The sequence below is a fragment of the Acipenser ruthenus genome, chromosome 2, assembly GCF_902713425.1.
Source record: "Acipenser ruthenus chromosome 2, fAciRut3.2 maternal haplotype, whole genome shotgun sequence".
NCBI classification, from domain to species: domain Eukaryota; kingdom Metazoa; phylum Chordata; class Actinopteri; order Acipenseriformes; family Acipenseridae; genus Acipenser; species Acipenser ruthenus.
The window spans coordinates 97,704,580-97,776,668 of NC_081190.1; the positions used below are offsets into that span (position 1 = coordinate 97,704,580).

At 40.9% G+C, this 72,089-nt stretch overlaps 1 protein-coding gene across 4 annotated transcripts; it reads right to left on the reverse strand.

The window, feature by feature from the left end:
• Positions 1 to 678: 678 nt before the first annotated feature.
• On the reverse strand, positions 679 to 46,899 carry LOC117409412 (protein FAM53A-like). 4 transcript variants are annotated; one of them, XM_034015414.3, is made up of 5 exons: positions 46,813 to 46,898; positions 40,613 to 40,863; positions 21,532 to 21,586; positions 17,057 to 17,982; positions 679 to 1,748 (listed from the first exon to the last, which is right to left on the reverse strand). In XM_034015414.3, exons 2-5 carry the CDS (start codon positions 40,688 to 40,690, stop codon positions 1,443 to 1,445), a joined length of 1,365 nt encoding a protein of 454 aa, XP_033871305.1. In that variant the 5' UTR covers positions 40,691 to 40,863; positions 46,813 to 46,898; the 3' UTR covers positions 679 to 1,442. The 4 variants fall into 4 exon arrangements, with proteins under 4 accessions (XP_033871305.1, XP_033871307.1, XP_033871306.1 ...); XM_034015416.3 differs by having other exon boundaries at positions 46,780 to 46,820; XM_034015415.3 differs by lacking the exon at positions 46,813 to 46,898 and adding an exon at positions 45,821 to 45,936.
• Between the last annotated feature and the right edge of the window lie 25,190 nt (positions 46,900 to 72,089).

A 72,089-nucleotide genomic window follows, 5' to 3' on the forward strand; every position in this document is an offset into this window, starting at 1 on the left:
TATTGCCAAGGGGGTTCAAACCCTGGGGAACTGAATATTACAAGCAAAGTCCCTGTCCACAGATTAAGCACAGATTCCTGAAGCACTGTATTATATAACATCACGGCAAGAATGACCAGACAGGTAGGCACTGTTTAACCACCCAATTTCTCTTTTTCATGAGAGCCTTTCATTATTTATTTATTTTATATATATATATATATATATATATATATATATATATATATATATATATATATATATATATATATATATGAGATAGAGGCTAATCAATAGAAAATGACTACCCATTTGGTCAATCCTGCTCAGTACAAAAAAAGTGCAACATCCTCTTACAAAAATCAGCAGCAGTCAAGTTCAAATATGTTACATGATGACATCTTGGGATGAGTAGCATTAGAACAAAGAGGCAGTGGAGGTGCTCAGATCACAAGAGCTGTTGCAAAAAGAAATAGCCGCAGCAGCACAAGTGGAAGGTCAGGAAAACCAGCAGGCAAATACCTGCAAACCACTCTGCCAAAGATCTAACCAGCTGCCAAAAGCCTAAACCAAATATGCTTCTTTATGAAGCTTACAAAGCCATTGAGAAATTAAACCCACATGAACTTGAGGTAACTTGAGTATAATCTTTTGAGAATCTACAGGAAGCATGTTATAAATGCTTTTTTTTTTCCTACATTATTATTATTTTTTTTTAAATATATATAAAAAAGATGCTACGTCACCTTTTAGGTTTAGAGCAAAATATTTCCTATTTATGATGTTTTAAAACCACTTAATAGCTGTACAGGCAGTCTGGATTACCTGCCTACCAATCAAATCTACTACGACATGACCGATTAACACAATCTTTATTACCAATTTGCCCAAGTCATTGATTCCAATATTTAACTTTTTACTTCATTTTAAGATGATTGTTTATATAACTCTTGACTTTTTCCACAAAAGCAGCTCATATACCCACATAGAAACCACTGTAGACAAACCTGTTAATTTATTAGAAGACCCTTTTAAAAACCTAATTTATATTACAAACCTGTACTATTTTCCTCTCTTCAGAACTAAGCTGTACAATGCAAAGTACTTAACAAGATTTCATAGTTATTCTGTATTTTACATTTCTTTGTTTTTAAATGATTCTTTCCTATCTTAATTGTGCATTCACTGAATGACAATTACAGGTGACAATGTCATACTTCTCTCCCCTACAAGTGTCATCTTCTAAAGCAGGCCCAAAAATAACCAATACATACATTTTTTTTTTTTTTTTTTAATGTATTTTTTAAAATGTTTTTGTGGGTGGGTGGGTGGATAGTCAGGTACAGAAGCAAGAATGTGCGGGTAGGTCAGTAGAACAGGGGTTTGGGTTTTTTATGCAATGCAAAAAAAAAAAAAAAAGGTAGTCCTTTTTGTCAAGGAGCTTTCAAAAAACAACTGGTAACTCAATTGTTCTCGATCTGTTCTAGATCCAAGTCCCCACAGTCACAATCGCTGGTGTCCTCATCACTCTCACTCACAGCTGCTGTATTCCCGAAGGCCTGCAGGCGACGACCTCCCACCCTGTGGTGTTGTCGGACAGAGTTCTCCTTCATGGGGCTGGAGCCGGGAGTGATGATGTTCATTAAAAGGTCATTAGAGTCGCAGGGAGATGACACAATAGTCTTCATGTGAGGATCGTCATCGACTTCGTCACCTTCATCCTCCTCCTCGTAATCGAGAGAGCAAAGGCTTTTTGAATTTTTTAAAGTCTGTGGAGAGAGAAAAAAATTAAAAAAGAAATCTGTGCAATTGACCTTTGGTAGTATCCAAGAAGTTACACTTAGTACCAAAGTCTTATACATGCGCAGCACAACCGAGGTTGCAAAATACTCACATTGCCCAATTACTTACTTGGGCCACAAGCTCAGGTGTTCCCAATTAAGGCTTTTGTTTCTATCACTAAAAACTTACACCAGCATGTCAAATTGTTAAAATAAAAATAAAACTAGCTGAATAAATCAATGTGAAATCACAGCCAAGTCAATTTGTTGAGCAATCTCAACTCCATGTTTTATGTTACCATAACTATAACTACACTATCACCTGCACAGCTCTAGAACAGTTGTCATGCTCCAAACTGTTTGAGGAATAGTTTCAGTATATTAGCACATCAAAACCACAAAGCTGATTCAGTATTGAAACCAAATTGAAAACAGACCTATGCAAAATTCAATGTTTGTCAAACTACTTGACAAGTTTTTTTTCCTTCACTTAGTCAAATCATTACCATACCAGAATTAATCTCACCCACCCCGGATGGGTTTGGCTCTCAAACAGCTATGAGCGGACGAAGGTACAGGAAGTCATTCAAAACTTGTTTGTTGTCGTTTTTCTTTTAAATAAAAACAATTGTGGATAGATAATCCAGATCCAATTAAAATTAAGGAGATTTTTTTTTTTAATGTTAAATAGAAACTTCATAAAATCTATAGACGATTTAAAGCGAAGTCCATTTACGTAAAAAAAAAATGGTTTTGCGGTGGTCGCCGCTCATTTAAACCACATCCATTCATTTGGATGATCTTTGTTGACACATCTGGCCTTAAGCGTACACATGCATGAAGAAAATATTTGGTCAAAACTTCAAGAGTGGTAGAACTGCTGCAAAGCATTTGTAGCATGATGAAATGTATTAATTTATATAGGTATTTGTTATTTGTATTTATATATGTTATTTCCTTTGGCTCCCTACTTCTTTGCTCTTCAGACATCTACCTCCATTTTCCGGTGAAGCATGAAGTAATCGGGACACAAAAGCACTTCATTAAATGCCATTCCAGGCCTCTTTTTGCATTGTAATCCTCAGTGCTGATCCAAAAGGGAAGCAAAGCACCAGATGCTCTCAGTAGTTGCCACCTTCGTAGCGCCTCATTCACTACTCCAAGAAAGCATCTAGCCCTCTATTCAAAACCAAGCACCCCCGGCCTGTTCTCTTCTGTAGGGGGACAAAGAAGCGACTTGTCTGCAGCTTACTCCCCACGCTTGATTATCATCTCCTGGCCCTGCCTATTGCTATCGCCTTTCCTTCTTCCCAAGCCTGCTGGAATTTGAGCTTTAAATGGATGTCCTCCACAGTAACAATAGATAAAAAGGGAACCTTTGATTGTTCATGCGTCGCTGAAAAGAAAAAGGCCTAGACCCATCCTGGCTGCAGCCTAGCAGGATCTCATCAAGCTCGGCTCCCGAGCCCAATTGCAATGAGACAGCTTAAGCCTGCAGGCACTTACTCAAGCTACCCCCTCCTTGAATCAAAATTCCTCAGGTTTGTCAATAAATTTTACATTGTTCTTTTGAGTTCTAGGGAGAGACCTGGTACGGACTGAGCTCTGTCCCAAAAGCCCTCTTTATACAGACACTTTAGACGCTATTCAACACCATTGATCGATTTCAGGTTTTACAAATTTATTTAAATGTAATAAAGTAGCGATTACAACAAAACTAAAATTTGGCAATACCTACCTGTTCCTGTTTTGTTAAATCTCAAGTTTGATCTCAAGTTAAAACTTTTTTTTTTTTTAAACCGTAATCTTGTCTTTGATACTAAATAACACCAAATTAGCTGTGCCAGGAGTGTTTTCTCCGATCAAGGTTTACAATATTTATTTCAGGGCTGACTAAACTGGTTTTGTAAGCTACAGCTTATGGCGTATAAACTCATTACACTGCATTCAAGGTGCTATACTTTAGTTATGATTTCCTGTGGCGGGAATGGTACAAGTCCCCACACCAAGTTTGAACTGAGATTAGCATATTTGGAGACTTCAACACATTTAAAAGAATAGCATGTTGTTTCAAGTTGGAAAAGAAATGAGAAATTATAGGGAAATGCCTGGAAAGGCATCTGCACAGTACACTGTATACAAAAGGGTTAAATGAAGAAGTCAGACTGGTGGATATCGTTCTCATTTAATATTTCTACATAAAGTGTGAAGGTCATTTTATTATGTTTTGATGTTGAATGTTGCTGAAGTCCAGTTGAATAGCATTTTTGAAATCTAAATGATTAAAAACCCTCTTCCTCAAATATTTTAAGGTTTTCATGTTCACATTCTTGGCAAAAACACTTCATTCTAACTTATCACGACAGCCTTGGCAGACCCTGTTATTATTACAAGATTGGCACTAGGGACGTCACAGTATACCATAACATTAAACTTACCACGGTATTAATACTAAATATTGCGATAACCGTGGGATCACGGTATCGTGGAAGGCAGACTTTACACAGAATTCACACAGATTGCATTGCTAGATGGCTTGACTATTAATAAGGGAAAGAAACAATTGTTTTAACATAATTTACACACATTTATTAGAACAAATAAAACTGTTTAAATAAATACATTTTTTTTTTTCTTTTCTTAATTGGAGATTCACTTTGTTCTTTGGCTGGCATCAGTAATGACAAAGTAGTCTGCAGCTTCTTCACTTCACCAGATACATTATGTGTTATACTCTGTTGAATTACATAACTCATGCAGTGTCCCAACTTAACTTGTATTACACTGCCGTAAAGCCACTGCTTCATTGTGCAGGTTCGGATAAAATGTGTCATGGAACAGTTTAACTAGCCCTTAATTCAGTTGCTAGACTGAAGTAAAAATTTCACTAAAATATCCGAAGCTGGTACCCTAGTGTCAGCACTTGTGTATTAAATCTGCGTGCCTGGGCAGCACGTCAAACACCTAACGCCCTGTGTCTGTCGCAGTGACGACCCACACACGTGACAGTAACCCGTTACAAAAAGGGACTACTGTATATGCAATGGCACCTAGCTACATTCATTCCAATTAAATCAACTATTTTATCATGTATAGTAGTCAATTATCCAATCTTTGATCAACCGTACTGTATAATCAACCGAACGCACCTGTAATCACCAGATGAATTGTGTGGTGTATTACGCACACAGCTTCTGCTGTTAAAAATCACGAGATTTAGCTGCCAAAAAAATCAAATGAAAGTTAGATTAATTCATAACACCAAAACATTCGATATAGCATTGTGTGCTTTAAATTGTTGCAGTTATGCAAATTAAAAGTGATTGATTTTTCTTCTATTTTGTCAGTAAGGGCTGGAAATCCTGTCTATGTTATTGAACAGCTAAGAACTTGTATTGTTATTATTATTATTTATTTCTTAGCAGATTGTATTGTATTCATTAATTGCACGTTATTACAATGCCTTAACAGCAAGTATCAAAGTATAGAAACATTTCACAGAATTTTTGAAGTTTAATGATTCCTAAAGTTCTGTTGTGTCAAAGTTGTCCTGAATTGTATTATTTGATGATTTTCAAAATGTTGGTAGATGGTATGTTTAGGGCTTCTGATTTTCGGTTTTAACCGATAAATGACTCCCGATACAAAAAAATGTAATTGGTGGATAGCCAATAAACAAACAAACACCATAACACACCGGAAAAACTGTGGAAATGGTTAATCAATTCACCTTGACTTTACCCTTAACCATTAAAAAATAAAACCTACTACAAAAATAATAATACATACATTTCCCAATGCTGCTGGGCAATGTCCCGCCTTGATGACTTGAATCTATCATTGATTCGTTCTTAATACTATAAACCCGCCCCAACTACCGAGTGACAGCACATTGCTACGTTTCTATTGGAGACTCTGCTTGCGAGATTTAAAACAAGATTACAATCAGGATGGAGGCTTGTTAGTGGAATTAAGCTGTATTACAGTTAAGATACGAAGGACTTAAAATAGAATTGTGGCGAAATGTACAAAAATGCCTACACACAACCCCAGAAGAATGTGCCCATGACCATAGAGATTTTGTTGTGGAAAACAGCAAAGGAAAGACGGTGCAATTTAAGTGTGCAAGTACTGTCGAGTTACTACTATACATTTTGACAGAAAAAAAAAACAAAACGCTCAAGCATTTTGAAAAGTAACCGAAAACACTAATTTCATACAGTACATCAAAAACGAAAGCCCTGAAAAAACAGATTTACATAAAACTTGAAAATAGCTCAAAATAAGCACCGAAAAATACAATTAATAAAACCCGAAAAACAGAAGCCCTAGGTATGTTTAAATTCATTACCTTAATTGTAGGTGTTAAAGTTTTACTTAATTGCATTAATGTAATGCTTTTTAAAGCTTTGTAATTTTGTATGCTTAACCACTTCAACACCATGACGTACACATGGACGTCAAATGAAAACCCACTTACAGTACCATGCCGTACCTGCGTACGTCAAGTTTCCAATTCTATTCTATGATCGGTTTCTCAGTCTAGCGTTTCAGGTTTCATTCTCCAGTGCTAGTACTGTGGAATGTGCAATACTGTGGGAGGGTCACATTTATATATATATATTGTGTGACAGGAATGGCTGAGTGGTGACGTCAGACCAGAAGAAGGCACAACAAAAACAAAAGGTATGGTGTAGTGGCGCAGGCGCCGTTTTATTTAAAGCAAACAAAAATAAAATAAATATTTAAACAAAAATAAACACTTGCTCACAGAGCAAAATAAAAGGTTTAAACAAAATAAATCACGAACACAAAATAAACAATAAATACGATCCCAGGTCAGGCTGGGCAGTTGCTGTCACTGTTCCTGGAATCTTTACGTTTCGTTTTGTTTTGTTTCTCTCCTCTCGTTCTCGCTCTCTCCTTCCAACACCCCACCGAGTTAGTGAGCTGCAGGCTTTTTATAACAGGTGACCATCTCCCGATTAGCAACAAATTAAATCACCTAATTAATTCGGGAGATGGCCACCTTCTGCACGAGTTTTAATTATTACTCCTGGCAGAGGACGAGCACCGATCTCGCCTCTACCAGGACACGTTTTAAAAATAAACAAAACAATAACACGGCGGTACGCCGTCATCTTTACATAAATCATTATTCCTGCGGCGCTCACCGTCATACATTTAAATATAATAAAACAAATCATAAAACAAAACAAATACAAAATACACTGCCCAGGGGCGGAGGGGGAGACCCCGATCTAAAAATAAATAAACAAAACAATGTACAGGGTGGCTCGCCCTGTTACAATTGTTTTAAATTATTATTTTTTGATTTATTAGTTTTACTTGAAGTGAAGTTGGTTCGGAGGATTTCGATACCAGCGACAGTGATGCTGACTTATCACTCAGTGATTATGATGAAGAGGATGTGAAGCCAAGAACAATACAAACTGTACGAACAGAAGAGCATGCAGCTACTTTACAGGTAAGCCAGCTGCAAACGGGAAGATGTTTGGATTGAAATGGCAGTGCAGTGACGAAATACTATCAAAACACAGCACTGGGTCCAGGCAATGCGGCAGCCAGATCCATCACAATGCCTGTGCAAAGTAGCTGTGTACACGCATTTGTGACTATCCCTCCAACACAAGCGAAGCAGACACCGTAAAAAAGGTACCGGATTCTGCAGTCTCAATACCCAGGGGGAGTAAACTTGCCATTAAAGCAAGTGTGTGAGGTTGGGGGGGTGGGGGGGGACATGTTGACTCAGACGGGCAAAATTACAAGCATTATCGCAGAGGGGGCATTTTTAACATTAGGTAGCTAGGTTACGTTTACAATTAGGCATGTTTAAAATTCAAAAGGTAAAGCACAGCACACAGTCACAATAAAGAATCAAGTAGTGCTGTTAACATATTTATTGACTGGTGAAATACAATTCAAAGCAGCTGCAGTATGTCCACTGTTTTGTCATTTCAAATCTTCACAAAACAAATATTAAACTTTAAAAGCTGCAGTTTCTAGTTCAAAACCACACCATGAAGAAACACATTTGTAGGTGAACGCTAAAATAAATACAGCTACATTTAAATATATAAAACGTGTGAAATTTTCGGTCCACTAAAATAAAGGGCTTTACATAATCTTTGCAAGTAAGAAATTGCAACATCCAGTGTGAAAACAAAACAAACTAATAAATAAACATCCAAAGTAGCACTATACAGTACCATTAAAATGTTCAATACAAAAAAAATGGTGCATGAGTTACAAGCTCTTGCAGTGTCTTTATATAAAAAAGGACAAAAAGGACTGTAGCGTAACAGGAAAGCTTCTGTATCATCTGATCTGAAGCCGCCGAACTCCACACCTTCGTTATCTGAACTGAAGATAACCCTGACCCTGAATCATTCAAGACACAGAGCAACTACTTCTAAGCAGTTTTTTCTATTCACATGGAGACGCACGGTTTCCCCTCAGGCATTATTTGTGCATGGTCATTAAAAACCAGAAATTAATGGTGAACATTTTACTTTCAGCTAAAAGTTGGGGTGGGAGAATCGTTCAAACCGGGCCACTGACTCAGCAGAATCCGGTACTAAAAGTAGTGTGAAGCCTATAGCATTTCTGTTAAATAAATCTTCTTGTTCCAGGAATGATGCACAGAGGTTAAAACACCCGAAATACAAGGTTAAGGCAAAACTGACTCATGGCCAATTTCACTGGTCTTGGTACTACATTAAGTGTTACGGTACCAGAAAGTACTGCTGCACTTTGGTACGGACTGGATATCACTGGTTACCCATTGATTACCTAATGTAGATTACAGCTGCTGCAGAATACTGATGACAGGCTGCAAACAGTGTGGTTTTTAAAGTGTTAAGTAATTTAGGGTTGTTTGTAATCACTACTAGACTAAGAACAAACTTTTGACTAGATTAAAGCACATGCAAAAACATATGCAACCCCTCTCAATCTAGTTAGTTTACGCAGACATACTGAAATAAAAACAACAACAAAAAAACACAAGTTTTGAAATGTGTGCCTGCAACAAAGTGTAAGCAGGGCACAAGTCTGACAATGCACAGTACCTTCAGAGACAAGAATGCTTAATGAGCAAATTGAGCAGAACAACTTTTTTTCCTTAATGACTGTTTTGTGTGCATCAACAAAACTTAATTAATCAAGAAGGTCTATGGAAAGTAACAGTGCTACAATGCACACTCATTAAGGAGTACTAAACCAGCTGAAAATGCTCGGCCCAAGCTGCATTCTTTCTGTGAGCAACGGTTGCCAGGTTTCAACCTCATTAAAACCCATAGATTTTGTAACAAGTCGGGTCTGTTAGACCACACCACCGTTAAACAGAGGGGAATGAGAAGTGGAAGCAGCTGTTGCCGGCACCTTGCTTCAGCAGAAAGGAGGCGAGTCAAACTGCAGCTGTTCCTGGGTAAAAAGGACCCCCCCCGCCCCCCAATACCATTTTTTTATATATATATACACACACACATATATATACACACACATATATACACAGACACATATATACACACACACAGTGCCGTGAAAAAGTATTTGCCCCGTCTGATTTTCTGCATTTTTCACATTGTATTTGGTCAGATTTCTTTGTGGGTTGTAGTAGTATATAGAGGGAGTGTGAGAGAAAAAATGACAAAGTTTGGTGCTTCTTTCACTTGTTTGGTGTGCAAGGTAATCAAACATGCAATCTTCAGGTGTGAAAAAGTTATTGCCCCTCCTAGTTAACTCAACCCAATTAAAGGGATAATTAGGGTCAGCTGTTTGAGTACTTTGGTTAACAACCAGGCCTGATTTGGGCCAGCCGTGCCCAATATAAATCTGACTAACTTTGGCCCTTACCATCAGGGTGAAGTTGTCAGCACACAGGTTCTAGAGGCACATCATGCCACGAACAAAAGAAATTCTTGAAGACCTCCGGAAAAAAGTTGTTGATGCCCATCAGTCTGGAAAGGGTTACAAAGCCATTTCTAAGGCTCTGGGGCTCCACCGAACCACAGTCAAAGCCATATTGTCCAAATGGAGAAAGTTTGGGACAGTAGTGAATCTTCCCATTCAGACAGGGGGCAAATACTTTCACGGCACTAATATATATATATTATACACACACACACCGTGCCTTGCAAAAGTATTCAGACCCCTGACCAATTCTCTCATATTACCGAATTACAAATGGTACATTGAAATTTCGTTCTGTTTGATATTTTATTTTAAAACACTGAAATTCAAAATCAATTATAAGGTGACATTGGTTTTATGTTGGGAAATATTTTTAAGAAATAAACTGAAATATCTTGCTACGAATCCTTTGGAAATTGATGAAAGTGGCATGGGAAAAACAGGTTGTACCAAGAGCATGGCGCCAAGCAGGTGGAGTCTTTATACCTAAGGAAAAAGAGATTCTACAAGCAGTCAGTTTCGACCTATTTCCCTATTAATTCAGCACTACATGGCATGAATTCAGCACTACATGGCAATTCCTAGAAGTTTGAATAATGTCAGGATGCACCATTTCTCCACTGGCTTATACCATGGCAATGGAAGTAATCATTAGGGCATCAAAATGGGTAGTAGGAGGAGAGCGCAAATTAACCAATAACATTGAATGGGCACAAATGCAATTCAAGCCCACTAAATCAAGGAGCATCTCTATAATTAAAGGTAAAGTAGTACATAAACGTTCTTCATTAATGGTGAGGCAATACCAACAGGTGTCTGAGAAGCCAGTGAAAAGTCTTGGGAGATGGTACGACGGGGATCTAAAGGACACAGTTCTTGTGGGAGAAGTTAGACAACAAGCAGTGGAAGGGTTGAAGAGCATAGACAGCAGCGCTTTACCAGGCAAACCAAAACTCTGGTGCTTTCAGTTTGGTCTACTGCCGAGGTTGCTGTGGCCACTGACTGTGTACGAGGTGTCTTTGACAACAGTAGAGAAGCTGGAAGCTTTAATCAGTTCATACGTCAGGAAATGGTTGGGAGTTCCATGCTGCCTCAGCAGAGAGGGACTTTATGGTAAAGGAATACTGCAGCTACCAGTCTCCGCTCTAACCGAGGAGTTTAAGTACGCCAAGGTCAGACTGTAAATGACATTAGTCGAGTCACGCGACAAATGCGTAAGGGAGGCAGCACCTGTGTTGAAAACTGGAAGAAAGTGGGCGGCAAAGAAAGCTGTGGAGGATGCAAAGGCTGCCCTTCGAATTGGTGATATCATAGGGCAAGTTCAGCATGGAAGAGGGGGTCTTGGTCTCAGTTCAGCTGCTCCTACATGGCACAAGGCAGCCCCAGCTCAACAGAGGAAGCTGGTAGTCAATGAGGTACAAAAGCAGGAGAGGATGAGGTGCGTAAAGGCCGTTTCCCAGGCCAAGCAGGGAGAATGGATGAGATGGGAGAGTGTGGAACAACGCAAGATTGGCTGGCAAGACCCATGGTCAATGGAGCAGAGCAGGATCAGTTTCCTCATCAGGTCAACATATGAGGTTCTCCCATCACCACAGAACCTAAACCTCTGGGTAGGAGAGGATCCCTCATGTCCTTTGTGTTCATCACCTGCAACATTAAGGCACATTTTGACAGGATGTAAGGTGGCTCTTAGCCAAAGACGGTTTACTTGGCACCATGACCAGGTGCTGCGATGTTTGGCCTTAGCATTGGAAGACAAGCGTAACATGACCAATAAGTTGCCACCAGGTCCATCAAAACATTACACACAAAAGACAACATTCCTCCGCCCAGGAGAGCAACCACCAAGAAAAGGTGTTAAAACCAATCCTTGCCTAGGACAACTGGAAGCTGCTAGAGACTGGAAAATGCTGGCAGATGTTGGTCAACGGCTTATTTTTCCACCTGAGATTGCCACCACTAACCTTCGACCAGATATTGTCTTGTGGTCTGGATCAGCACGCCTTGTCCACCTGGTAGAGTTAACAGTGCCATGGGAGGATGCTGTAGATGAGGCGTATGAGAGGAAGAAACTGCGGTATGCTCAACTAGCCTCTGAAGCGGAACAGCGAGGATGGAGAGTCCGGGATTACCCAGTGGAGGTGGGTTGTCGAGGATTTGTGGCACACACTACAACCCAGTTTCTCAGAGACGTCGGATTCAGTGGCCAAGAGTTGTGTTGCACAGTGAAGAACTGATCTGAAGCAGCAGAGAGGAACAGCAACTGGCTGTGGTTGAGACGGAAAGATTCTGGCTGGGGATCTCAAGCACAATAGAAAGAAAGAAAGAAACACTGATGTACGGGTAAGTAAGCTGGGCTGAGTTGAGTGGGGGACGGAGGGGGGTGATGCTGGGACCCCAGAATCACCGTCGAGCCCTCTTGAGGTGTCGTGGGCTAGTCGACGAAACACCGAGGATGGAAGGTGCCCACTTGAAGACCCCAGAGATGTAACCTACTTCGCTCAATCCAGACGGTTGTCATGCTGATGCGCTGGGGAGACCGCACTGTGGTTGATCCCCGGAGCCAGCATCGCAGCCGTTGTGTGTGCTGATGCGCCAGGGAGGCAAATAAGCTGATCCCTGGAGCCAGCATTACACTTCAGCCATCAACACCAGACAGGAGGAGATCTACATCATCATATGGAAGGAAACGCAAATGGACAGAGACACAGATGGATCACATTAGTTTACTGTAAAGCTACGTCTTAGTTGGTGCTTATCTTGGCGAGAACAGAGTTCAAATCAGCATGAAGTTTTAACATCTACTCTCGTGTAATGGACATAATTCTCTATTAAATGTCATTTGCCATGTGTCTGCCCAGTTCTGAATGCTGTCTAGACCATTTTATGTATATGTGAGTATATCGTTTTGGTTTAAGGTATGCATTTTTAAATATCTGTGTATGTACTAGACTTACGCAATTCACAGCTCTCAGAAACTTGCATGGCTCTCTAGAAATCTACCCCAAGTGTTTTTCTAGCAATAGAACTAATGTAGTGAGGAAAAAAAAAAAAAAAAAAAAAAAACACACCTTATTCCCAGGAGTTGGGCGAGATGAATTCCACACCCCTGACTCTACATACCAGTTGAACTCGTCGACACTATATAAAGTACATGATAGTGCTGTATATCTATGTATCGTAGATACTGTTGTAGGAGGTTGTGTGACCCAGTGGTTAAAGAAAAGGGCTTGTAACTAGGAGGTCCCCGGTTCAAATCCCACCTCAGCCACTGACTCATTGTGTGACCCTGAGCAAGTCACTTAACCTCCTTGTGCGCTGTCTTTCGGGTGAGACATAGTTGTAAGTGACTCTGCAGCTGATGCATAGTTCGCACGCCCTAGTCTCTGTAAGTCACCTTGGATAAAGGCATCTGCTAAATAAATAAACTGTTCTCTAAAAACAAATAGCTAAATAAGCATGATTCTTGGGTGTATTTCATGCAAACTCTTTCTACATGCATATTCCACTTGTAGGAGGCCCTACCCCACGGTATGTGTGTTCGTTCATGACCACTCATGCATCACCTTTTCAAGAACAGACCAATGACAGAGCATGAATCAATCCAGTTGCAAATGTAAACACACTACAGCACTAAAACCTGCATTTGTTTGTATCTTATTTATTTTTTTATTTTACAGGGCAGATGCGCTTTAAAATAAATATGTTTATGAAAGCCTTGTTTTATACATTTCCAGTGCCATTCATACTGTGCATAGAAGCTTAAGGGCTGCACAGATTATTTTAACAAATAAGCTACATTTTACAAACTACATTACTACCACATTGTGATTTGTACACAATGCCGTGAATAGATAGATAGGTTTTATATATATTTTTTCTAGGTTATATAATATAATTTCTCCCCAACATTAAAGTACCGCATAAAGCAATTTTATGTCCTATAGTTTTAGAAATATATATTTATATTAAAAAATAATAATAAATAAAAGATACAAGGGAAAACCAGTAAAGCTGGAATCCAAATGCATGCAGCAGGAATTGGACACCCAGCATGGGATGTTAATGATTAAGGCCCCAGTGGGAAATACAGATTTCAAGAGAGGGGTCAAACAGCTGTGCTTGGAAATCAGCAAAACTTAAATCACCATTGGAGAGGAAGAGAAGGGGAGACGCAGGCCAGCCAGGGAGCGTTCTCCTACCAACAGAATGTGGTGAAATGAGCCTACTACAGTTTGGTGCCTTGTATTTGAATAAAAAAGGTGCCTTGTATTTGAATAAAAGGGTAATAAACAAACAAAAGTGAGAATCAAGGTACTGTACTGATTACCTATTGTAAATACAATTTGTCAAGTAATTTAACAAACAGATGGAACACAAGTACATTAATTATTTCAAGTTTAGATACAAAATTGTCATCTGTTTTGCTAGAAAATAAAATTAATCTAAGCAAACTTGTAGCAACATACTCTGCAAAACCACATTGTATTTATACAGCTAGAAATCTTGCCATATACAGGTTATATTAGGTGAACTGACTACATAAAGTTATAGTAAGCCAACATTACCAACAATCACACAAGTATGCCGCCAGACAAAACTGACCAAAAATACAGTACTTTTGTATGAAATAAAAATAATTAAGCCAACAATATTTTTTGCATCAACTTGAATGAGATCTAATTTAATTGCAGGGCTGACCCTCTCCCACCATCACTTGTAACAAATGGGACTGCAGGCCCTGAAGACATAAAACTAAAGCTGGGGTGATGCCTCATTTTTCACTATAGATAGATCTTTCTCCAAAAAAGCAGATGCATCGATTTTATCGACGTTATTTAAGGGTTTTAAAAAAAAAAAAAAAAAGCACAATAACAAAAAATAAAAGTTGTTTAAAATCCATAACAAGGTCAGAGTAACAACCAAATCGAGAAAAAAAACGCTTTACAGAAAAATGATGCACAGAATGCATCGATAAATCGCCTCAGCCTTACATAAAAACACCCTAAAATTACCAATCGATTAAAACTTCACAGCTGGAGCACAGTAATATTCCCACAATCTTTGACTGATCCCAAGGGGTCTTTATCCTAGGGCCTGGTATCATTCATCAAAAGCAAAATGCTTTCCATGGGCATTACTTTAGTAATCTAACTAGTACATCTGCATGATCAAAATTGTATCAAAGTAAAAAAAAAAAAGCCAAAATACTAAGTTTACTTTAAGGAGTTATACAGTAGAAATTAAATAATTTTAATGAATGACAGTCTTAAATACAGGACAAATCATTCAATTGCCTAACCTCTTTAAACTGTAGCAATATCAACAAAATGACTTGCTTTTAGGGCTGTATTCGAAGGTTTGTTAGCTAGCCAGGAATTTGAAGATTGTTTTAAACTACAGAAGGTTTGTCAGACAGCATTCACGCACTGATTTTTTATTTTTTTTTCTGTTAACAGAAATCGTTTGACAATGTGTGAATACAATAAATCACACATTAAATGTCACTCACATGCAAAATTCGATCTTTTTATTTGTATAATGCATATTACTTAAACAAAAGTTGTTGTATTAAAATTCAACCAAATCTTTATACGTAGCAACTCCATATGTACCGCTGCCGTGTATAGAGCAGGGTATATTATCCAAAGCACTGGGGGGTACCTATAGCGGTTGTAGTGCTTCAGTAAAATATGTACTGAATACCTGGTGTACAAGACAGTGTAAGAGAAGTGCTATGGTAGAATATGCTTGAAACATACAAAATACAGTAACACTAATAGTTTTAATTTCGAAAAAACTGAGCGCCGTCCGTCCCTCCCCTCCGTCCAGCCCGTGTTAACCAGAGGCAAAATTCTTCATTCACCATCTTGACAGCAAAGCGATAGCGTAAGCTGTATTGAAAGAAACGTCTTGAAACCCCTCTGCTGTTTGTGATTTTTTTTTGTTAAATGCCCAGACGACCACAAAAAAAGCTGAATGTAAACTGTGCAAGCGACTGTTGATATATCATGGAGGCACATCCAATCTCTGGGGTCACTTTACAATCCTAAGTTCATATTATTAACATTTTTAGTTGTAAAATGTGACTGACTGATAACCTGCTTGCAACGGTGACTTAAATTAAGTTTGTTTTGCCCAAGTCTACTGCATCAATTACATGTAAATAAACAATGTGTATTTATTTAAATTATAAAAACATGATTACTGTTCTACACAATGTATTTTTAAACTACATATGAATGTTTTATTCCATTTATATGGCTTACCTGTAAAATAGGATTTTCAATCAAATATAAACAAGTAGCTATGGTGACATCACCAGTAAATTATGCAAATTAGTACCAGTGAAGGTTCAAACCTTCCTTCGGTAATGTGTTCCAAACCTTTGCAGGTCAAAATTTACCCTTCGTTGCAGCCCTACTTGCTTTTGCAATGTTTTTCACAACATCACATTTTGCTTGTGCAATTGTCTTAACACGATGGGGAAATCTGGTTAACACTTTTTTATTTACTTGCCCCCAGTTTGAAATGTCCAATTATGTTTCTCCTCACCGCAGCGAGTCCCCACACAGCACAGACGTTCTGAGAGTATAAGAGCATCCCCCAATCGCACAAGCATAAAGCCAGAATCGCTTTCACAATGAGCAATCCAGAGCAGAAGTGGGCGGGCTACCGATCCTGGAAGACAGAGATCAGCCCTGCTTCTTATCCATTCTGAATATGCTCGTAGGCTGGCCAGTAGGATTCGCTGTTGCGCGATGAGGAGATGCAATCCCTGCCGGTCTCCCATCCCCCACCCTGGGAGTGTCAGAGCCAATAAGACACCTCCCTCAGGGTCCCTAGCAAAGTTTGGCTTCTTTGCACAGCCTAGACGCGAACTAGCGCCACCCAAGCTGTGCAACTCATCTTGTGCTCCCAGCGGCAGCGCTTTAACTGGATGAGCCACTCTGTGACCCAACACATTTTTGAACTTGTCATCCCTTGGGTGTTTTTTTTCTTTAAAAAAACTACAGAAATCAAGTCGCTTAAATTTGCTTAATTCCTCATAAATCTGAGAAAGCAGTTTATAACACTGAATCTTACTGTGTTAAAATATGGACTTGCAGAGATCAACCAAATACATGCATAAAACAGTTATCTAGCTACATCAATGGAGAAGGGATAAATTATTGGATATTCTACCGAACTATGTTACCTCATCAGTTAGTTCAAGTAACTGAAGAATGACCACAGTCCACACAAGATGGAAAACCAGTACTGGCTTAGCATAAGAACCTTCTGTAGCATTTTCTCTCTGCAGCTCTGTTAAAATAAAGAAATGAAATACATTTGTTCCCTCTTTTAATTATTTTCCTTACCCTTGTCATTTTGAGGAAATCCAGGGAGGGCCGGCTCCACCGCACATCCTCCTCGCGCCTGCGCTTCAGCCCGCTTTTCCGCTCGTTGAGCACGCAGGGCTGGGAGCGGCAGCGCAGAAGGCCCTGACGGCGGCTCAGCTCCGGGGTGGAGGTGGGAGTGCTGTTAGCCGAAGGCAAGAGGCTCCCAGTGTCGGTGATGTGCTCCTGCGATAGGGAGAGCCGCCGCCGGGGGTGGTGGTCATAAGGGCCCCCCGTGTGCCAGCGGATGCCAGATGACATTGTGCTCCCCTCAATACTGTCCACAAAGCCACTGCTGGCAGAGGAAGGCCGGGGCACGGGCGAAGTGTTGAAGCTGCCCCTGCTGATGACGCTGAAAGCGCTGCTGTTCAGGGAGAGCATGTGTTTGCTGCTGCAGCTGCTGGAGGAAGAGGAGGAGGAGGAGTAGGAAGGCTGTGGCAGGCTGACACTGGTACTGCGCTGCAAGGTTGCGCTACCGTGGCTGTTGCAGCGCTGCAGGGTGGCACTGCCCCCACTGTTGCAGCGCCGCTTAGAGACAGGAGTCCAGACCTTGGAACTGCTGCTGGGTTTCCATGGGGACCGGCAGCGGGCCAGCTCATCCGGCTCTGACAGGGAGCGGCAGTGCCGTTTGGTGGGAGGAGCCAGCGGTTGCACGCAGTTCTCGAGGTTCAGTTCGCTGATCCAGCCCGGCAGGACCGACACACTGTTCCTCACTCCACCACATGTGCCACTGCTGATGGTCCTGACAGCTGCAGGGATGGCTTCCCTCTGCCACTGCAATCCCATGCTGTCGGGGGCACTGTGGCTGAAAGGGCACACAGGAAAATGGAAAGGAGCATTCTTTGTTGTCGTAGAACTCTCTGTCCTGATGGGGCAGCCCCTGCTTATAACTCTCCACGGGCTCTCGTCTGTCAAGAAAATGCACTTCATTTATTGGAGAGAATAAGAAATTGCAGGAGCTCTAGCCTTTCTAAGCAACAACATTTATACTGGATACACCAGAGTTAAAGTAAATAAAAAATGAAATAAAATTTAAAAAAAGAGGATGCGAGTAAGGGCGGTTCTACGCTGGAGGTGAGCGAATAATTTGTAAGTAACTGGAATGTATGGGTGCGATGCAAGCGGGCAGCCTGGGTGAAGCAAGCGACACCACAGGAACAGAACTGTGTTCTATTTTTCCCCATGCATCGCAGGCGACTAGAATGATCTAAAGTGAAATGGGCCAATCAGAAGCAATGTCAGTAATACCAGTAAACTTGATAAGTCAGAACACAAATAAGCAATAAACATGGTAGATGAGAAATTGGTTCAGGAAGTGCAGTGGTATCCTGTGCTCTACTCTTGTTCATTAAATTCATACAAAGACAACAGTAAAAAGGACAATGCCTGGCAGAAGATTTCGGGCATTATTACTAGCATGTCTGGTGACTGACGCAGGAGAAGTATTGTAGCAGCACTGCGTCTGTCAGTCCATGTTTGTACTAGCTGTCAAATACGGGAAATATTAGGATAGGGTCATGTGAAAGTTTCTGGATTTTAACGGTTCACCTTTGATATAGATACAAAATTCGCTCCAGTCGCTCGCCTCCAGAGTAGAACCACCTTAAGTTTGCAGTACTTATTTTAAATGTTAATTTCAATAGCTACTGGGAGATGTGTAAAATAGCATCACTACCAAAACAAAACCACCAATAAAGTATTCAGTGAATTGCTTATAAATATTTGTATTTGTTCACAAGGTGCAAATGCAGCTCTGACAGACAAGTCAAAATTCATGGGAGCCATGCACATTAAATTTAAAAAAAAAAAAAAAAAAAAAAAAAAGTTAGTCAGCCAATTATTTTTACCCCGGTTTTCACCCCAATTTAGCATGCCCAATTATTATCTGTATCCCCGGCTCACCGCTCGCAACCCCCCCGCCGACTCGGGAAACGGAGGCTGGAACACGCGTCCTCCGAAACGTGCTCCTTCCAAGCCGTCATTTTTCGCACTGCAGATCCACAGCAACACTACCAGACCTATAGTGCCGGAGGACAACACAGATCTGGCGGCTCCGCTGCAGAGCCACAGGCCACAGGGGTCGCTGATGCGCGGTGAGCCGTGGATTCCCCTGCCGACCTAAGCCCTCCCTACCCGGGCAGCGCTCAGCCAATTGTGCGCCGCCCCCTAGGAACTCTCGGTCACGGTCAGCTGTGACATAGCCTGGATTCGAACCTGCGATCTCCAGGCTATAGGGCACATCCTGCGAGGAGCGCCTTTACTGGATGCGTCGGGAGCCCCCATGCACATTAACTTGATGAAACTCAGGTAAGTTAGCAGATGGTGCATTTGTTCTGTATTCGTAGATGCCACCCTGAATGAATGGAAATGGTGTTCAAGTGAACTGGGAATGAAAATGATACTGTTAAACTTTGGTTGCATCTCAAAACTAACTGTTTGAATTATCTATACAAGGTGGCCAAGTGAATATTTGTAAAGTCATAATATAATTCAATTTAAATATTTTTAATCAACATACATACACCATGCATTTTACCACCATAACAGAGGAAAGACAACAGTTAAGCGTGACTTATTGTTAACAAAATAATAAATTATTTTAAATACCGTATTCCTTCAAATTTAAGGACGCAGCACAAATTTCCCACACTCAATTTGAGGAAAACATGAATCAAATAAATATGTATTTACAAAGATACAACCTCAGTTACACATATGGAGGCAGTTTGCGGCCGTCTGCTATCACACAGAGCATTACAGTTATTTCCAGTTGTGATTATTCACACCTGCTTCTCCCAATTTGTGAACTGTGGTATTGCTTGGCATGTTGAAAAATGCAGGGGTCTGTTTAGCATTTCCAATCTGTCCAAGCTGGTGCCGTTTGTTAGAAACGCTGAAATTGTAAAAGCTTCTCTTTGAATTCCTCAGGAAGCTAATGACACTTCTTTGAAAATGGCTGCATGTATGTCATGGATGATTCGAGATCGGGCAGTAACGTTTTGGTTCGTCTTTTCTCGGCAGTAAGACACGTCGCTGCTTGTGTATTCAGGCAGTGATGTCTTCGTTTGTCTTTTCTTGGCAGTCAGTCACGTTGCTGTTTGTGTACTCGGATAGTCACATCTTTTGTTGGTGATTTTAATACATGTATCACTACTGTACTCTAATTTAAGATACAGGCTATTTTTGAGAAGCAAAAATGGTCAAAAAGAGCATCTTAAATTCAAAGGAATACCGTATATGATTAGTTGATAATGGTTTACTGGTGTGTGTGTATATATATGGCTCTGAGCTAAAATATATATAAATATATATATTTAATTTCCATTAAGAAAGACAACACACTTAAAATCAACAAGTGCTTTTGAACAGTTTAAAGCACTTAATCCACTTGTAATTCATTAAGCTTTGCAGCACTGTCAATTTATCCAAGACAACTCATATATATGGTATTGGAAGCGAGGGACTGACAAATGGTTTAAGCTACCCCATGTGTTGTGGAATTAGAAGAGGGGCTTTTTGCTACCAGTTCAAGGTCAAAAACAACAGATACAATTAATCTGCAGAATTCTTACCCAGAATAAACACATTTTCTTACATCACCCAAAATCATGAACTCCCTAAACCAGGTTTTAAGCAATACAAATTGCATTGCTTCTGCCAATTATATATTGCCCAAGTCACTGACAAAGCAAAATCATCCAAAGTTACCAGAAACATAAAATTGCACATATGTAAGTGAGCATTATTGTTTTAATAATGTCATACTGTATATGATAAGCTTGTTTTCCAATGTGAATAAATACATTTATTCAGGTTAATAATATGGCTACCTAAGCCACCCCCCCAGAAAAGTATATATTAGTGTATGGATTGTAAGTAGATTCTGTGCACACCCACTTTACATATGCACAATGAGCCTGAAAACAGCATAAGCTCCTTTCACACTGTCACTCCAACCCGGGTCTGGACCCAGGTTCTGGCTACCCAGGTCCCAACACCACGTAGTGTGAAACCACATACCTGGGTCGCACCCTGGTTGACCCGGGTCCCAGCAACCCACATTTCTGTTTATTCTGTTTAGCTGTATTTTTGGTTTTTGAGACACAGCATGAGACAGATTGCAGCAGGGATGTATAAACATTTGCTCTAAATCAACATTTGGGCCGACAGTTCAATCCAGAGAAGCTGCTTCCGGGGCACCGATACGCACATTGTGCACTTGTATCTGTCACCCAGGTCAACCCTGCTTTATCAAAAGTAGTGTGAAATCGTGTACCTGACCCGCATGACACCAAGCCCTGACCCAGGTAGAGCATGCCAGTGTGAAAGGGGCTTTAGATTCTAGTTTGAACAAAATAAAACAGCAAAGAGGAGTCCTTGTGTTTTCTGACCAGAAAATAATTCTCTAACACACATTTCTGGACCACAACACAGCAGGTTCAGAAAAAGTCACTTACCATGGATTTCGTAAGGAAACAGGTTGCCACTTTGGTTCAACTTTTCAGGAGAGTGCTGAAATTAACCAAAAGACAAAAGGTTTGAACGCAAGAGGTTAATCTTATTTCTGGTTCCATAGACCCTAATTAGCACCAAATTGCACTGTACCTAACTAACTTAAGTTAACATTAGATAGGCCAAGATTAGTTCAAATCAGGGTCTGTGAAGCCAGCCATCTGTGAATCTTCAGTCCTTCCCAAGATAAAGGGTTAGCATACAGTATTAACTAATTGTTCCAAAAGACTGTCGGTTGGCAGAGAGCTTGTGAATTGGTTGAACTTGAAACAAATGTTATGCATTTGACATTGTTGTTTATCTTTAGGGGAGGATGTATTTCCCCACTCTTGTAATAACAAATCGTACTGTAGTATGATTCTGCAACATTTTGTTTTTTGTTGTTATTTAACTATGTAAAGGGGCCGCCTTAGCGCACATTTAACAGGAAAGAGAATGGTGAGGCTAGAGGTATATTTAGTACACTGCAGATGTACTTCTAAACAGAACAATTTGACACAACTCCCAATGTTTATGAAATTTACAGACCTGCGTGTCTGTAAATTGACATTTCTCTTACATTGGAGCAAAATATACCCCCTGTTTTTATCGAAACTACAGCCAACTGCAGTATTTATTGCAGCAACATGCCAGTAGCATCTGCATTTTAGCTTTGTAATTGAACACACTAACATCACATTCTTGCAAACTCTATACTCTTCACTGACCTGTTTTTCTGTTATATTATGACAACATGACTAAGTTCTTTAACCATTTTGGATACCATTTTTAACATACAGGCAAAGAGATAGTTTTGTTTAGAGTCTTCCTCTCCACAGACATCTGGGTGCAGTTCTGAGTAAACATCCTTGAGCAATCGAGCAAATGGACAAAAAGTCCATCAGAACAAAAGAAACCACCAGAATCAAAGTACACATCCAAATTATTCAAGGTTGAAATAATGCACTAGCGCTAGAAGAAAAAAAATATTTACCCACAGAATTGCCACTTTTGTCCTCCATTTAAAAGAATATAAAATACAGCAGAGCCGGTCATATCTGATTTAATTGGTAGTCATTATGCTACGTTTGTTGTTTTATTAACAAAATCGGGGCAATTATCAATGAACAGTGTCAGACATAGTGTGTCAAACACTCCTTTCAACTGCCTCCAGGTCTGCAGCAATACACCTCTCGTCTTTTCTAGCACCTGTTTTTTTTATATGCAACTGAATCTATTCTGTCCTGCGAAGGACTGAATTTACTGTTTTAGACGCATAGTAAAAATGTGCATTGATCAGGTTCCATCAGTACTGTTCAATTGGCAGCAGCATGTGTAAATTACAAATGTCAGGGTTCCATCGTTGTATTTACTGGATCGGATATGGCAGGTTCTACTGTAAATGCTATTTCATAGATGTCTCAGTTAAAACCAAATCACTTTGTATACATAATGTAATCCTTTACATGAATGTACTTTGAGTCAGTTAACAACAACGTGGAACTTGTTATACAAATGCAAAGTTCAAAATCAAGAGAATGCTTCCCAAGATACAGCCTCACAAGCCAGAAGTTACTGAATATGATGCTCCTAAAAGAATTGTGCAAATTAATGTCCTTTACTATTTCCTCATGCTTGAAGGATATGTTTTCTGAATACAGTGCTCCCTTGCTATAACGCGGGTCTCTGGGGGGGGGGGGGGGGGGGGGGTTGGGGACACACAATATAAGCATTATAACCAAAGAGCGTTATAAACGGGGGAGGAGGTGGGGGGCACGACGGGACACAACACACATCTGACAAATACAAAATAAAATAACTCCCTCTCTAATGCACATATGGTGAAGCAAAAATGTAAACTTTCCTTGATTTAACCATGCATAAAGCACCATGTAATCAACGTTATATTTTAAAACAATAAATAAATAAATAAATAAATAAATAAATAAATAAAATAAAAATAAAAAAGGTAACATTCCCACTCGTGGTTCATTTTAATTAGCAGTTTTTAAACTATAAATAGCCTGGCTAAACGGCGTTCGGGAGTTCAGTTCGAAGTGACAGACAAGCAAACTAAGTGTGAGAAGGAGAGCGGGTCGGGTGAGGGAAAGAGGCAATTGTCCCACCCCAGGTTCGGCTGCCGGAGCGAGGTTGAAGTGTCTCGTGTCCTGGAAAAAGCTGCAGCTCCTCGCACCGCAAAAAAAGTAAATACATTAGGAAAGAACCACGTAATAGGCCTAATATTTATTCTTATAAAACAAATGCTGAATAAGATGTCTTAAAAAGTGCCAGCGCAGCTTTTCTTCAGTTCAGATACTGTATCAAAAGGGAGAGACAGAAACGGAAGTTAGACTGAGAAGTTGTTTACAATTTGAACACCGGTACTGTATTTACAGTAGAAATATTGGACGAATCACTAGTATAGGGAATTGGGGGACATGCTGTAGGAGCGTTATCGAGGTGCGTTATAATCAAGAGCCTTATAGTGAGGAAGCACTGTATATACTAGGGACAACAGCATTCTAATTCATCAAATGAGACATTTACAATTTGTGTTACTAATTCAATACTGGAATGCAGACAACAACAAAAAAAAAGTACACGTCAATCCTAGGGTTCATTTCGTCCACACACAAGTGCGTGACTGCAGTTTTGGGCACGTGTCCTACAAACACAACACGTTTCAGCATATTATCTATCCAGGATTTCCTCCTTTTTTATTGAGCCAATTTAAGCATGTTCCCAAAAGATGTCGGAAACACAATGGAATTGTAACTGAACTGTATCCTGTTAAGACCGCCCACGCAGCATTTAACAGGCTGCACACAATGTCAGTTTATCAGCCGAGATAATTATTGGTTGTTAGTTGCGTTGGAAATTAATTATATCCTATGTGGTTACTTAGCAAAGTCTGGCCACGCAGCATTTGACAGGTTGCACAAAACGTAACAATAAGCAGGTTTGAAATATTAAGCAAGAGGTAATTTCTCAAATAATTTATGGTGCATGGCGAGTGGTTTTTGAAAAATCGTGATAAAAGGGGTATGATATTAAGCAATGTGATATAAAAAGTGTTCATCTGTATTTTTAATGTAGAAATTCTCTCCTTCGTAAATAATTTTGGTTTACTGACATGCATGCTGGAAGTCCTCGCCACTCACACAAGATTTTTAGACAGGCAGAAAAGTAAGCAGAAAGTGAATTTTATGAAGCGCTTGCACACAGAGGAAGAAAAAAATACTCGCTTAAATAAAAACGGCGTAATCCACTCACTGATAACACACTGACCTTACCCAAGCCTGAACTATAATATACAAACCACACCCTACCCCGACACTTATTGTTGGGTACCGTCGGGCTCGGATCAGGTAGCAAGCCTCTAAACCAAACGACATCCTGATGCTTCTGATAAAATGGCAATGAGCAGAGACAATCATCCAAGGACAGCAAGGCAATACTATTTAACAATCCTCTATTTACACATGTTGATTAGACAAGGTGTCCAAGAACATTTATTCCACTGTTCTACAGAACATGGCAATACCAAAAACTGAATTTTTTTTTTTTTTTTTAAATTAACTAGTCTCTGGAACTAATTTCCTTGAGCAAATGTTTTGGTGCATGTTGAAGCCCAGAACTGGGAAATGTAGTGTATTTTAAATTCTGCTCACGTCCTGTACCTCAGTTGTCATGGGAGTGAAGTTATATTATAAGGATACATACTATAAGTGTTTAACGTGAAAATAACTTTGAGACACTACTACTGTACTTTATTCTTTCCACCCTGTAGATTTTAGAGCAGAGAAGGACTTAACTTAAAACCATCTAGCCTGTTTTATTTGATTATTTTTACTTCAGATATAAAAAAGGGATTTTTTTTCATTAAAAAAGAGGCATGGGATCTTCATAACTGATGTGGTTGCAAATAGTAATCCTCAAACATCCTTTATTCTAGTACTTCTGTGACGGTTTAGCCGTCTGGAGATAATGAATAAACCCATTTATTTAATTGCCTGCTTTGATTTTTAACGTCTGTTTTTAAAATTTAATTTGTGTATAAAATATGAAATACTGACAGGCAAATATTTTTAAATGTCTGTTAAATGTTTATTCACTTGGGAAGAGGTCAGAGGTCAAGTGGATAAATAAAAGGAAGATGGCCGCTGGATGTAAGAGATTGTGGACCTTGAGTGTAGAAGCTGTAGCACGTTTGCGTTTTTGTTGTTCTTAAATATTGCAATCTACAATAACCTTGAACTGTGTTAGTTTTTAGCACGTTTGCACACTGTCTGTGTCTGGATACTGCACTACGCACTTTGTTTTGGACTTGTTTACAATATCACCGCACTTGAATATCCGGAGGTATGAATTGTTTTTAAAAGAAAGCCTTGCTGTCTATATGCTGCTGTTTTTATGGAACATTTCTTAAGTAAAGATTCTGAACTGAATTACTGCTTGTGACTGAATTACTACTGCTCTGCACACAACACTGCCATAGGAAGTGACTTGAACCCTGATTCTCTAAAGTTTTGTAAAAGTCTGCGCGACAACTTCATTTAATAACTACTTTGCAATCAAACCATGCTTTGCTTGCCTGTGAAACACACGAGTCAGTAGTATACCAGTTTATCATATTCTTCCATTTCAAATAATAAAGAAAAAAGTCAGTGGATTACTCATAATGGTAATAAACAACAAAGTGACTTACTTTCCTGCTTAAACACAGGCTACTGAAATCACTTCAGCGGTACAAACTTGCATGCAAAAAAAACACAATCAATATTTCGATCCCCTACAATTAGGGCTGCATTTTTTTTCATGGTTATCACAGATTTCACAATTTCCATTACATGTACCCATTACCGTGTACTACGTAGTTGAAAATTCAAATTTCTGAAAGAATAGTGTAAATGAACATGCATAATTTTTAAATACAGACAATGATTGCCTTGTTAAACTACCATTTACTGTACACAGCATTTAGGAACCTGGCAGACAGTTTCGTTTTCTTCCGGTAAATGACTGAACACATTGCATAGAGCTGTATATCGTCAAAATGTTTACTAAAAAAAAACGCAACAGCTGCATCAAAAGTCGGAAATATCGCTAATAAATAAATATTCTATACAGTACAAGGGACATTTCATGTGTGGTTATTTTTACATGTATTTATGTTTTTATTTTGTTTGATAAATCACCAATGGTGAAAATACTGTAAATATATTTAAAAGGTGGGTATAAAAAACAAATATTCGACAATTAAGCATTTACTTTTCAGGTACGCATTTCAATATTTGGGAACATTTGTTGTATAACAACAATTATCAATTTTGAATGTGACAACGCAATTTTCAGCTATAATATGCTTAATTGTGAAATATCTTTAAATACCTATTAGACCATGAATTGAGCCATTTACCCTTTTAAAAAGATCAGGGAAAACAGCAGTGTAAAAGGGAGACCAGTTTTAAGACTGCACATTCCTGTGCACCAATGCCTTTGTGTGGTTTCCTTATTTGATTTAGTGTTATGGAAATGGGTTGGCCTATAAATCAGCGGCAAGCATTTACAGCTCTTGCAGACAAAAACATTCCAAGCAACCCCCCCCCCCCCCCCCCACACCATATGACCCCTTCTGGATGTACATAAAAACATGCAGCCATTATGGTGTTTCAGTGAAGAAATACAAGGTAGCTTTGATTTTAATACCTTTTAAAAATGGAACCACACGTCTAATGTATCTAGTTATTCAAACATGTGAATCACTCACAAAGATCTGGATTGCAGACAAACTGGGAAACCAATTAAATACATTTCAGTCAGTCCATACTTTACAAACACAGAATGAAATATTTGTGCAAGGTATTAAAGGTAAGTTTGATTACGGTTTCTTGATGCATCTCAAAGGATAGCAGGCTAACAGTTTTTCTTAAAATGTTAAAAGAAAGTTGCAAACTCAAAACATGTACAGTGCCTAATACTGATTTTTATTATTTATTTTTTTAAACAGAAATAAAACCGTTTTCTCTTTGTCTAGTAAACAAAGCACTTCACTATTGCTCCCAGTTTTCTGGTATGGTGCCAAATATAAATTCCCTGTAGACGCTAAAAATAATTCAACGTTTGAGCTAAAGTTTCATAGGAAGATATCACTTGAGGGGGGCCCTCTTACGCACGCTGTAGGCTTGCAGGCACGTAGCTACTCAGCTGGCTGTGGAAAAAAACATTCAAATCTGTTATCTAAGCACACAGGACAAATAGCACAGAGTGATTAAGCACCCCTCCCAGTTTCACTTGCAAAGTGCTTAGAGTAGCACTGCAGCCATACCCCCAGCGCAGAAAGCCAAATCGTGCAACTGTTTTCTATAACCTTGAGTGATTACAGGGTGGTTTACTACTTAAATGTTTGTCTTTTAAGAGTCAGAGTACAGGTAACTTGTTTTTAGTACTAGCTGGGATGAGGCTTGCTGTGCTATGAACCCTTTCAGGACCAAGCATTTTTCAATGGGATGTTCCCCCTGGAACATTGCTATAAAAATTCACTAAAAATCTATTTTTTACAGTAGCATGAAATGGTGTCTTTTTTCAGAACACTCTGGGGAACATTATAAAGTACTTCAGAAAACACACACTTTGCTTGTTTTTTTCCCCCAAACACACGGTCCAAGAAGCCCACTTAAGTATGATCGTGTTAACACGATCCCAGTCCTTAAATGGTTAAGGCTAGGTTGTTGATCTTACTGTTTATTGTTTAGAGCAGTATTTTTCAACCTTTTCATCTCAAGTACCAGTGTTTCCAGCAGGGACCAGCAGGTGTACCGGTGTGTGCAATCTTAAACAGCTGTTGTAAAACCGAGACCTACCCCATTACAAACAGGTTTGTTGCGCCTGTACTCACTTGTTTGTTGCCTCATTCTGCTGAATGGTTAATCTAAGCTGGTGATGACTGCAATTAACTCAGCACGTTTCATTTCTAAATAATTTAGCAAGTGTTGTGTATGGAATTGGTGAACGCATCTTTAATTGTGTACAGATAAAATTGTTACCGTCCTTCTCACACTTCAGTTTATTAAAACGTGCGATTTGCTTTTTTTTATATATATATATATATATATATATATATATATATATATATATATATATATATATATATATATATATATATATATAGTACAGCATTTTTGGGCCTAACCCCGAATAAACAGTTGGAGTTCTGCATCATAATTCCTAATTTCTCTGCAATTCAGTGGTACAGATTGAAACATTACAATGGTGCGATTGAGGGAGTATTATGATTGAGGAATCATATCGCCACTGCCAACATACCACAGGTTGAAAACCACTGGTTTACAGCCTTTTACATCTACTTGTAAGGTTAACATTACTAGGTTAGTTGTTTCACCACAGACTGTGCTGTTTTGCTCATCTTAAAACGCTGGCTCTTTCCTACCTATACTCTCTGCCTTTATGTATTGTCTACACTGCTCACTGTCTCTGCTACTTTCTAACTGCTAGTTTGTCCACTCTATCCACTATGACTATCTGCTATCCCAGTCCTTCTCTCCTCTTGCACTCGCAAAATCTCTCATGAGCACTTCTCTAACCCTTCCAACCTGATCGCTCTACTTCTGCCCCCATCCTCTGCTCCTTCCTCCTGCTCTCTATGGTGCACACTGGAACTGCCAGTCAGCCTGCAACAAGGCTGACTTCATTTCAGTCTATGCCTCATCTCACTCACGACTTTCTGGCTCTTACAAAAACATGGATCACCCCAGAGAACACTGCTACCCCAGCTGCTCTCTCCTCTCTCTATTGATGAGGCAGGGAACTAGATACCTACCTCCACCCTGTAACTTCAATATCCTCTCTGTCAACACTTTCGAGTTTCACGATGTTGAACTGCACGCTCCCTGTCATCTGCTTCTTATAGCTCTCCATCACCTCCCCTGGTCCCGCTCACTTTTTCGACTAACTCAACTTCTTCCTCTCTTCTTTCACCACCACTATTCCTATCATTCTTTTAAATGACTAACATTCATCTCTCCAACTTGCCTTGTTTTTCTCCTCTCTCTCCAACATTGTCTTTCAAGTTTCCTGGCATGGCTCTATCTCTATAGGTGTACCTCAAGAATCTGTCGTGGAACCTCTCATTTCCCTCCCTTCTCTCAACACATCTCCCTGACATGCACTTGCTACTTCTTTCTTAGCAACATCTACAGAATCCATCCTTTTCTCATTCCTTATTTCACTCAACTCCTAGTCCAAGCTCTTGTACTCTCCAGATTGTAGTACTGTAACTCACTCCTTGCTGGTCTCCCTGCTTCGGCTACCCGCCCCCTTCAGCTCATTCAAAGTACTGCTGTTTGTCTTGTTTTCTCCCAACCTCGCTACTCTCATGCTACCCCTCTGTATTCTGGCAGGTACACTGACATTTTACAATTTGTTGTTAAAGAATCATGGGTTCAATAGGAAAACAGATCAGAGCTTCCTGGTACTTAATCACTTTGTGCATTGTAAAACCCAATGGTGTGGTTACAATCTGACCATGTGACCTACAGCTAAGGTAACATGATGCAGCATTTTATCTATAGCACTGAATCTGAAAAAAATGTTAATATGAATTTAAAAAAAAACAAACAAAAAAAAACCCAGGAATCTTTGCAGGGGTGGGGTGCAATAAAAATGACTGAAGTAAACATAATAAAGTATTGGTTAGCACTCATTTAAATGATTCCAGATGCTTTGTACTCTACATGGTGCATGCCAGACATTATATATATATATATATATATATATATATATATACACATATACATACACATACACACTACCGGTCAACAGTTTTAGAACATCTCTATTTTTCCAGTTTTTATTGAAATTTACGCAGTTTAATGTCTCAATGTACTCTAAAATTAGAGCATAGAACAAATAAACAATTGGAGATAAAAAAGAAATCATGGAATCATTTTGTTTAACAAAATTTAATCTAAATTTTTGACAAAGTAGCCACCTTTTGCAGATATAACAGCCGAACACACTCGTGGCATTCTTTCTACAATGGAAATCAAATATTGTTCGGAAAGTTCTTCCCAACACTGTTGCAGAAGTTCCCACAAATGTGTTGCACTTGTAAGTTGCTTTGCTTTCACCCTTCTGTCCAGTTCATCCCAAACCAGCTCGATGGGGTTTAAGTCTGGAGACTGTGCTGGCCATTCCATGATTTGAAGCCTACCGTCTTGTTCTTTTCTTCTAAGGTAGTTCTGACATAGCCTGGAGGTATGTTTTGGGTCATTATCTTGCTGTAGGATGAACCCCTGACCAACTAGGCGTATACCAGAGGGTATTGCATGGCGCTGCAAAATGCTGTGGTAGCAGTTATGGTTCAGGGTGTCACCGACTCTGGATCCAGCAAAAGAGCCCCAGACCATCACGCTTCCCTCCTCCATGTTTGACAGTTGGTGTCACACACCGAGGAACCATCCTTTCGCCTACTCGACGGCGTACAAAAACCCTGTATGATGAACCGAAGATTTCAAATTTTGATTCATCGGTCCATAAGACCACCTTCCAGTCTTCAGTAGTCCACTGGCAGTGCTTCATGGCCCAGGCAAGCCTCTTTTTCTTATTTTGCCATCTTAGCAATGGCTTTCTTACTGCCACTCGACCTGTCAAACCTGCAGCTCAAAGTCTTCTCTTCACAGTTGAAACTGAGACTTGCTTACTTCGACCAGTGTTAAGCTGTGCTTGAAGCTGTTGTCCTGTGAGCCGCCTATCACGCAAGCTGTTGACTCTCAGAAACTTGTCTTCTGATTCTGTTGTGGCTTTGGGTCTGCCAGACCTCTTCCTGTCAGTTTCCTCCAGTTTCCAAGTGCCTTTTGATGGTGTAGTAAACTGTACTCACTGACACCTTGGCGCTCTTTGCAATTTCTCTAAAGGAAAGACCTACACTTTTGAGGGTTATAATGGTCTGTCTGTCTTCCTTTTGTTAATTGCCTTTTTCTCGCCATTATGAGAGCAATATACTACTTCCTGCAGTACAATACTGTCCAAATAATGCTTAAGAGGGTGTAGTAACACAGTCTGTTCCAACACTGCTTTTATACAGACAGAGGGTTTGTAAGTAATTAACAAAAGTTGGGACATCTGTAGGAATTGTTAGCATCAACTTTCAAGGCTTAATTTACTTCCATTGCTGCAGAACAGCTGTAAGTTGTTAACCCATTACTTGTTCCCAGAAAAAGGCCTTTTTGCATAACTCTGAAATGTACATTATTTTTCAGTTTTTGGTAACCTAAACTTTTTTTTTTAACCTCTGGCAGTTTACCGCTTACCTTTGTACCATTTCAGGTTATTCACTGGACTTGAACTGCTTAAATTTCAATAAAATCTGGAAAAATGGGGGTGTTCTAAAACTTTTGACCGGTAGTGTGTGTGTGTGTGTGTGTATATATATAATACACACACACAGCCATGAAAAAGTATTTGCCCCCTGTCTGATTTTCTGCATTTTTGCACATTTTTCACATTTTATTTGGTCAGATCTTTTAGTGGGTTGTAGCAGTATATAGAGGGAGTGTGAGAGAAAAAATGACACCAAAGTTTGGTGCTTCTTTCATTTGTTTGGTGTGCAAGGTAACACCGTGTAACGATTTTTTTTTTTTTTTTTGGTTCCTGGGTAGTAAGTGTTATTTCCTAATTGCTTATGCCTCAAAAGTATAGAAAATCGCTATTATTCCCCACAAACTTTGCTTTTGTGACCAGGACAGTGATATTCTGAAATTTACCTATTTTCCAGAACATTCCAGATAGATTCAGTTTTGAGTAAACTTGGAGTAACTTCTAGAACTTTCTAGAACTTTCCAGTAATATAAATAGTAGTATAAACACAGGGGCCTTAAGCCCACCAGTTCAGTTTAGTTCCAGCTGCCTAAGTGAATACATATCTGCATTTTTCTGAGATGGCATCAAGAGGCTGCAAGCATCCGGCAGACGCATTTTGCTATGTCTGCGGCCAATTTATCAAGACAAGAGAGAAAAAGTACTCCGTGGAAGCATCTGCTAAGATGTGTGAGGCCTACAAGGCATATTTCGGCATGCCTGTCGGGGATCAAGACAAACCCTGGGCACCTCATTTCACCTGCGAGCACTGCATAAAAACTCTGGAAGGTAAGATGGACAATTGTTGCTCGGAATTTTAGGTTATAAAATTTGTTAATTTTTAAAATTGTTAAAGTTTTTAATTTTAAAATGTTTTACAATTTTCAATGTTATTGAAATATATCATATATGAAAAATTTTGCGAGAATCTCTTACACATTAGTCATGGGTGAAATAAATGTATTTTTGTAGGATGGTACAGAGGGGAAAAGAGAGCCATGAAGTTCGCCATCCCAAGAATTTGGCGGGAACCCACTGACCACTCAAGCAACTGCTACTTCTGCATGGTGGACCCTTCCAAACGTCGGACTGGCAAGAATGCACCTGCTATCACGTATCCGGACCTTCCTTCATCCATCGCCCCGGTGCCACACTGCCATGAGCTCCCCGTACCCACTCCTCCGGAGAGAGAGCAGCCGTCTTTAGAAGAGAGCAGCAAGTCAGAGAGCGAGGAAGACGTTGTAGATCCAGATGACAATTTCAGAGGTGGAGCTGAGGAGAGAAACCCATACTACCCCAACCAAAAAGACCTCAACGACTTGATTAGAGATCTTGGTTTCACCAAGTCCAATGCCGAGCTTTTGACGTCTAGGCTCAAGCAGTGGAACTTGTTGGATGAAAGTGTGCAAGTCGCAGATCAGAGGAAGCGTCACCAACCTTTTTCCAGCTTCTTCACCCGTCAAGATGGGCTCTGCTTCTGCCACAATGTGACCAGTCTGTTCGAGGCAATCGGAATCGCCTGTAACCAGAATGAGTGGCACCTCTTCATTGACAGCTCATCCAGGAGCCTCAAAGCTGTGCTGCTCCATAATGGTAACAAGTACCCGTCTCTTCCCCTGGCTCACTCGGTGCACCTCAAAGAGGATTACAACAGCATCAAGAGACCTTGCTGGACGCCTTGAAGTATGATGAGTACGGCTGGGAGGTCATAGGAGACTTGAAAATGGTGGCATTCCTGATGGGTCTCCAAGGCGGTTTTACCAAGTTTCCCTGCTATCTTTGCCTTTGGGACAGCAGAGACACCAAGGCGCACTACCACAGGCGGGACTGGCCACAGCGGACCGAGTTCTCTGTGGGGAGGAACAACGTCAAGTGGGAGCCACTGGTGGACCCCCGGAAGGTGCTGATGCCACCACTGCACATCAAATTGGGCCTTATGAAACAATTTGTCAGAGCTCTAAATAAGGAGTCGGCAGCCTTCAAGTACCTTCAAGACTTCTTCCCTAAGCTGTCTGAGGCAAAGGTCAAAGCCGGTGTCTTCGTCGGACCACAGATAAAGAAGATCCTGGAGTGCAATGAATTCCCCAAGAAGCTCACTAGTAAGGAGAAAGCGGCTTGGAACAGCTTTGTTGCAGTGGTTCGGGGCTTCCTGGGCAATCACAAGGCCGAAAACTACGTGGAGCTGGTTGAGACTCTGATGAAGAACTACGGCACAATGGGCTGTAGGATGTCCCTCAAAGTCCATATCCTTGATGCTCATCTTGATAAATTCAAGGAGAACATGGGAGCGTACTCGGAGGAGCAAGGCGAGCGCTTCCACCAGGATATATTGGACTTTGAACGCTGCTACCAAGGACAGTATAATCGAGAACATGATGGGAGACTACATCTGGGGGCTGATTCGTGAAAGTGATTTACAGTATAATCGTAAATCTCGAAAAACTACTCACTTCTAAATCTTTTGTAGTCATTTTTGTATTACTTTAGTATAAATACATTATTATTATTATTATTATTATTATTATTAATTTCTTAGCAGACGCCCTTATCCAGGGCGACTTACAATTGTAACAAGATATCACATTATTTTTACATACAATTACCCATTTATACAGTTGGGTTTTTACTGGAGCAATCTAGGTAAAGTACCTTGCTCAAGGGTACAGCAGCAGTGTCCCTCACTGGGGATTGAACCCATGACCCTCCGGTCAAGAATCCAGAGCACTAACCACTACTCCACACTGCTGCCCATTAATACATGTTAATTTGGATTCATATGTTGTTTTTTTCTGACTATGTGAACGAAAAGACACAAATTCGCCCGTTTTCTCATTGGAAATAGGTAAATTTCAAAATATCACTGTCCTGGTCACAAAAGCAAAGTTTGTGGGGAATAATAGCCATTTTCTATACTTTTGAGGCATAAGCAATTAGGAAATAACACTTACTACCCAGGAACAAAAATTGTGTTACATAGTGTAATCAAACATGCAATCTTCAGGTGTGAAAAAGTTATTGCCCCCCCCCTAGTTAACTCAACCCAATTAAAGGGATAATTAGGGTCAGCTGTTTGAGTACTTTGGTTAACAACCAGGCCTGATTTGGGCCAGCCGTGCCCAATATAAATCTGACTAACTTTGGCCCTTACCATCAGAGTGAAGTTGTCAGCACACAGGTTCTAGAGGCACATCATGCCATGAACAAAAGAAATTCCTGAAGACCTCCGGAAAAAAGCTGTCGATGCCCATCAGTCTGGAACGGGTTACAAAGCCATTTCTAAGGCTCTGGGGCTCCACCGAACCACAGTCAGAGACATATTGTCCAAATGGAGAAAGTTTGGGACAGTGAATCTTCCCAGGAGTGGCCGTCCTGCCAAAATCTCTCCAAGAGCAAGGCGTAAAATCGTCCAGGAAGTCACAAAGAACCTTAGAACAACATCCAGACATCTGCAGGCCCCTCTCGCCTTGGCTAAGGTCAGTGTTCATGACTCCACCACAGGGTTTCCTCTGGGTTCTAGATTTTTGTAGTCACTAGTGACTACACCTTTCTAAAAACATTAGTCACTCCAGATATTCAGTTGCCACTACTGGTGCACAGCTCAAGTCTTCAAGGGTGTTATGAATCCTGTTTTTATTTTATACCTTAAATCACTGTATTGACCAAAACAATGACTTAATTAAACAATTTTAATAATGCTCTACAGTTTAAATAAATTGGTCATTTACAGCTGTAAACTTTTAGAACTTTAAAACTCAAGAACCAGATTTGCCCTGAAAAGTTAGACACAGAATGCATTATGAAGTGCTTATACCAGGATTTATTTATTTATTTTTTGTAATTTTGCAACATTTCATATGGCAATGGTACACAAATAAGTAAATATTTCATAACCAAACTTATTTCTATATTCATTTCAGGTTTCCTAAATGAAAGTACAATATTTCAGAATGTTGTTAACGCTTCAGCTAAAATCTACCAGTCTATGGTACACAATAACATTAAAAACGTAATTGTTTACCGAGTGTTTGTGTATGTCTTTTACAATAAAAATAAAAAAGTTAGAATATTACACTACAAATCATCTTCGTTTTAACAAAACTGTATGTATTGTTTGATACAATATCCTTGCTTCTCTTTTCCAACAAGATTTTCAACTGCTCTCTGCTACGGTTCAAACTACAATCCTGCGCTTTTTGTCCATACACCAATATCTGAAAGCCTTTTCAAAATTAAATTCAGATATTTTGTCAAGATCAGGTGTGTCTGAGTTGACACACATTTGCATTAGTAGGTTTACACGGCTCACTTTAAGTTGGTTTCGTAGGTCCGATTTTATCACATTGTAGCGGCTAAAATTACGCTGCAAAAAAGCCTTTGTCACACACATCACTGAGAACATGGCCGTGCTGAAAAAACTAGTCGATTTTCTTCTGCGACATTTTACAGTAGTACTGGCTAACAGTTTTGTTTTTTAATTAGCGAGCACAAGCTTACCGCTTTCACTGCGGATGCAAAGGTTTGAGCATAACTCTCTAGTCGTGAAAGTGCAGCAGCAGAAGCTGTCAGATTGCAAAGAATAATATGAGGCTGAAAGCTACAGCAACATCTAGTACAGCCTCATAAAGCGGTCTGGGTTACCATGGTAACTGACACGCAACATGAAACTGAGGCGCTGAATGGCTGACTGCATTTATGTTGCCTACCACGCCATGAGAACATTGCAAAGTCAATGAATCGAGAGGCTGAGGCGCTGATCTGATCAGCAGCAGTGACTCCATGGTTCAGCGATCCCTTCTTTTTAAGAAATAGACATTATGTGTGACTTAACCCTTTGCAGTCCATTTATTAAGTGCGCGTCAGGTCCAAATTATTTTCACACGCGCAGTTAATTTTAGACGCGCTGTTTAAAATGTATTTTTTTCCCCACAGTCAAACGGGTTTAAATGGCCCTGCATATCAACAAAGCACTCACTAGGCTTCTCCAGCCCCGCCACACCCTTTCGTTCGCTATCGCTTTCATCTATGTAAGAAATAAATAATAATAAAAATAATAAATAGTCGTACATACCGATCAATCATCTCCGGATCACTCGTTTTATCACCAAACTCCTCAATATTGCGATCAAAGTCATTACTTTATTACTATAACATCTGAAAAAAGCTCTGCAAATGTCCATGATAGTCTCTGTGCGCTGACGCACTCAGCCAGCTTGTTTACTATGACCGCCCCGTTATCTGATACCAGGGCCATATGTATGACTATTCATGAGATATGCCTTTTTTTTTTTTTTTTCGACTTCTCGGCTCCTGTCGCTACCACTCGGCAATTGAATGGTTTTCTCGGCTTTTTCCGGAGAAAAAACGACTAGAAACCCGTTTTTTGCGTTGCTATAATGATGTCGGACCCAGTCCGACAAAGGACCTGAGAGGAATAATTGCAATGTCGGACCAAGTCCGACAATGGACCGCAAAGGGTTAACAAAAGAGTTTTTTTTTTATAGTACAAACAGAAACTATCGTCACTAGTGACGATTCCACTTTTTTTTTGTCGTCACTTTCAAAAAACATTCGCAAATTACGAGTGACGAGCGACAGCGAAACCCCTGCTCCACCATCAGAAAGACACTGGGCAAAAATGGGATTCTTGGCAGAGTAGCAAGGCGGAAACCATTGCTCACTAAGAAGAACATGAATGCTCGTCTCAAGTTTGCCAAAAAGCACCTGTATTATCCTGAAGAGTTCTGGAACAATGTTCTATGGACAGATGAGTCAAAAGTGGAACTTTTTGGCCGACATGGGCCCCGTTATGTCTGGCGAAAACCAAACACTGCATTCCACAGCAAGAACCTCATACCAACGGTCAAGCATGGTGGTGGTAGTGTCATGGTTTGGGGATGCTTTGCTGCATCAGGACCTGGACGCCTTGCCACCATTGAAGGAACCATGAATTCTGCTCTGTATCAGAGAATTCTACAGGAGAATGTCAGACCATCCGTCCGTGAGCTGAAGCTGAAGCGCAGCTGGGTCCTGCAGCAAGACAGCGATCCGAAACACACAAGCAAGTCTACATCAGAATGGCTGAAGAACAAGAATTTTAAAGTTTTGGAATGGCCTAGTCAAAGTCCAGACCTAAACCCCATGTTGTGGCAGCACCTGAAATGAGCAGTTCATGCTCGAAAACCCACAAATGTCACTGAGTTGAAGCAGTTCTGCATGGAGGAGTGGGCCAATAGTCTCTCACAGGGCCGTAGAGAAATTATCAATAACTACAGGAAGTGTTTGATTGCAGTTATTGCTGCTAAAGGTGGCGTAACCAGTTACAGTCTAAAGGGGCGATTACTTTTTCACACGGGGGTATTGGGTGAAAGGGTCCCTTTTACCTAATATTAGGTTTTGGTTGAAGATCTGATAACATTTAGTGGCAAAAATGCAGAAAATCAGACATTATATATATATATATATATATATACACACACACACACACACACACACACACACACTACCGGTCAAAAGTTTTAGAACACCCCCATTTTTCCAGTTTTTATTGAAATTTAAGCAGTTCAAGTCCAGTGAACAACCTGAAATGGTACAAAGGTAAGCGGTAAACTGCCAGAGGTTAAAAAAAAATGTTTAGGTTACCAAAAACTGAAAAATAATGTACATTTCAGAGTTATACAAAAAGGCCTTTTTCAGGGAACAAGTAATGGGTTAACAACTTACAGCTGTTCTGCAGCAATGGAAGTAAATTAAGCCATGAAAGTTGATGCTAACAATTCCTACAGGTGTCCCAACTTTTGTTGATTACTTACAAACCCTCTGTCTGTATAAAAGCAGTGTTGGAACAGACTGTGTTACTACACCCTCTTAAGCATTATTTGGACAGTATTGTACTGCAGGAAGTAGTATATTGCTCTCATAATGGCGAGAAAAAGGCAATTAACAAAAGGAAGACAGACAGACCATTATAACCCTTAAAAGTGTAGGTCTTTCCTTTAGAGAAATTGCAAAGAAAGCCAAGGTGTCAGTGAGTACAGTTTACTACACCATCAAAAGGCACTTGGAAACTGGAGGAAACTCTGACAAGAAGAGGTCTGGCAGACCCAAAGCCACAACAGAATCAGAAGACAAGTTTCTGAGAGTCAACAGCTTGCGTGATAGGCGGCTCACAGGACAACAGCTTCAAGCACAGCTTAACACTGGTCGAAGTAAGCAAGTCTCAGTTTCAACTGTGAAGAGAAGACTTCGAGCTGCAGGTTTGACAGGTCGAGTGGCAGTAAGAAAGCCATTGCTAAGATGGCAAAATAAGAAAAAGAGGCTTGCCTGGGCCATGAAGCACCGCCAGTGGACTACTGAAGACTGGAAGAAGGTCTTATGGACCGATGAATCAAAATTTGAAATCTTCGGTTCATCATGCAGGGTTTTTGTACGCCGTCGAGTAGGCGAAAGGATGGTTCCTCGGTGTGTGACACCAACTGTCAAACATGGAGGAGGGAAGCGTGATGGTCTGGGGCTCTTTTGCTGGATCCAGAGTCGGCGACTTGCACAGAGTGAGTGGCACCCTGAACCAAAACTGCTACCACAGCATTTTGCAGCGCCATGCAATACCCTCTGGTATACGCCTAGTTTGTCAGGGGTTCATCCTACAGCAAGATAATGACCCAAAACATACCTCCAGGCTATGTCAGAACTACCTTAGAAGAAAAGAACAAGACGGTAGGCTTCAAATCATGGAATGGCCAGCACAGTCTCCAGACTTAAACCCCATCGAGCTGGTTTGGGATGAACTGGACAGAAGGGTGAAAGCAAAGCAACCTACAAGTGCAACACATTTGTGGGAACTTCTGCAACAGTGTTGGGAAGAACTTTCCGAACAATACTTGATTTCCATTGTAGAAAGAATGCCACGAGTGTGTTCGGCTGTTATATCTGCAAAAGGTGGCTACTTTGAGTCAAAAATTTAGATTAAATTTTGTTAAACAAAATGATTCCATGATTTCTTTTTTATCTCCAATTGCTTATTTGTTCTATGCTCTAATTTTAGAGTACATTGAGACATTAAACTACGTAAATTTGAATAAAAACTGGAAAAATGGAGGTGTTCTAAAACTTTTGACCGGTAGTGTGCGTGCGCGTGTGTGTGTGTATATATATGTGTATATATATATATATATATTATATATATATATATATATATATATATATAAATATAATTTCTAAAAATTGAGTAGTCGCCAATTAATTTTTATCCTGTTTTTCTCCCAATTGTATGTAGGCTCAGCCCACCTCTACCACCCCTGTGCTGAATCGGGAGCGGTGAAGACAAACACACGTTGTCCTCTGAAGCGTGTGCCGTCAGCCGACCGCTGCTTTTCACTCTGCAGTGTGCTGAGGACACCCTGGCCGACCTAAGCCCTCTCCCTGCCCCGGGCGGCGCTCAGCCAATTGTGCGCCTCCCCCTTTGAGCTCCCATCCACGGTGGGCAATGGAATAGCCTGGACTCGAACAGGCGACGTCCAGGCTATAGGGCGCATCCTGCACTCCACGCGGAGTGTCTTCACCGGATGTGCCACTAGGGAGGCCCCATGCCAGATATCTTATAAAAATGAATTCCTAGTCTCTCAGGTATGAATGATGAATGTGAAACTGTTTAAAATACAGTGCGCTACTTACCAGGTTAATGCAGTATGCTTTACATGTTAGATCGTCCAGGCTCTGGTTCTGCAGCTTCTCTGTTATTAGTGTTACCATTGTAGTAGTCCCTTTTTCACTGCTCACTCCCGTGTGGTCTCTCAGTACACTGTACCGGCCATTGCTGGGGATGCAGACTACTTATTTAGAGGTCTCCATCACAGACACTGTAAAAACTCAGGTCAGCAAGGGTCTTTTATCCTTGTGTTGAATTGTGCATTTCCATTGATAGTCTAGTAAAAGGAAAAAAAACAAAACAAAAAAAATAAAAACACACACAATAAGGGCTAGGTTATGTAAATTAAACTGTAGCAAGAGTAAAAGAACATTCCTGAATTAGGGGAAATACTGTTGCAATTAAGGTTTCGGTACAAGCTGTGAAAAGTTAAGGCTTCTAAACCACGCTTCCTGTAGCTAGCCTTATTGCACAGCCAAAAAACTGCTGGATTTCTTAGGGTTGGACTTGTAATGTAAAATGTAATGGGTACACATGTGTAAGGTATCAAATTACTTAACAGCTCACTTTTGTGCAGAAAATAATTGACCTGGATTGCGATAGACATTGTATTTTGGCTGGATACTGTATAAAGCAAACCTTCCTTAAATCAGCAGGTTTATACTTTACATCAGATGTGGCTTCCACCCATAACTAAGGCAATTAAGCAGGCTTGCTGCTAGCCACACAGTAGCTATGCATTTGGATAATGGGTTTTAAATGGTCTCTATTCCAACTAACCCATATACATTGGAATACTATTAGGGCACTACTACTGGAATCTTATCAACATGCAGTGAAAGCATTGCAAATTGCAAAAAAGCTAACCACTCTTTGGGAAAGGGATAAACGTGGCTATAATTTAAAGAAAAAACAGTGGTTATTAAAGTTTTATAAAACGCACTTAATTCTGTCTTTAACCTTCCATTCTGTACAATCTCAATGTCAGCAAAGACATTCTGCTGCATCATCTATCTGTGCAACGCAGAAAAGTATTCAGTACGTTTAGAAATAGGACATTTCCCTTTTACGGTCCACATTACAGGAAATCAAGCTCATACATCTCCCAGTATTTATCTCAGTTCCCTCCTGTAGCTAGGGATTAAAAGCATGCATCAAGACCAAATGCAATGCTAATCACAATAAGCCATCATTAAAGAACGCTTAAATAAACTTTTACCTCAACGTGAGATTAATTTAGACCAAATGTTGAGCATACATGTATAAAATTCTGCATGCAACTTTTTTTTATGCTTTCCGACTTAAAAAATGTGAGATTTGTTAAATTACTCTTTTACAGATAAACAAAACATTACAACACCTTAAAAAGGTACAATCCTTGAACAATTATCCTCGCCTAGTTTTACTAGTCTTATCATGAAAGCCTGTCATTAACATGCTTTTGCATTGGTATACAATTGCATTTTATTTGTTGATTGATTTTAACAGATCAATGGGAATCTGTAATAGATATAGAGCAATATTTATATTTTTTGAGCATAAAATCAATTTTGTTTGAAATGAAAGTCTAATTGACAGATTTAATTTAAAGTAGGTCAGATCAATTACGTATTTATCGCATTGCTTCTTTAAATAGCAACAGGGTTAACCAGGCGAGCACATTTCATCTAGAATTCAGAAACGTCCAATATTGCAGGCTGCAGTATAGATAGCCACAGTGATGCAATGAATGCATTCGCTTCTGTGGTTTTAAAGTGCTCTGACACAAAGGTTTGCAGAGAAACAGGACCACATATGGAGATGTTCTCTTTAAGGTTTAGAACCAGCACCTACCCTATATTTTATTTTTTTCTGAACTACGCAGACACAGTTCCCATGTTGTGCAACGTCAAAGCGTTTGCAAATTTGACTTGCTTTCCACCTAAAGTGAGAAAATACCTGCTTTAAAAAGCATTAAAGAATATTAACTGAGCTAATAATCAAGTACTGCAAAAAAAAAACCTTTAAAGTATCAACTGCCCCAGCCTGCAGCTTCATTGAAAGCCTGTTAATATCAGTGGCTATGACACTTTTTAGGGGGTTAACACCATAGGCAAAAATTACTTCCGTCACAGAAAGTCACTTTTTTTTATCTAAAAGCTCATTTTCACACAAGGTCAATGCTTGTATTGTAAATGTTAGCATAAAAGTGTTGAAGGGCTTCATCTGAAAATATGCGAGTGCTGCACCAAACCGTGAGCTAACACACAATGAACAACAGTATTCCTAACTCTGTGACAGCCCGAGTCTGCTTGCAATTTCCTGAAAACAGATTCCGAATGGCACTGCTGAAAGAATAACCAAATTACCTAGTCTAAAAAACTTCACACAAGAACAGCAACAATTCATAAATTTGATCAGTTCCATGTTTCTCAGAAACACAAATTTCAAGTACGGTATATGATTCTGCTGGACAATTTGACTAAATAAAAGGGACACTGCAATCATGAAGACAAAACTAGCTGTCTGTCTAAAGCAGGAAAACGTGATCAAGTTTCTTCACTAGGCAAAGAAGCCGGCAGGGTTTATTTACAACAATCATTGAGCTCTTTGGTGTTCCGATATGCAATTCATAAAACTACAGTTTCACGTGCATGTTTAAACAGTGTAACATCTGTACAGCATCGAGTAAAGACACTGAAATAGAAAACTTTTTTTCTTTAATATATGGGGCAAACCGTTCACAAGTATTAAACTATTGCATAGAAACCCCAATTAAAGCAAAGATACGTTTTTGTAAATGTCTAGTTTTCTTGTTAATTACAGACTGAAATACAAACCACTTGGCCTATAAATAATAAATTGCATTACTACTTTTTTTTTTTTTGGTGCCACAGCATCAAAATGTATGGCAGGAAAACAGAATTAAGGCAGAAAAAGTTTCAACAGCATGTGTTTCTATTCGTAAAAATCCATCAAGTTACAGGAGGTGCCAAAGTACTGCCATCATCTCTCTCTCTCTCACACACACACACACGCAAAGGAATGCATTTTGGAACAACTATGTCTGCCAAAGGCCAGGGGGAATTACTCTGGAAAACACTGTGCATCCACAGCCACCGAGGAATTTTGTATATTTGTTTTCCTAATCGTGTGACTGAATGGTTATGGAAAATCTCTTTAAAAAGAAAGATTTACAGCTATCACAATACAAAGCTGGAAATGTGATCTAAAACAAGTAGCTCTGTTACCATCTAGTAAAGTGGTAAGATCAAGGCAAAGATTGCAATAGCACTGCACTAATCTGTATTCCAAAGGATTTTCTGCATGACACACTGGTATCCCTTCCTCAAATTGGATTGCATACACTGTCTCTTCCGCTATACGGTCTCACATTTGCAAAATAAATTGGAACCCGGCAGTTACTTATTAAATATTACACATGAACCACAGGACTGTTAACTAGTGACACTGTGGAGATAAACGGATAGAGTGCAGACTGCCTATACCAGCTCTGGTTGTACTGTATATGTAGGTCAACCCTTAGGCCTACTCCAGCATAACAGAGTAGGCCCTGCTTGCAATTTTAAAAACATCTATGGAGTCTCATTCTGAAACAGGAGGTATTAGAAATGAAGCTACAGTACCTGTCTCAATTTGTATTTATTTATTGTTGTTTTTAAATGTGGCTTAAATTGTATTGCTATTCTTTCAATACAGTTTGCAAAAACAAAGCTCAATCCCCTAACCTAGTTAAATTCCCAAAACCAAAAAACAAGAGACTTTCTTGCATACTGGGACTGACAACTATTTTACATGCCAACACCTTCACAAACATGCTGCCAGCACTCTTGAGTTCAACTAGCATACTTTCCAATTAACCAGAACTGTTCCTCATTAAACACATTAAAAATAGGAAGCTTCATTACATTTCAATTGTACTGTAAATACACCAATTTTGCCAACATACAGTAACTAACAACTCTATAGGGTGTTCTAGTTTTGAAAACCTGCACATTCCGTAAACTAACTTAAGTAAACTACTATTTCCCCTACTTGTTTACATATCCACACCGAGCAACAAAAGTAAAATAGAATTACAGTTAGAAAAGTAAGATTATATTGTGCAATTAAACTCCAAATCGCTTAAAAACAGAAATGCCTATTAAATAAGCAACGAAGAACAGACTAAAATAAAGTTTAAGTAACAAAAAAAGCAAGCTAACAAGATAATTTTGTGGCTGGCATCTCGAGTTCAGTATAAACACTTAGTCAATGATAAAAGGGCATGTAGTAGTACAGTACATGTTTAAGTGTCACCACTTTCTGTAATACTGTACTTTAGTTAACACAATGAAATATCCTGGGAATAAAGTTACCCCCCAAGTTACCCCATACAAAGTTAAGGCAGATCAATGGCATCTGTATAACAGGATACTAGAAGTTTATTTGAATACAGACATGGTTTAAGTGGAGAATGGATTTGACCAGCTGGTTCCAGTCGAGGCCTACAGTTCACATACCCTTTCACAAGTGCAGCCTAATCTGCTTCATTTCTTGCCATTCAGTTTTCACCATGCATAGCCTTTCAATACTCTATGGACAACTACTGTATCTGCTCTCTTACAAACCACTACTGGAAAACATTTTGGAGGCACATACCATTATTATACAACCCCTCCCTCCCACTACCACACACACACCAAGTTTACAATACCCAAGCTTAATCTTTTATGACAACCATATTAGTAACAAATTATCATAGTCGTCTTTTTTTTTTTTTTTTTTTTTTTGCTTTGCAGTATATACCACATAATTGAGTAATCGATAGTTACTGTGCTGCAACACTATACACCATCGTAAATTGTATACACCATCATAAACTGTATTTGTGTAGCCTTGGCATTACACATTCTCATCAATGAATTTCACGATTCACTATCTTTTTCTGGACTCCAACAAAACCTTCCAATACTCTAATAAATATGATCTGTACATAATAAAAAAAAAAAATCCTATCATTAGCTGCATATTGTAATATACTAGCCATAGCGGTAAATAAGCAACCTATTGTAAATCAAACATTTTCTCCCTCCTGGCTTGAAAAAACAATATTCAATTACTGTTACGTTTACAAAACATAGATAGCAAGGTCTATTTTTGATCTGGAATAGTATTAGTATATAATATTAATTCATGTTTTAAAAAAAGGTATAGATATACATTTCGGTTTATTATTTTTCCTCCAATTATACCTGAGAATACGCTTTGCCTGCTGCCCGGTCCTTCTGAAAACGAAAACACACGAATGAAATCACTGAACAAAATACAAGACTAGACCCTGTGAACGCCAGCCTCCTATTTCACCGATTGGCTGTTGCTGCGGTCTCCCAACCTGTGTTCAGTTTGCTCCCCGTGCTGCCAAGTCTGGGAACTGCAGTTATTCTTTTACAATTACTGCGTATTACCGAACGGAGGCTCGAGATAGACAGAACTACAAATCCCGTCTCGCCACTTAATACCATGTAACATCTATTCAGAGATCCAGCTACGCGTTTTTCGTAGCTTCAAGTCGTTAGTCTCAAATAACGCTACGTCGAGAAAGTAGTGTGAATTACAGGCATACAACCACAGGCCTCGGCGCAGCCACACTAACCACATTAAATCCATAACAAGCGTTCATCTTAGACCATTCATACAGCATGAAAAACAACAACTGTACTTAAAACATTATTTATCAACACAAACACAACTCGACCGTTCGAGCATAATAAACCCGCGCTAGTATAGTGCGGCGAATACAATTACAAACCAAACCATTCTATACAAACAAATCAGAACAGTTAAAATATTTATTTAAAAAAAAAAAACTAGAAAATATACATTTCACAGAATGTTTTAAATTATCAAATGTACATGTGTTTCTGTGGAATTTGAATGCAAAGGCCTTGTAATACTGTATAATTAGAATGTATTTAATTAATTACTGTGGTATCTCTCATGTTTGTTTGTTTTACATATTATATGGATACATCACATTTAACTACTTCAATATCTCAAGAAACCAAAATATTAATTTATCCCATATATGATAACTAATCCAAACTACTACGTTTGTGCTTCCATTTCCTTCAATATAATACACACCAACTATTATCAAAACTGTCATGAATCCCTTATATGTTCTGCTCTCCTGAGACCGTGAGAAACATACCTAGCACAACACTTTAATCAAATAAACACACACCTGCCTCTTTCTCCTTGACACCAAGAGAACTGAGTTTGCAAGGCAGTGCCAGTCTTTTTAATAACTCGGGCGATACCAACTACCCGAAAACCATCGGGAAGGGTATTATTGCATAACACATCCGATAATAATTATATCCCGGAAGATTGCCCTATTATATAATGCACGTTTAAATATCTCATTACTTCAATAGTCTGAGTATAAATCACAGCAATGTCTGTAGAATATTTGTTGATGGCGAGCAATTACCAGCCCCCCATCCCCCGACGTCCATAGAGGAATCTGGCCAGGTTTGCTTTAGCCAATCAGCGTGCAACCCCTAAGCTACTGGAAGTTATAAACAAAACAACCTCGTGGGAACTTCTGTAAAGAGTGAGACTGGTTGAGGCAGGATACATGGAGTGAAGTAGAGTATAGTAGTTGTTGTGATTCCTACATGATTTAGATTTTTCTATGGCGATTACTGAAAGAATCGGCTTATTATTAAAGCGACATTATAAAAATTATTCGTTTTTCCTAAGGACCTGATATGATTCACTTACATATAGTGCACAAGTCTTTTTTTTTTTTTTTTATCAAAGACCGAATTATATTTTATCCAAAAAAATACGTAGTTACTTTTAGATTATTATTATTATTATTATTATTATTATTATTATTATTGGAGTAGTGGTTAGGGCTTTGGACTCTTGACCGGAGGGTCGTGGGTTCAATCCCAGGTGGAGGACACTACTGCTGTACCCTTGAGCAGGGTACTTTACCTAGATTGCTCCAGTAAAAACGCAACTGTATAAATGGATAATTGTATGTAAAAAATAATGTCATTGCATGTAAAAATAATGTGATATCTTGTAACAATTGTAAGTCGCCCTGGATAAGGGCGTCTGCTAAGAAATAAATAATAATAATAATAATAAAACTGCAACAAACTTAAAAAATAAAATAAAAAAACTGGCATTGCATGAATAACCCTAGTGAAGCAGAGGATATCATCTAGGATAGTGGGTTGTTGTTGTAATTTGTCAATTGAAGTCAAGTACCAGTACAAGATTCCTTTTAAAATGGAACATTCTTTGACCGCTAGACTAACTAACGTTAATGACTTGAGACTCTTTTACTATAATATCCAACAGTTATTGTGTATAGAAAATGTATGTGTCATATTTTATTTAATCACAAACACACCATTTAAAAAGGGGGTTATGAGATGTAATTTGTTGTTGCCTTTTTAATACACGTTGTCACAAAAATTGATTTACTCTTTCAGAAAATGGATTTAGCTCTTTTACATTCCCCAGCAACAACAACACGAACACGCCACAACATGACCCCGAGCTGCCCGCAGGCAGTGCCTAAATAGTGATCCCCTCCCCATGCACACACACCCCAAACCCTATTGGCTCATACACACAGGGGTACATTTACATACACACAGTCCAATCGCTCAGACCCTCGATCCCGCGCAAACAACTGACTGGCGGAACCAAACACAAATCACAGTACAACCAACACAGACCCCTATCTACATACAGCTGCACTGTGCATGTGACACCCCAGGCAGCGCGCCAGCACTGCCTAGACACAAAACACGCTTCCACTCACAGACTCACGCAGGGTGACCCACACAAACAGCGGGGAAGATAGGACAGCACACACACACACACACACAATACACTAACATGCCCGCTCCCCTCCACCCACCCCCCCCCCCACCGTCCAGTCCCAAACAGTCCCAAATTGACCTGCCGTTACACTGCCCCCACTCAAATGCTTCCCAGCCCAGGAAGCACTGACCTGGTCCCGGTGTGGCAGCCTGCTTGGTTGCCAGGGCGGAGGACAACAACGGACGGGTCCTGGCGGCACGTTTGAGGGCGACGCAATGTGACGACCACTTCAGGGGCTGGGCCACTTCACGTGGCTCCAGGGCAGCCACCAATCCCAGACCCCTGTGCCAGTCCTGGATGGCAGTCCCTCCTGGGACCACTGCCCCCCTCCACACAGCGGGGCAGAGGCTGGCTAGCACAGCCCCAACAGCAATCCTAAAACCCGGCTGCTGTTTGGCGAGGGCTAGGTGCTGCAGCCACGGTGCGGGGCACTCTCTCGGGTGGTGGAGCTTGATTCTCGGGCGGGGGCGCTGGACTCTCTCCTTGGGGTTCTGGTGACGCTGGGCTCTTTCTCTGGGGCTCTGGCAGCGCAGGGTACTCTCTCTCTGGTAGCGCAGGACAGTCTCTTCCTGATGATGTGAGGTACTCTCGCTGGCAGCGCTGTGGAGTCTCTCACTGGCGGTGGCGTAGGGTACTCTCTCTCTGGTAGTGCAGGGCATTTTCTCTTAGGTGGCACGGGACACTCTAAGATGGCGGTTGTGGAGCGGAGCTCTGGCGGCAGCTGTGGCACGGGGCTCTCTTTTCTCAGGTGGCAGCGCTGGGCTCTTTCCTTGTGGTTCTTTCTCTTGGGTGTCTCTCTCTGTGTCTCCTGGATCGACGTCTTCCCCCTACTTATCCTGCTTACTTCTGACACCAATGTGGTGGGTCTCAGTGGCGGTAATGAAGATGCTACTAGGAATTACTTTGGGCTTTTAGAAGTGCCGTTTAATATTTGCTCTTTCAGAAAATGGATTTAGCTCCTTTACACCCTCCAGCAACAACACGAACACTCCACAACACGACCCCGAGTTGCACGCAGGCAGTTCCGAAATAGTGATCCCCCCAGAACCTTATTGGCTCACACACATAGGGGTACATTTACATACACATGGTCCATGGTACAAAGGGGAGCAGCTACGTCAGTACCTCCCCTTGCGCTGAGACAATAATTGCCCGGCTGGAGCTAGTGTATGTTTGTTTGTTTTGTTACGTGCTTTGTGTTTTCGTAGAGGAGCAGGAGGACGGGAGGCTGTCGCTACCAAGCCAGCACTAACCCCAGAGCACTCCCCTGATCTCACAGCACAACACAGCACAGCACACGCACCACAGTCCCCTTTGGAAAGAGCACAGTTTCGTGTACAGAGGATTGTGGTTAAGGAGTGTCTTTTTGTTTGTTATTTTTGTAATGTGGACCTTGTTTTGTTTTGCCCCGATTTTGCCCCGATTACCATCGCTGCAGAGCAGGTCACCAAGCTCATTGCCATTGAGCAATTCATTAAGGTGCTGGGGCCAGACACAAGAAACTGTGTCAGTCGCCACCGTCCCACCACACTGGATGCAGCGGTCAGGTTGGCTAAAGGGTTCGAGGATGCTCTACCTGCCGCTCCAGTGGTTGTCCACCTGCTCCTGCCTCCAATAAACCGCAAGCGGCGGCACCACCACCACCACCACCACGCTTCACCCCCACTACCCACGGACCAGCACTGCAGCATCACCCCATGGGCGGCCTCCCTCCAACACAATGGAGAGCGAAGGCGACCCCCAGCGGGGTAAGAGCAGAGTACCCCTCCCCATTGCCCAACCGGCAACGGGTCACGCAGGCTCCGTGGGCACCCTTTCGCCCCTCTTGTTACCAGTGCCAGGAGGTCGGCCATCTGGCATGGAATTGTCCAGCAGCCATGGAGTGTGGGATGACCTCCCATTTGGTTCTGACAGCACCAGGTAAGACCAGGGGTAATGATTGGGAGGGTCCTTTTATTGTTAATGTACGGGTTGGTGAGGTGAGCACCCAAGCATTAGTGGACTCAGGATGTGGCCAGACTTTGATTAGGCGAGCTCTATTGAAGGGGGTACCTTGGTGGTCACGAGGGGTCGTGGTCATTTCCTGTATTCATGGGGATAACAAGGACTACCCCCTCACTAAATTAGATTTGACAGTTGGATGTCATGCCCGCCGCGTAATCGTGGATGTGGCTGAGAAGCTGCCATATCCAGTTATTTTAGGTCGAGACTGGCCGCATTTTGACAGCATGATTAATAAAACGGTAAAGCCAGTCTCCGGTAAGACCATGGGAGCAGCAGGGGAAACTATTGGGAATATCTTTCCGCTGCACACCGATTTGTTCCACTCTCGATTTCGCCCAAAAAAAACAAGAAAAGAGTGAAGGGTTGAAAAATGGGAAGGAACATAAATGAAACAAGGCTGGGGTTTGGTGGGGGAAGGGATCTGTCAAATGTAAGGGAAAAGGGTTTGGGACCCAGTGTGACCTGCGGGGGCAGGTTACTGAGGCCCCCAGTGCTGAAGCTACTTTAGCTCCGCTCGATATCCCGAAATTCTGGGACTGAGATGTGGACCTAGCGTTGGAGCAAAAGAACGATCCTTCGCTGGCACACATCTGGGAGCAGGTTCGGTCTATCGAGGGGAAGGATGTAGAGGGTAGCCGGCCACTTACATATCCCCACCACATTATTGTCAGGCACTTACTGTATAGAGTATCCCAAGCCACGAGCACAAGTCAGATTGTAACACAACTACTCGTTCCCCAGTCTTTTCGACGTGAGATCATGCGGTTGGCTCACGATGTCCCCTGTTTGGGCCATTTAGATATCGATAAGACTTGGGAACGAATATTGGCTCGATTTTATTGGATGGGAGTTTTTGGTGAGGTGGCGTGATATGTAGCGGAATGCCCAGAATGCCAGCAAGTAGCGCCGGGGCGGGTTCGCCCGACCCCGCTGGTCCCACTGCCCCTAATTTCACTTCCCTTTGAGCGCATTACTATGGACATAGTGGGTCCATTGAGCCAGTCTGACTCTGGATATACGCACATTTTGGTAGTGGTGGACTACGCGACCAGATATCCAGAGGCAGTACCATTGAGATCCACTAGTGCCGCAGCCATTGCTAAAGAGTTAGTGAATATTATATCGAGAGTAGGGATTCCAAAAGAAATCCTCACTGATCATGGAATGAACTTCATGTCACAATGTTTGAAAGAATTATACAAATTGATGCAAATTAAGTCGATCCAAACCTCCGTTTATCACCCGCAGACGGACGGTTTGGTGGAATGTTTTAATCAAACCTTGAAACAGATGCTGAAGCGGTTTGTCAACCAAGAGCAAAAACATTGGGTAAACTCCTCCCTTACCTAATGTTTGCAGTGAGAGAGGTGCCTCAGAGTTCGACCGGGTTCTCTCCCTTTGAGCTGCTGTATGGGAGGCAACCACGAGGTATCCTTGATCTTGTGAAAGAAGGGTGGGAGGAGCAAATAAAAACCTCTAAAAACATAGTCAAATATGTAATTATGTTAAGAGACCGCCTAGCATTGGATGGTCGTTTGGCGCAGGAGAACCTAAAACTAGCTCAGCATCGCCAGGAGCAACAGTACAATAAACAAGCACGTATTTGGACTTTTCGGCAAGGTGATAAAGTACTGTTGCTACTTCCCACATCAGAATCTAAGTTGTATGCTAAGTGGCAAGGGCCATATGAGGTGGTTCAGGAAATTGGTAGAGTAAATTATGAAATTAGACAACCCGATCGCCGAAATAAAACCGAAATTTATCATATCAATTTGCTAAAACCCTGGAATGAAAGGGAGGCCCTATTTGTAGCTGGTGACAGTTTGGAAGAGGATTTTGGTCCCACTGTCAATCCGCCAGCTACAACTCATATTCTGATGGGGGAACAGTTACTTCCGGATCAGAAACGAGAGCTCTACCAGTTAGTGGAAAGGTTTAATGATGTTTTCTCTGACTTGCCCGGCAGGACTAATGTTATTTCTCACGCTATTATTACTCCACCAGGGGTCAGGGTCCGGGAGAGACCGTGCCGGATCCCAGAGTCACAGGGTTCCTGTTCGCAAGGAGGTGGAGGATATGCTCGAGCTTGGAGTCATTGAACCTTGGCTACATTACGGGTAATGGCCGAGTGAGGTCGATTGCCTCCAAAGTCCAGGCGCTGGTGGAGACGGCGATCCCGAGAACCAAGTCACAGGTGAGATCGCTACTGGGGTTAGCCGGCTATTACCGCCGATTTATCCCCGAGTATGCCACCATAGTTAACCCCCTGGTAGATCTCACCCCAAAGGCTGCTCCAAAAATAGTTAAATGGACAGGGCAGTGTCAGGAGGCATTTAATTTGATCAAGAAGCTCCCGCTCTGATTTCACCAGATTTCAGCAAAGAGTTCATCCTGCAGACCGATGCCTCCCACATTGGTCTGGGGGCGGTCCTGTCCCAACAAGTTGACGGGGTAGAACAACCTGTTATTTATTTGAGCAAAAAAATGGCTCCTAAGGAGATTAACTACTCCGTCATTGAAAAGGAGTGTTTAGCCGTCAAATGGGCTACTCATGCTCTTCGCTATTACTTGTTGGGGCGTTCTTTCTCTCTCATCACTGATCATGCTCCTTTAAGGTGGTTACACACGATGAAGGACAGTAACGCTTGGATAACTCGGTGGTATCTGGCGCTGCAACCCTTCCACTATACAGTGAAACATCGTGCGGGTAAGGAGCATCAAAATGCAGATTTCTTTTCAAGGGAGGGGGGACCATTGGGGAATGTAGAGTTGGCCGAGTGTTCCTTCGGCATCACTCTGAGGGGTGAGATATGTAATAGAGAGAGAAAGGATCGATGCTGTAAATCTCCCTCCCGATTAGAAAGGGCGCTGTGTAAGGGGAAGGTAAGCTGCCTCCTAGATCTGCCACCTTGGTGGTAGATGGAAACCGGAAGGTAACCATATTAGGAGGGGCACGTAGCTGCAAGTACTCAGGACGATTCCATTGCAGTCAGCTGCGGGGCAGCCCTCTATTGGAGAAACCAGGCGACGCGTTGATTGCAGGAAGGAGTTTTCTGGGTACAAAGGGGAAGCAGCTACGTCAGTACCTCCCCTTGCGCTGAGACAATAATTGCCCGGCTGGAGCTGGTGTATGTTTGTTTGTTTTGTTATGTGTTTTTGTGTTTTCATAGAGGAGCAGGAAGACTGGAGGCTGTCGCTACAAAGCCAGCACTAACCCCAGAGCATGCCCCTCATCGCACAGCACACGCACCACAGTCCCCTTTGGAAAGAGCACAGTTTTGTGCACGGAGGATTGTGGTTAAGGAGTGTCCTTTTGTTTGTTATTTTTGGAACATGGACCTTGTTTTGTTTTGCCCCGATTACCATCGCTGGTATCGGGGTGTATTATTTTTCTGTTTGGATTATTTTTGTGAATATTTCTGTTCTTGTTTGGATTATTAAATTACTTGTTTTGGGAGAATACGTTTGGACATTTGCAGTCTTTTGCACCACATCATTCATCCCGTCACACCCCCCCCCAGCATCCAATCCCAAGCAGTCCCAAATTGACCCGCCGTTACACTATATAAAGGCCAACCTTGCTTTTCTGTTGTAGTCATTTTCAATACCTACTGTGTGCCATTATAACTACCAGTACTGTAAAGTTTTGTAATATGGATTAAGTAGTTGTCATTTTTTTGTTTCTTTGTTTGTATATTTAATTGTTTGTTTGTTTGTTTTTTCTGGAGGGGGCGGCGGTTTCTAGGGAGTGAACAACTGTTCTGGACACATGCTGCGACAGGTCCGGCTTGACAAGGAGCAGTTCCACAAACCTGGCCAGAAGAAACGTGTCTGGGACAAAATTGCAATAAAAATGGCGAAATTTAAAAAGAACCTACAAAACTGTATCCAACAATAATAACAAAACTGGGAGAGGAGAAAAACGTGGGAATATTTTGATGTAATGAATGACATTCTTGGTAGGGATCCTGTAATAACACCAGCTGCTGTGTTTGAGACGATGTTGCTGCAGCAAAAAACACATCCTTCAGCCTCAGTAACATCTCTTGAACCGCATGCCGGACCTCCAGTAACATCTACATCTACATCAGTATCACCGATGAAGAGACCCTGAGGCTCAAGATGAACGATAAGAAAACTTGATTTAACTTTTTAAGGTACACGTAATGCATACACTTTGGGGTTTTTTTTTATGTGACGCTATTCATTTAAAACCAGTTTTGAAGCTTTTCTGAGCGTGCTGAAAGTAAGTAAAATACAAACTTGTTTTCTGATATTAACAGGGTTGCCTTTTAGTGTAGTACGTGTTTTTTTTAACAGTATTTCGTGCATTGAGTCTTGCAATGAATATTCGTATTTTGCTCCTTTTCCAGCGTTCTTATTTATCAATGTACACGTTATAAAAACTAATTAGTCACTTTTGCTTTGATTTTGTGATAAAACTGGTACTTGTATTGATTTTATTGTTCATCTTTAAACAGTTTGGAGCATTTTTGAGTGTATTGTCGGCCAACAGTAAGTTATTTTTCTTACTATTAACGTATTTCATGCGGTTGTTTTGCAATGAAGATTCGTTGCTGGTTAATTTTTCATCGATTGTCCACGCTTACCAATGTACACGTTTTGAGGGTGAGCAATAAATATGATATGTGTTAATAAAGATGATACTTATTGCTTTTATTCATTTTAAAACCATGTTTGTTTTTTGTGCTGCAAGCCTACCTTAATACACACTCGTGTTCCGATATTTACAGGGCTGTCTAGTAGATGTTACTGTTTTTATTATTATTACCATTACCCACTGACACAACCTTTAATGACGTTGCTGGAATGTTGTAATTTACTTATGTCATTTCTATAAGGTTGTGTGGAGGCAGCTGTTTCATGATTGCATCTGAAGTATTTGCAGACGTTAGTGATCTTAAGTCTCAAATAGTCGTCGGTCTCCAATAGGCGCTGGGGCTACTGGCAAATATTGTAAATAGTTATAGTGCTCCTCACACCAGGTGTCTCAAGCCCTGTATAATTTTATGTCCAACTTAAGAGTGACACATTTTGGAACCAAGCATTTTAAAGTTGTAATATACGTGTTGATAATAATCTGTAATTGTATATATGGAAATAACAGAATTTGCTAATAAAATTCATGAAATTGATACATTTGTGGGTTTGTTTTTTATAAATCTTAAAATACTTTTAAAAAAACCGTGCATTTCTGTCTTTGTTTACTTCTATTCTTAGATAATACATTTTAAATACGGGTAGCTTAGAAATAAATTGTACTACAGTAGTCTAGCTGTAAACAAAAGCAATGGTGTAGGCATTTAATAAATAATTATTTTATTAAAATCAAACTTCTAAAAAGGCTACTTGTGATTGATTCGGATTGTTACCGCGGCTGAAGTAGGCAGGAGGAAGCCAATGTTATGTAATGTTCTGTATCCCATTAAATTCTGCACCCCCTGCTTATATTTGTACTATATGCAATCAGGTGGTCTGGCGGTTCGTCTTCCGCACTTTTGCCATGTTTGTTTTGTTGGAATCCCGAAGTGAACTATTTTTTTCTAATGTTAAGGTTATTTTTTAAAAGGTATTGACAATGTTGACCCAGAAACTGAAAAAAAGAAACAAGGACCAGGGGTCACAAATGGAGATTAGATAAAGGCATTCAGAACAGAAAATAGGAGGCACTTTTTTACACAGAGAATTGTGAGGGTCTGGAACCAGCTCCCCAGCAATGTTGTTGAAGCTGACATCCTGGGATCCTTCAAGAAGCTGCTTGATGAGATTCTGGGATCAATAAGCTACTAACAACCAAATGAGCAAGATGGGCCGAATGGCCTCCTCTCGTTTGTGAACTTTCTTATGTTCTTGTTCTTATGTTCTTATGTTAGGTTAAGGGTGAGGGTTAGTCTATATTTGCATTATTATGGTTTTTTACTAATCAAAAACCACTGGATTGCATATAGTACAATAAGCAGGGGATGCAGAATTTTATGGGATACAGAATATTACACAACACCGGAATGGAGGCACAGAGACAGAGATGTGGTTTGAACACGCCGCACAGGTGCACAGTATTTATTTACACGATACAAACACCAGTCGCGTACAATACCAACAAAGTTAAGGTACAGAGGGTATATATGCCGAGTGTATTTAAAGGTAAAAATAAACGCATTAGCAAACAAGTCTTAGGAATTCAATACCAATGAGACCTTCATCTTGGGATATTTAATCAACCATAACATCACAAATACCAAAAAGCAAAGAATTATTAGTCACCATTTGAAAAGTTGTTCAGTGCTCTCGTGTAGCAGAGAGTGAAGTCCAGGTTTTGTTTTGATCACTGAAATGGATGCAGCAGTGTTTAGTAAGAATTAAAAAAAAAAAACATTTTATAGGCCACTAAAATGTGATTATGTGACATTTTCAGCAGCAATTATCGTGCTGCTGAAAAATGATCCAATTCTTTTACTGTGGGCAGTGCAGGAGGGATGTAGAGGACCACTGTCGCCGCTGTGATGTCTGCACTCCCCGGAAGGGACCCTAGAGCTGGTCGCACGCCCCCGCCTCCAGTAGCATCAGGTCTGTAGGAAAGAGTCGCCGTGGATGTACTAGGCCCCTTTCCCCGCTCGGTCTTAGTGGCCCTTGATTACTTTACAAAGTGGCCAGAGGAAGCCCTGCTGGAGGGGTTCTTCAGCTGGTTTGGGGTCCCACAGGAGCTTCATTCTGACCAGGGGTGGAATTTCAAATCCTGGGTCTTCGCAGAGATGTGCTGGCGCTTCGGAAGCTTGAAGACCAGGACCACCCCTCTTCACCCCCAGTGTGACAGACTGGTGGAACGGTTCAACCGCACACTGGCCGTCCAGCTGGCCATCACCACCACCAGACATCAGCGGGACTGGGACGTCCACCTGCCACTCATACTGCTTGCCTGTCGGTCTGCTGTGTAGGACTTCACCTCCTGTTTCCCAGCCCTACTTAGGCTGGGACGTGAGTTTCGCACCCTGGCAGAGACGATGTACGGCCGACCCCCCCCCCCCCCCCCCCAACACCTCCAGAGTGCCCTCAGGTCCAGAGTACGCCCAGAGGCTCCAAAATCGGCTGGAGGTTGCTCACCACTTCGCTCGTGACCAGCTGCAGGTGGCTGGCACCAGACAGAAGCGGAACTACGACTTCGGGGCCCAGGGGCGCCACTTCACAGCAGGAGAACGAGTTTGGGTCTACAGCCATGAGGAAGAAGGGCCGTTGCCCCAAGCTCGACAGCAACTGGATTGGACCTTATGAGATCCTGGAGCGGGTAAGAGAGGTGGTTTACCAGGTCCAGCTGCCACCTCGAGGTCGGACGATAGTACTTCATTGTGACACCAGGCCCCATACCTGGGTCGAGACCCGGAGCCAGCGACCCCTGCCAGCCGTCCCCGTCACCCCGCCCATCTCTACCTCCTCCTCATAGCCCCCTGGCCGGGTGTGTATATTGCAATAGATTAACTTCCTATGCTATAGGCCAAATACTCTAGCGGTTTAACCATTGGCGTAAATGACTGGAGCACAGGAAGTGATAGGTACCAGGATGCAAATGCAAGTTTTAATCTACTGTGTTTGTATTTAAAAATGTAATATATATCTGCATACAGTATCTGCATTGCAGCCAAACAAACCATAACATTTTCCTTAGATACTGGGATTGCTATCTCTGTCTATCAAAGTCCTCCACGTGCACATGTGTGAATACAGTATAACAGCACAGCAGACAAATTGTAATTGTTAACAGCAGTAGCTGGAGCAGACATGAAAGTGTAAAAAAAGCTTTTTCATCTGGGTAGCCAAATTACTCTTAGGAAGTACAGCTATGGCCAAAAGTTTTGCATCACCTAGAATTTTATAGAACATAATTAAAAAAAAAACTATATAAATATAATTTAGATCTTATATTTAACAACATATTTTACCTTATTGCAGTTAACCGTGGATGGCGGTATAGTTAATTACGTTTAGTAGGACTTTTGCTTGCTATAAAAATTGGCTGTCCCTCAGTCGACTGATTAATATGTTCTACATAAATGTCATCCCTGAGGGGTAAAATTATTATTTAAAAAAATATATATATATATATATATATGTCATGGTCCCAGAGTGGCTCATCCATTTAAAGCACTGCTGCTGGGAGAGCAGGATGAGTCATAAAGCTTGGACGGTGCCAGTTTGCGTCCATGCTGTGCAAAGAGGCCGAACTTTGCTGGGGACTCCAAAAGGGGCGTCACATTGGCTCTGACGCTCCCGGGGTGGGGAATGGGAAACCGGCAGTGATTTATTCTCCTCATCGTGCAACAGCAAACCCTACTGGCCAGACACAGACACATTAAAAGTGGATACTTCTGTTCTCCGGGATCAGTAGGCTGCCCACCTAGCTCTGGATTGCTCGGCGTAAAACCGATTCAGACTTTAGGCTTGTGAGATCAGAGGACGCTCACACGCCCTGAGAATGGTTAACCCTTTGTGGTCCTATGTCGGATCTGGTCCGACATTGCAATTATTCCTATGCGGTCCAATGTCGGACCCTGTCCGACATCATCAAAAAGACGCGAAAAACGGGTTTCTAGTCGTTTTTTCTCCGGAAAAAGCAGAGAAAACCATTCAATGGCCGAGTGGGAGTGACAGGAGCCAAGACAAGACGAAAAAAAAGGGCGTATCTCATGAATAATCATACTTACCCCTGGCATCAGATAACGGTGGCCATAAGGAAACAAGCTGGCTGCTATTGCATCAGCGCTCAGAGAATATCACGGACATTTGCAGAGCTTTTTTGAGATGTTATAGTAATAAGATAATGACTTGGATCGCATTATTGAGGCGTTTGGTGATAAAACGAGTGATCAGGAGATGATTGATCGGGAGATGATTGATCCTTGGAAACAACCCTGTTTAATAGAAATGGTGAATTATAGAAAGCTGCAGCTGCGCCCAAGGACGGACTTTAAAGAAGGACTGTGTTTTGGAAACAATTAATTAGCTAACCATACGGGTTGTACACAGAGACACAGAAGAAACCTTGGGTACCTGAAATAAAAATAAAACATTAAAGAAGGAACTGGAACTTCAAAAATGATTACAAATACACACAAGGACAGCGTTTGTTTTAAAAGTGTGTTTATTATTGGAAGGGACTGTTTTATTGAATTCCTTTGTTATATACTGCAACTGGTTCCTGAAAACCAGTGCAACAGGCAGCTTTGGAACCAACCAGGGAGTCTGGACCTGGAAGACACAATTATATAATAACACTGGACTTAGTTTCAACTAAAGCCCTAAGGATACTTACCTCTGCAACGACTGAAGAAGACCACAAGAGGGTGACCGGATAACTACCTCTTGCATCATCCATCGACCACCTAGAGCAGGGGTGTCAAACTCCAGTCCTCGAGGGCCGCAGGGTCTTCTGGTTTTCATTCCAACTTAAGCTCTCAATTAACATACTTGATCTAATTATTTGTTGAATTTGACATATTTAATATTTTTCAAGGTCTTTTACAGTTGATGGGTTTAAAAATGCACTTAATTGAAGTTACACTACCTATGAAACATTTTGAGGCCTGAAGAGAAGTGTCAAATGTGTCCAGTTAATCAGATAATTAGACCAATCAAGTAACTCGGATGGAACGAAAGCCAGAAGACACTGCGACCCTCCAGGAACTGAGTGTGATACCCCTGACCTAGAGGGACGCCATTGCACCCGAGCTCCAGTTATCCAAGTGTCCAGCAGAGGACAGTATACCTACCTTGCAACCAGCGCCCTCTAGTGGAGAACCTCACCTGGAAAACGAACAGAGAAAGGATTTCAGCAAAAGACAGTGACCAAACCAATGGTGGCATGATACTTACCAGTTCAGGGCCCAAAAGAGGAACGAGTGAAATTTGCAGTTTCAAGAACCATCCATGGACTGCGCATTACTGAAAGAACATTAAATGTTAAGATTATTATCTTTATGAATTAACAGTGGTGTGTTGCATAAAATACCATGTATTAAGCACCGGCCCATATAAAGGACCCTTCATGAATGTATGTTTAAGTTTGAACAATAAGTTATTGTTTATTAAAGAACGTCTCACTTCTCCAAGCTCTGGTTTCCCATCTACTTCCTCTTCCAATCACCTGCACCACTCAATTGCCTACCTCAGTTACCTATCAAACCCCAATGGAAATGTATAATTTCTAGAACATTCTCAAAAACAAATAATTATAGAAAAAAATCTTTTGTAGCAAAACTTTTGCAACTCACATAGTGATCTAACAAAGCAGCAATGATGAAACAAGTCAGGGATAAAGTGATAGAGAGGCACAGAGCAGGAGAAGGGTACAAGAAAATTTCAAAGGTGCTGATTATCCCTCTCAGCACAGAGAAGTCCATCATTAAGAAGTGGAAGATGCATCATACCACCCAGACACTACCCAGATCAGGTCGCCCTCCCAAACTGAGCAGCCAGGCAAGCAGGAAACTGGTTTGGGATGTCACTCTGAAGCCGACAATGACCTTGAGAGATCTGCAGAGTTCTCTGTCTGAGATGGGAGTCAGTGTGCACACATCAACAATAAGCCGGTCCCTACACAAAGCTGGCCTGTATGGACAGGTGGCAAGAAAGAAGCCATTACTCAAAAAGCCTCATCTTAAAGCACGTATGGAGTTTGCAAAAAAGCATGTAGATGATACTGCAGACATGTGGAAAAAGGTTTTGTGGTCAGATGAGACAAAAATTTAACTTTTCAGTCTAAATTCCAAGCATTACATCTGGCGCAAGCCCAACACTGCACATCACCCAGTCAACACCATCCTAGCTGTCAAGCATGGTGGTGGCAGCATCATGTTATGGGGATGCATCTCATCAGCAGGGACTGGGGCACTTGTCAGGATAGAGGGGAGAATGGGTGGTGCAAAGTACTGGTGAATCCTTGAGGAAAACCTGAGTCAGCCAAGACTCTGAAACTGGGAAGGAAATTCACATTTCAGCAGGACAATGACCCGAAGCACAAAGCCAAAGCCACAGTGGAGTGGTTGAACATGAAGAGAATTAATGTTCTTGAGTGGCACAGTCAAAGTCCTGACTTGAATCCAATCGAAAATTTATGGTGAGACTTGAAGATTGCAGTCCATCAACGATCCCCAACAAACTTATCAGAACTGGAGCACTTTTCCCATGAAGAATGGGCAAAAATGTCACCATCCTACTGTGCAAAGCTAGTAGATACCTATTCAAAAAGAGTCATAGCTGTAATTGCTGCAAAATGTGTTTCTACCAAGTACTGACTTAAGGAGCTGAATACTTATGCAACCAGTTTTGCTGACATTTAACCTCCTCCTCATATACAGTATATTCTGACCCATACATTATTCTATTTGTAAAATATTAACAACAACACCACCACCACCACCACCACTATCAGTTCTCCCTACACCCCCTCTTGCTTGAAAAACTGTGCATAAATTATTTGTAATTCAACAAAATGTGACAGTATTGGTAGGGGATGAATACTCCTCAAATCACTGTAGCTCGATTTTTGTTTCATCTCTCCACAAAACCTTTGACCAGAACTCATATCCATCATTCAAATGCCGTTTTGCAAACTTTAAGCAGTTGTCCCTGTGACGTTTTCTTAAGAGTGGCTTTTTCCTTGGCCTGTGACCATTGTGTTTTGAGTACGCTACACATTACATTATTTAAAAATATAAATCTGTACAGTAGACCTATACAGTATACAGTACAATAGTAAAATATACTGAATACCTAGCACACTTTTTTTGTACTTTAGCCTACTGGTAACACAAAATAAATCATATTGCTGCACTGTACACATTGCGAATAAAAGATTATTTTTAATTGAAACTAAATGATTGTAAGTTTTTTTTAATTTTATTTTTATTATTATTATTATTTTTTAACTTGGTCTACTTAGTAGCCTAGACAGTTAACACACAATAGATCATGGTCCTATACAGATGCTCAGAATGAGCTGGAGGGGTTAGAGGCACATGTGAGCACATGTTTTGCTCACAACACGCTGGGAAAACAAGAAATGTCACAGAAATTTGTTTTCAAGGCTTGTAAGTACACCCTGACTTTAGTGAAAATTAAGTACTTGGGTGTTCGTCTCAAAAATATATTGAGCACAACTGGCAACACACGAGAAAAAGTGGACTGGGAAATGCCAGCAACAATTGTGACTGTTTAAAACATGCTTTCAAAAGTTCTTAAAAAATGGATGCAATTGTAAGTGTTGCAATTGCCTGCAGGTTTAGTACATCCCATTACAATATTTTTTATCCCTCATTTGCACCCTGTTTTTATGAATTTCTGCAGGAACGCCCAGAATTACATATTCATTTAAGACTAAAGAACTGCGGCTGCAAAGCATTCGTTAAAATGATGCTAACAGTGTTGCGTTTGTTTAGTACATTTCACACTACACTTCCGACTGGTTTGCATGTGGTTTGCAACGATTGTGACAGATGCAACACTTTAGTACATCTACCCCTTTGTTTTTGAGAAATTTCTAGAAATTATAAATTTCCATTGGCGTATGTTAAACCTTTGACTACAACTATATATATATATATATATATATATTGTAACGTAGAGGGTTGTGAGAGACAGCAGGGAGGGGGTTAAAACCTCCCTGCGAGAGAATGTACCTGTGTTTTGGTTGTTTGCTTTATTGTTTTGTTTAATTGTTTAATTGTTGTATTATTAATTATCATCCGCACCTGGGCGTTATTGGAAATTAGGCCCAGGTGCGGGGTTTAAAAAGAGAGCAGGCAGTCTGCTCAGGGCTGCTAAAGAGAAGGAGGCAGAAAGGAGTGCTCTGCTTCCTAGCAGTCCCGAGGAGAAAGGTATAGTGCCAACCTGTGTGGTTAAGTTTGTGGAACAGGGAAACGGCTTAGCCGTCCTGTGATAGTTAGGTTCCTGCGTGTGTAGTTAGTGCTCAGAAGAGCTAGGTGTTTATTTTGTGTATTTTATTTACTTTTGTGTTTATTAAAAATTAGCGCGTCAGCGCTTAAAAACTCCATTTCTCGTGTCTGGGTCGTATTCTTAAAGGGGCAACGAACCCGAGTGGGTGAGTCCGTTTTACATTTGGTGGCAGATAGTGTGGGCGCCCCTAAGACCCAGAGAAAATGGATTTACTGCAGATGATCGAGCAGATTACAAAGAAGGCTGTTGCTCAGAGAGAGCAACTCGGGAGATGGGAGAGAGAGATGGGGTTGGCCCCAGTGAAGAGAAGGGAGCCAACAGAATTGGAGCTGCTGCTCCAAGAATGGGAGCAGGCTAGCGGAGCTCCGCAGCCTCCCGAGCCAGAGGGGGAGGAGCCGCCGCTGCCAGAGCCCAGAGGGGAGGAGCCGCCGCTTCCGGAGCCCAGAGGGGAGGAGCCGCCGCTTCCGGAGCCCAGAGGGGAGGAGCCGCCGCTTCCGGAGCCCAGAGGGGAGGAGCCGCCGCTTCCGGAGCCCAGAGGGGAGGAGCCGCCGCTTCCGGAGCCCAGAGGGGAGGAGCCGCCGCTTCCGGAGCCCAGAGGGGAGGAGCCGCCGCTTCCGGAGCCCAGAGGGGAGGAGCCGCCGCTTCCGGAGCCCAGAGGGGAGGAGCCGCCGCTTCCGGAGCCCAGAGGGGAGGAGCCGCCGCTTCCAGAGCCCAGGGGGGAGGTGAAAAGTATACCTCCACCACAGCCCCGACCACCGCCCCTACGGTCCAGTCCGGCACCGCTGCGTCCAGTCCCTCACCCCTTGCTCCAGGACACCCGGCCGGTCTTCCCGGACCTTCCTGCGCTGGACCTAGAGCCCAGGAGTCTCCAGCACTGGCCACAGCTTTTCCCCTGGTTCCCTGCTCCGCTCTTCCCGAGCACCCAGACGTCGCTGGGCTGCTGCCAGACGTCGCTGTCGCTCCCCCTGTTCGCTGCTTCGCTTCCCCTGGGTGATCGGACATCACTGCGCCGGTTCCCAGGGGAAGATCTCTGCCCACTGCTGCACCCTCCAGTGCCACGGTCTACGCTCCGGTCGCCCCTGTTGAACCGTTGGGTCCCCTGGTCGCCGGGGCGCGGTCCTTACCTGGCTGAGCCGGGATGTGGACCGATCCACCCTCAAGCCTGCCCGTGGAAGAGGGCAAGAAAGGACATTTATGGACTTGAGGGTGGGTGGTTATGTTTTAGGGGAGGAGGTGGCCGTCTCGTGGCCTGTGTCTTGTAAAGACAAGGGGGGGATATGTAACGTAGAGGGTTGTGAGAGACAGCAGGGAGGGGGTTAAAACCTCCCTGCGAGAGAATGTACCTGTGTTTTGGTTGTTTGCTTTATTGTTTTGTTTAATTGTTTAATTGTTGTATTATTAATTATCATCCGCACCTGGGCGTTATTGGAAATTAGGCCCAGGTGCGGGGTTTAAAAAGAGAGCAGGCAGTCTGCTCAGGGCTGCTAAAGAGAAGGAGGCAGAAAGGAGTGCTCTGCTTCCTAGCAGTCCCGAGGAGAAAGGTATAGTGCCAACCTGTGTGGCTAAGTTTGTGGAACAGGGAAACGGCTTAGCCGTCCTGTGATAGTTAGGTTCCTGCGTGTGTAGTTAGTGCTCAGAAGAGCTAGGTGTTTATTTTGTGTATTTTATTTACTTTTGTGTTTATTAAAAATTAGCGCGTCAGCGCTTAAAAACTCAATTTCTCGTGTCTGGGTCGTATTCTTAAAGGGGCAACGAACCCGAGTGGGTGAGTCCGTTTTACAATATATATATATATATATATATATATATATATATATATATATATATATATATATAATAAATAAAAGCTGCATCTCCAAGTTGACAAGATTGAACATTTGCTTTTTTACATATTATTAGCTGAATTGTTTAAAGAACAGATATTACATAAGTGCATCAAAAAAGTTAACCTGAAAGTCATTTATAAGGAAGTTCATTTTTAAAAGATCAGCCAAACCTGTTTTGATAAGAATGTGCGTTCATCAGGAGGTCCTGCTGTTTTCTGCTTGACTTTGTAACAATATAAACATAGCCTTCAGTGCATTCATCCATGGTTTCCCTGTAAACAGGCTGCATTTAAAGGGCATACATACGCTTTACTTTAATGTCACACCCAAGAAATTACAATAAACCTGCATTTTTGTGTTTGCCTGAATGAAGTCTTCTTAGGCTTTAAGCACATCAATGACTGACAGTGTGTGACAATGTGTTAGTGGAAGCTCCACAGTTCGCTGTTCTATTTATTTCCCTATCAAGCTTGTTGAGACCCACAACAGATCATAAAGGTTTTGTCGTCAGTGGGGTGAAACTGAGTGGATTTTGTTTGAGTTCATACTAGGGGTGTGATAATATTTGTATTATTGAGTAAATGCCTTTAAGAAGCATTTGTCGGCAGGTACTAAATACATCAAAATACACCTATCTATTAATGTATTGATTTCCTTTATAATTGAGTGCCAATCCATGGCAATTAACATTCATATTGAGCTTTAAAAGCTGAGTGCATAAAAAAATATGTTACAAAACTAATAAATGCAACTGATTCGTCAAGTAAACGTGACCTTTTCTTTCTTTAAACTCAAGTTACCCTTTGGAAACCAGGTTATGTTGTTGTTTGTCGAGTTTAATCGGAGAAAACACCTTCCCCGGGATTACAATCCCACAATTCATTTCAGAGATGAAACAGAAGGAAACAAAAGGATAAAAGAAACGTAAGACAACAAAATCATATATAAAATATAAATGTGCTTTAGTTAGTTTGATTATGACAGGTTCTATATTAAATAGTGCTGTCAGACTGTTAGCGTTTGATACGAAATAATTGTGTAAACAAGGGAAACCGAGGGATTTCTGTTTTTGTTGAATAACTGGTTTTATTCCATTTAATTTATACCTAATCTTTACATTTCTTACAGGCAATTACTCGGAAAATATGAGTATTGGCACACCCCTAGTTCATACAGTAAAACATCTTTTACTATTATAGAACAAAGCAAACACTTCTGAGTTCATTTGCAACAGGTGTGCTTACTAAAGATCCAACCCAAATATGCACATATTGTTCAGTTATTATGTTATTAGTCTTAACAAATAAATCATGTCATGATTACAGCTCCAGCATTATTATTACAGGGGTATCCATTCCGACAGGGATAGGGCCTCCATATGTATATCACAGTTACATTTTTACACATTATATTTGTCTTGAGAGACGCTTATCCAATTGTCACAAGAGTTCAGGACAATCTGTAGCACATGTTACTGAGTATCAGATACTGGGTATTGCATGAAGGCACCTATCCATACATATTATTCTTACATTATTGAATGAACACATTTTTGATGTTCGGTCATTGTGATCTACTTTACTGATAGCTATTGATTTGTATTTATAGTTCTGGCAGGCAATGTCTATGCAACAAGCTACTTTGACTTTATATGTATTGTTTTTTAAGCGTCAAGTATTGTATACAGGGGTAACCAATAGGGGTACCAGAAAGATAGAGTTCAGTGTCTGATACGCAGGGAAAAATGGTATTTGAAGTTTCAGACTGGAGTGTCTCTGGGCATATGGTATTTCTTACATTCACCAAAAGCAAAGGGTTGCAAGGGGTGGGTTTATTGACACACTATGGAATACCAGATATACCACAGGGGTGCTTGTGATGACTACAATACAGACATTCAATCATTAAAATTGGGTTTATTAAAAGAGGTCAATGAAGCTGGTTTAAGGAAGACAGAATCCCTTTTCTCAACATATCTACATCATAACTGTGCTTCAGATGCAAAACTAGCAGGATTTTTCAGATTTTTAGGGGAATTCCAGATAGCGACAGTTCAACTGCGAGAAGCTATCAGGGAGAATTTTGTAACATTCCAACCTATTTGTGTCTCCTCTGGTTTGGGGGGTTGACCCAAAGGCTATATGTTGGATCTCTGGGAGTAATTGAATAATAAAGTGGGTTTCTGGAAATGTCCAACACATACAGAGGAATGTTCCATGTTGTTTACACTCTCTCCAACACAGAGGAGAATTATCATTTATCAATGGTGCTGAGAAACCCAGAAACTTTGTAATCTACCTAATTGAAATGGAGCATTTGGCAAAATTAATTTCAATTCTGTCACTGCTTTCATTTGGAATGTGCCATGCAGTCAGTGGGTGTTTAAACTGCTTTGTTGAGAGGAACTTGAGATTTAAACAAGCTGTAAAACAATGTATAAAAGATTAAGTTCATAACCATTCTGGGTAACTGATGTAATTGTTATTATTTTATACTGTTTATTTTTCTTTTTATAACTTACTGATACTGTGTACAGCCGAAAATTCCTGTTCATAGATACGGTGCATTGTCTCAGTGATTCATCTCCTGAATATCATGTATAATTTGTATTAACTGTTTTTGTGCTGAACTTCATGTATTCTTAATAATGTGAACTGCATAAATATTCCCTGACTTGTCTTCCCCCTTTCTCATATAAAACAATTAGAATAATTACCAAGTTCCAACAAGGGTCTTTAATAATTCAATTAATTCATTGCCTTTACTGGTGAATCATATCAGATTACTGAGACTATCCTCCTGGTTACAGCCAAACATAAGAACATAAGAAAGTTTACAAACGAGAGGAGGCCATTCGGCCCATCTTGCTCTTTTGGTTCTTAGTAGCTTATTGATCCCAGAATCTCATCAAGCAGCTTTTTGAAGGATCCCAGGGTGTCAGCTTCAACAACATTACTGGGGAGTTGGTTCCAGACCCTCACAATTCTCTGTGTAAAAAAGTGCCTCCTATTTTCTGTTCTGAATGCCACTTTATCTAATCTCCATTTGTGACCCCTGGTCCTTCTTTCTTTTTTCAGGTTGAAAAAGTCCCCTGGGTTGACATTGTCAATACCTTTTAGAATTTTGAATGCTTGAGTCAGATCACCGAGTAGTCTTCTTTGTTCAAGACTGAATAGATTCAGTTCTTTTAGGCTGTCTGCATACAACATGCCTTTTAAACCCGGGATAATTCTAGTTGCTCTTTGCACTCTTTCTAAAGCAGCAATATCCTTTTTGTAACAAGGTGACCAGAACTGAACACAATATTCTAGATGAGGTCTTACTAATGCATTGTAAAGTTTTAACATTACTTCCCTTGATTTAAATTCAACACTTTTCACAATATATCCAAGCATCTTGTTGGCCTTTTTTATAGCTTCCCCACATTGTCTATATGAAGACATTTCTGAGTCAACATAAACTCCTAGGTCTTTTTCATAGATTCCTTCTTCAATTTCAGTGTCTCACATATGATATTTATAATGCACATTTTTATTGCCTGCGTGCAGTACCTTACACTTTTCTCTATTAACTGTCATTTGTCATGTGTCTGCCCAGTTCTGAATGCTGTCTAGATCATTTTGAATGACCTTTGCTGCTGCAACAGTGTTTGCCACTCCTCCTATTTTTGTGTCGTCTGCAAATTTAACAAGTTTGCTTACTATACCAGAATCTAAATCATTAATGTATATTAGGAATAGCAGAGGACTTAATACTGATCCCTGTGGTACTCCACTGGTTACCTTGCTCCATTTTGAGGTTTCTCCTTTAATCAGTACTTTCTGTTTTCTACATGTTAACCACTCCCTAATCCATGTGCATGCATTTCCTTGAATCCCTACTGCGTTCAGTTTGAGAATTAATCTTTTATGCGGGACTTTGTCAAAAGCTTTCTGGAAATCTAAATAAACCATGTCGTATGCTTTGCAATTATCCATTGTCGATGTTGCATCCTGAAAAAAATCAAGCAGGTTAGTCAGAAACGATCTCCCTTTCCTAAAACCATGCAGACTCTCTCCCAGGATACTGTTACCATATAGGTAATTTTCCATTTTGAATCTTATTATAGTTTCCATAAGTTTACATATAATAGAAGTCAGGCTTATTGGTCTATAGTTACCTGGTTCGGTTTTGTCTCCCTTTTTTTGGATCGGTATTACGTTTGCAATTTTCCAGTCTGTCGGTACAACCCATGTCAAGAGACTGCTGCGTGATCTTGGTTAGCGGTTTGTAAATAACTTCTTTCATTTCTTTGAGTACTATTGGGAGGAGCTCATCCGGCCCAGGGGATTTGTTTATTTTAAGAGCTCCTAGTCCCTTTAACACTTCTGCCTCTGTTATGCTAAAGTTATTTAAAACTGGATAGGAACAGGTCAACATGTGGGGCATGTTGTCCATATCCTCCTTTGTAAAAACTTGTGAAAAGTAATCATTTAATATATTTGCTATTTTTTTTCTTCGTCTATGATTTTGCCATTTGTGTCTCTTAGACATTTAATCTCCTCTTTGAATGTTCTCTTGCTGTTATAATATTGGAAAAACATTTTGGAATTGGTTTTAGCCCCCTTAGCAATGTTCATTTCTATCTCTCTCTTGGTCTTTCTAACTTCCTTTTTGACTTGTGTTTGCAGTTCCAAGTACTCTTTCTGTGTACTTTGTTTTTGGTCCCTTTTAAACACTCTGTAAAGTGCCTTTTTATCGCTGAATATTTTTTTAATTGATCTATTAAACCATTTTGTTTTATTATTATTATTTATTTCTTAGCAGACAAGATATCACATTATTTTTACATACAGTTACCCATTTATACAATTGGGTTTTTACTGGAGCAATCTAGGTAAAGTACCTTGCTCAAGGGTACAGTAGCAGTGTCCCCCACCTGGGATTGAACCCATGACCCTCCGGTCCAGAGCCCTAACCACTACTCCACTCTGCTGCTCAGACTTAGATTTAGATTTGTCTACTTTTGGGATGTAATTGTTTTGTGCCTATAGTACTACATTTTTTAAAAAAAACAGCCATCCTTTTTCTGTGGATGTTTTCTCTATTTTACTCCAATCTACTTCTGTTAGTCTCTGTTTCATACCTTCATAGTTTGCTGTTTGCCATTAGTATGGCTTCTCCTTTGCTACACATATTTCTAATGTCATTGTATAACAGATTATTTTGCTCTGTGTCTGAATTTGGCGGTCTATAGCATGCTCCTATTATTATGCCCTTTGAATTTTTGTCCATTATTCTGACCCATATTGATTCGGTGTGGTTTTCTTCGTCCAGATTTAACATCTGGGCTTCAAGACTTTCTTCTTCTTCTTCTTATTATTTATTTCTTAGCAGACGCCCTTATCCAGGGCGATTTACAATCGTAAGCAAATACATTAAGTGTTACAATACAAGTAATACAATAAGAGCAAGAAATACAATAACTTTTGTTCAAGCAAAGTACAAGTGTGACACACAATTCAATAATACAGCAGATAATAGTGATACAAAATACTACAGGTTAAACACTTGGCAGATTACAGTATTCTGAAGTACAGGATTAAATGCAGTAAAATAGGGGGCAGATAAGAGCAAAATAAAGCACATTTAAATGAAGGGTGATAGTGTCCCAGGATACAAACAGAGGAGTTCTACAGGTGCTGTTTGAAGAGGTGAGTCTTAAGGAGGCACCGGAATGTGGTCAGGGACTGGGCAGTCCTGACATCTGTAGGAAGGTCATTCCACCATGTATAGCGCTACCCCTCTGCCTCTTCTGTCCTGCCTGTCTTTCCTATACAGTGTGTACCCACTAATATTATATTCTTTCCTAGCTCTCTGAATTTGTTTTGCAGGGATCTTGACCTGTCTCTTCCAATGTTGTTTGTACCGATATGGTTGACTACTACCGGGTCGTCTCCTGTTTGTTCTAGGAGCCTGTCCACGTTCTCAGTGATGTGCGTGACAGAGGCTCCTGGAAGGCAGCACACTGCTGTAGTAAGGGGGTCCAAACTGCGAACTGAACTTGCTGTGTTTCTCAATATGGAGTCCCCAACAATCATGACCTCCCTTCTTTTTGCTGCCTGGCCAGCACTGTTTATAGGGTCCTGGATGTTGTTCCTTTCGTTCTCTTGATGTTGGATTTGATCATCTAAATTTTGAAGTGGCTCGAATTTGTTGGATGTTTTGATTTCTGGTGGTTGTGTTTGACGAAGTTTCTTTTTTCCCTACTTCTGCCTACCTGAACCCAGCTGCTTCGACTCTCTTCCATCTCCCTGGTGGCTTTCAGTCTGCTAGGGGGGTGCTGACTTTCATGAATTCCATGAATTGTGGGTGTGTCAGCTCATCAAGCTCCTGTTGCTGTCTCATTTCCTGCAGCTCCATTTCTAGCATACTTACTAGTTTAAGCAAGTCCTGGATCGTGTGGCACTTTACACACACTTGGTTGAGCTCTGCTGGGTTTTCTTGGATTTCCCACATCATGCAGGTGTCACAGATTACTGGCTTGAAGACCATGTTGTTGTTTTTTTTATATATATATATGATATATTAAACCATGTACAGTATCCTGAGCCTTTTGTTTTCATTGTTGCACATATCTTTGGCATTTTAATGTTCAGAAGCAGGTGTTAATCATAAACATGTGTAGTGATTTCTGCACTGTTGCAAGGCAGTCTTCATCGTTGATATCAGGGATGGATGGTTAGCAGGAAAAACAAGCATGTTCTTGCTTGTCCTGTGTAACAGTCAGTGTTGCGTGATACACTGCCGTTACAGATCCTGTCCCCTGTCAGTGAGA

What these genes read in the sequence shown, in the direction of transcription:
- LOC117409412 (XM_034015414.3), bottom strand. Translation starts at nt 40,690, where the DNA reads ATGGTAACACTAATAACAGAGAAGCTGCAGAACCAGAGCCTGGACGAT. An exon ending in GTTTCCTTACGAAATCCATG is followed by an intron (nt 17,983 to 21,531) that starts GTAAGTGACTTT and finishes TTTTCTTGACAG; the next exon opens with ACGAGAGCCCGTGGAGAGTT. An exon ending in ATTTCCTCAAAATGACAAGG is followed by an intron (nt 1,749 to 17,056) that starts GTAAGGAAAATA and finishes CTCTCTCCACAG; the next exon opens with ACTTTAAAAAATTCAAAAAG.